The following is a 72,089-nucleotide window of genomic DNA, read 5'->3' on the forward strand; positions in this document are numbered from 1 at the left end:
TCTATGCTTTCCAAATATACTTCTCGATGTGCCAAAAAATTCCTAACGGATGACACCCTCTATCGTAAGGGGTTGAGGAGTGCTTATGCGGTGCACCCCCCAAGTCCAGGGTTGAGATCTACTCAAATAGTTACATGTAGGCGTATGAAGGGCACAATCTTACTTCTAAATCTGGTCGAAAAGACCTTTAACTAAGTGTTCTATTGGTCTACATTCCTCCTTGACGAGAGAGAACTTGTGAAAATGTAATGCGTGCCAATATCACAGCCGAAAATACTAACTCGCCAAAGCACTAGAGATACCCTTATGACGGACCTTCATGGCCTAGGGGCTTGATCATCTGGTAGCCTTTTCGACACCACCCGAGGGCATAATTTTCTTCTAACGGTGGTGAATACATTCACTAAATGGATTTACGCTGAACCCAACATCAACTTGATGACTACGGCCATAGTGTGCTTCACCCACAAGAATGCGATGACTCGTTTTGGTGTTCCTAAAAGGACCACCACTGCCAATGATACCCAAATTTTCATTAGAGCTTTTCACGACATCTGCAACAAATTGGGGACCTAGATGTGATTTGCCTCCATTGTGCGCCCTGAGAGCAATATGCAAGTTAACTAGGATAATGGACACATGCTATCTGGTTTGAAGAGGCGCTTTTATGCTAAGGAGAAAATGCATCTCACAAAGCTACCAACAATCCCGTGGGAAGGAGAAAACTATAGACACATCCCTTGGGGACACTCCTTGTTTGTGGTATATGCTGCTAGAGCCATGCTGCCTTGCTAAACAAGAGTTGGCTCATCTCGTATAGACTCGTACGATGAGGAAAAAGTGATTGAAAGGTGAAAAGATAACCTAAATTCCCTCAAAGAATGGAGGGACCATGTTCTCATCCGATCCACAAGGTACTAGCTATTGCTACAAGGGCATCATGAGAAATGGGTTGCCCAAAGAATTTTTTTGGAAAGTCAATCTGATCCTTCAACTCATACAAAGACTGAAGCTAGCGATAGCAACAAGTCCTCTCCGATGTATGAAGGACCATATGAGGTGCTCGTCAAATTTTTCTTCGGTGCTACAACATTACATAGACAAGAGGAGAGTCATTACCCAGGAGTTGGAACATTGTGCATATAAGGAAGTTCTATTCACAATGCCCTCATAGAGGTAAAGTCCGTCATTAAGATGAACCGTTTTACCGGTCAGTAAATGCTAGTGAAGGATTGTTCCAACATATACTTAATGGTTTCCCAATTATGCAGCTTGTACCGGTTTCCCATTAGAGAGAAACAAGAAGAGAACATTGTGGCACCGTGTTTCTCACGTAGTTTAGAGGTAGATATTATCATATTAACTAGAGAATTTAAAGAGTCGTGACACAAGAAGAGAGGGTGCGGGTCCCGATGATGAATGAGGCTTCGAGATGTAGCCCTTGAGCCCTCTTATACATTTGTTGCCGTGAATTGATGCCTCTAATACTAGTATTACGATACACTTCCTCTGTCCGGAAAAACTTGTCCCTTAAATTGATGTATCTAGCACCAAGTTAGTGCTAGATACATCCATTTGAGAAACAAGTTTGGGACAACCTTTTTTGGACTGACGGAGTACTACATTGATAGGCTACCACTATAATTAATGGCTTTCTTTTCTCTTTTATGTTGGGAGTGTCCGCAAAAATATGCTCAAGTCAGGTGGCGCATGGACAATCTAAAGTTCCACAATATGTACATGACTACACACTAGTACATGCTGCTGAAAAAATTTGAGAGGTCGTTCGGCAACCACCAGGACATCATGTAAGACTTGAATTCTTTCGTATTCCGGATTTATAAAGGTTGGCTCTTTTTAAATAGAAAAGCCATATCAAATGAATTAGAAAGTTTTCCTCGCAGAAAAGAGAGAGAAAAGAATAGAAAGCCAGTGTTTTTTTCTCCAATTGACAAATGGGCTGGACTTGCATGGGCCAATATTACATGCTGGTAGGCCGCTACTACATAGGGACCCGTGCACTTTTCTCTCTCTCTGTCTCTCTCCAAAAAGGCAATTCTTCACTCATTCAGTCCGCAGTCTCCCCACAGCAGATCAAAAAAAGACAGCGGCGGCTGCCGGAGCGGAGCGGCGCCGCCGGCGACCTCAATCGGCCCCGTCCCCGGCAGACACCCACGAATCGAGGTCAGTCCACCACCTTGCCTTCCTCTCCTTCTCCATATCCTACTGATTTTTTCTCTTCTCTCTTCTCCCCTAGCTCGTCGGCGCCCGTGTCCGGTCGGAAGGCGGGGACGCCGCGCGCGCGTCTCCATCCTGCCGCAAAAATCGTGCGAGGAGGTGGCCATCTCTCGACCCCATCGCCGATCCCTCCGCGTCGGGTCATCGGCCAGGTAAGAGTCGCCCTCCTCCCGCCCCCGCCCCTGTTCAATTTTGGCTGCGCAGACAGGTGCGGACGCGTCCCCCTGCATCCCTACCTGATGTTGATTCAACAGATTGCCTCTCCGTGGGATGCTTGCAGTTTTACTGAGCATTTTTTTTATCTCACCTTAGGGGACAGAGTTGGGCTAGACAGGTTCTGTTCGTTCTGTGTTTCTTTACTTTTCTGTAAGCACTCATGTTGGTTTCCTCAATGGAAATAGAAGGGCCAAAATCTTTCTTGCACTACAAACCTTCCATCCAACAAATGCATCATTTCTGTGCTAAAATTTTCCGGCAATTGCACGGGGTTTCGGTTCATTGAAACTGAATTAGCAATGATGAACTGGATATTCCAGTTCTGCAAATGCCATAACAAGCATCCATCTGCAGAGCAAGTGGAACCACAATTAGGCCTGCAACAGAAGTACATTACTCAACTTATACAGATGGCAAACAACAATGAAACAATGATGTTCCACTGATACCAGGAGCATATCTTAGTCCAGTGCAGAGTATAACTAGTTTGTGCTCCACTCGAAAGACAGAGTGAATATTCAGATAAAGCAATACACCCGTTACAGCTATATAGCTTAGATACCTTAATATCCCTTCATTAATTCTAAGAAGTAGACGCCCTCGTGTACCTGACTGGGCATATTTCAATTTCTAGTCAGTAGTCTAGTAGTGAAATAAAAAGGCCAGCAGTAACTCAACAATTAGAAAGAAAGAAAAACTACTCTGAGTAGAAAATAAACATCAAGAATTATCGCAAATATCAACAATAACATAGAAGAACCTGCTCCAGGTGCATAACTTGAACTAATAGACACACAAGTAAAGGCTTGTTGTGATGGGCTCCCACATAAGGTAGTTTCCGCTACCAGATGTGAACGAAGTGTAGCTCACTACAACTCAACTTATATGATGGCACCCTAGGTTATCACTGACATGGATACGACCCAACAAACTTGGTATGCTTATTCTTCACATGGCATCTCTGTTCCAAGTAAAAAGGAAAATCATAACAAGGATAAGATGGAAGCAAGGTAAATAAATATAAATATAAATGAATAAAGCGAATTGGCAAGACATGTAGGTGTACAATGGCAGGCAAATGTAGAGCGCACTCTAAATTTATATTAGTACATTCGAGCGATGTGGATCAAATGCTTTATATCCCAAACTGACTTATTTTTTCTTCTACATTCCGAAACAGAAAAGGTCAAAGCCACATAACAAATTGTAGTGTTCACAAATCATCTGGCAGAAAGCATCTCAAATTATGCTCAACTAATAACTTGTAGGATGTCCCAACGATTTGAGAAACAAGCACACACTCTTCTTCTAATGGAATTGAATGCTCCTACACCTTTGAGGTTCTTGAGAAAATAAAATGGCCCACAGAACCTATCATATGCCTACCCAAATTTCAACCAAGTAGTGCGATGGTTGAAGAACCATTAACAAAGTAATGGAGAGCATGGTATCGTTCGGGCTAAGCAAACATAACAGAAGAGCCGGTTGCATAGCAGGATTGATTAATGTTGGCTGAGGATGATAGATGGGATCGAGCTGCGTGGAGTTGCACTATGTGCATGTGCGAGAACTGAGCATATATGCATACTCGTGTTTGCATTGATGCAGTGCATGTGAGGGATCTAGACCCCTCCTCAGACTGTGATAGGCATCTCCTTGCGGCGTGATAGGTGGGAGGGGGAAAAGCGAGCAAACAAGCAAGCAGGGAGAGTGGGAGGTCATGGACATGGAGCTGGCATGAGTGCATTGAACACCCTCCACCAGAAATTGAGCGAGCCGTTCATGAAGGAATATAACCAAAAGAAGTTGGGGAGCACGGATCTCTACCTCAAAGGATGAGCCCTTGATGATGGACGTAGCTGCTCTTGTGATGGTGTCAACTGTGACTAGACTAAGCTATATGTCCAGATCATGGTGTTCTATGCTTGTTTCTCCGGAAGGGGAACAATTCTGAGCCTTGTAGGCATGGGAGGCATGGGGAAAGGAAGTGTCCAACACACTGCCAAGACTTGGTAAGTTAGCTTCTTTGCACCGAGAAGAGACGGGGGTTCCATCTGCACTAACATCGGATCTGAGACAGCTACGCCATCCATGGATTGGGACACGACAGGACATGGGCTTGCATCATTGCGTTGGAGTCTCCTCCTCCCCTTTCACATGCACCGATGCCACACCCTCCACCTCTCCTGCATGTGCCGCGGTGTCGCCTGGCCTCCTCCTCCTCATAATAGTTTAAGGAGTTGCCTGACTTCGTATGCTTCCCTTGGAGCTGCTTCAATCTATTTCCAGCTAGGAGCAACTTAGATATTGAAAAGAATAAATGACCTCCAAAGACATCTTCACAAGCAAATAACAATAGAAAGACTGAAACAGCCTTTGCAAGAGAATGTATGCTCCTGCCCCCGCGCTGATCGCTGACCAAGGTCACGGGTCTCTTCTCCACCACGCCAGGATCCGAACCAATCTCCCTTTTCCTTATTTAACAGTTGCTCTTTCAAAAATAATAATAATCAAAAACAGAGATCGATGGACACAATGAAAGGCACCTTAAAATTACCAATGTACACAGTCAGTAGTACTACATGTTGGTAAGCATAGATCTGTTGACAATCAACAAATCTGCTGAAGAGATATGTTCGGCATAGAAGAACAATTATTTTCTTGACATAGCAAACAAAATTATATTTTATTTCTACACATACGAGCATTCCACATGTTCCAGTAAGGAAGGAAGTCTCTAAAGATGGTTAGAAACTCATGAAACTAATAGCATATGATCGATCAAGTGCATCAGAATTTAGTGCCAGTAGCAATTTCATTATTTTCCTAGGGACAACAGAAGCACAAGCTACCCATACAAGATAGCGTCACCATACAAAGTCAAAGAATTGCATTTCAGAATGGTAGCAACATCATACTAGTCATTTCATCATAGTACCAGCAGGATACAAGATGACCTCAAATGGAACTCGAATATCTACACATCTCCACAGAAAAGCACATAAACATTTTACCAATTGCTCACCAGCAGACAATTGGACGATCCAATTCTTGCCTGCCTTGTCCTGGATAAAACTAAATGTGTAAATCTGGTGCTGGTTACTACCCACTCAAAGATACATAACTTTGCTAAAGAACAGACAATTAAAGTACTGAACTGATTGACCTGGAGCCTACTACATTGCTACCGCCGAGTGCAACCAACCATGGAGCACTGAACAAAGACACATAACACTAAACCGATTACCTAATCTAGTAGAAACTGAATCATGGAGCGCAGGGATCAACCCAAGGCTATATATAGATTTATAGCATACGGAAACTTGTGAAGTACATACAGGCAGGGGTGTGAAAAAAGTCAGAGATAGGTAGCAGGTGAGATCTAAGGCATTATTGTCCCCATCAGTACCAAAGAAGAAGATTAAATTAAAGGACAAATAATAGTAACACCTGCATTCTCTTCATACTAATTGCTAGTGAGTGTTTGCAAGCTTTCTTTTTCCAACTAGCAACAACACAGTCAGACGAGTAGCAACTGTACAACACAGCCAGATTGGTTTATTTATCAAATGGGCAATCTTACAATTTCTTTTATCTTTTGTGCTGTTACCATCTTTAGTTCAGATATCGTACATTTCCATATGCATTATGTCTGAATATTCCATATGCTACAATTCAGTAGAGACTTTGTCTAAACATTCCATATCCGGCGAAGAAAGGAGGAGGGGAAGGGGATTTACCGATCGTGGTCTCATGGAGGAGCAACATCGTAGGGTAACGGGCAACGTTGTAATACGGTGGTGGAGGTCGCCGGTGGGCTCATCAGTGCCGGCGGCCAGCGGAGTGGGAGAAAAAGCCGACGACCAAGACGACGATGGCGACCAAGAAGATGCCGTCGCCGGCAGCAAAGAGGAGGTAGGGGGTGGATAGTATGAGAGAAGAGGAGAGGAGAAGCAGCGTTGGCGGTGGAGAATGGTGGCGGCATCGCGTGGTGGTGGCAGCGGCGGCGGCGCAGGGTGGTGGCCATAGGAACCCTATGTCAGGACCCTGACTCAATGCCACATCGATCTAGCATGTAACACCTCATATCACTTTGCGGCCTCACGCACGGTATTCCCACGGGTGTCGCCTTACCTTTGCCCGGGACCGTTTGCGCCTTTTGGCACACGTATATGACAATGTCGCTAGCATCCATATGATAAGGAGCCCGGGCTGACATGGCTAGTCGTAAACCCAAAGTGGCACTAACTTACAGGGACAGGCATCCATGACCCAGCATCGAACGTGTCGGTCATCAGCGAGTGAATCCAGGCTGTAGCACTGGGCTAGCAGGACTCCGGTGAACCGGGCTGTAGCGGGCTAACAGGACTCCGGTATTCATCGCGTGACATTTCCCCGAAGGGACAGACACAGGAACGAAGAAGGACACATGCCGGCCAGCCTAAGTGTTCCGGAGCAGTAGCAAGCTACCATGGCTCAGTGGAAACACTAGGAGACATTTCCCGGTAAGAGAGGCTACTAAGGATAAACAACTAGATAGCCAGATCCCACACATACCAAGCATTTCAATAACATACACACAATATGCTCGATATGTGCAAATACAACATGGCATCACAACATGACTCGACGAGTCAAGTATTTATTCAATAGGCTCCGAGGAGCGAGATATTACAAACAGGGGTCTCATGACCCAACATTCAGAGCATACAAGTCAAAGCACATGCGGAAGCTTAACATGTCTGAGTACAGACAACTATAAAATGAAAAAGGCTGAGAAGCCTGACTATCTACCAGATCCTGCCGAGGGCACAAGATCGTAGCTGAGGTAACAAGCTAAACGTCGAAGTCCACGCGGTACTACTAGCGAGACCGAAGTCTCTCTGCAAAAACATAAAATAGGCAAACGTGAGTACAAATATACCCAGCAAGACTTACATCAGAACTAACTACATATGCATCATTATCAACAAAGGGGATGGTGGAGTTTAACTGCAGCAAGCCAGCTTTGACTCGGTGGCTAACCTAAACTACGACTGCAAGTAACTCTTTTGAGGTGGCGCACACGAGTCCACATATTCACCAACCAATACACCACTATGGAACCGCTCCCGTCTCCCTACGAGAACGCCATCCATAGCACTCACGCTTATCTTGCGTATTTTAGAGTATCCACTTTCACTTGTCTATGAACTGATATAAGCAACCCAGAAGTCCTTTACCGCGGACACGGCTATTCGAATAGATGATGTTAACCCTGCAGGGGTGTACTTCTTCACACACGCTCTCACCACTTACCGCCGTTTACACGACATGTACTCGGCAACCTTCAAGCGGAAGCCCAACGTGGGTGTCGGCCACGGCCTGCCTAAACACTCGAGTCTCTAGTCCAGGTTTATCGCCTATTCGGGTTCCATCCATGAGGAGATCCGGCCGGAGTTTCGCTCACAGCCCCAAACGATGTGAACAGGGTTCCGTGACACCAAACGGGCGCCCGGTATACCCGGCCACGTGCCTACCGCGTCACAGCCCACCCCTCCAGTCAGCGCTGCCCACGGCCTCCAGCATACTACAAACACCAGAAACTACTTGCAACTCCTGGACAGAGGACAAGGGTGATTAAGAAGCCGAGAGGGTCCATTGGTTTCGGGCCCAATGTGTGGTAGTAGCTGAATCATGGATCACAAACACAGAACTCAGTTCCTGAGGACGGCTGCAATGAGACAACCCACCATGTACTCCTACATGGCCTCTCACCGCTACCTTTACCAAATCGTGTTCACACACTTAGCTCACACACAGTAGGACATGTTTACACACCTCTGATTCATTCCCGATGAATCAGACCTGACACAACTCTAAGCAGTAGCAGGCATGACAAACAAGCAAGAATGAGTAGGCACAACAGGGCTCAAACAACTCCTACTCATGCTAGTGGGTTTCATCTATTTACTGTGGAATGATAGGTCATGCAGAGGATAAAGGGGTTCAGCTACTGCAGCAAGTAACAGATGAATCGTTGTTGTCCTAATGCAGTAAAAGAGAGCAGGAGCGAGAGAGTGGGATTATATCGGAATGAACAAGGGTGTTTTGCTTGCCTGGCACTTCTGAAGATAGCATTGAGTCTTCATCAGTGTCAACGATCACATCGTCGGTACAACGTCTATCGAGGGGGAACAACACCGGCAAACACAGAAGAAACACGATCAATGCAATGCACAATATGATGCATGCTATGACATGGCAATATGAATGTGTTTTGGGCTAATGCACCTAGCTATGATTTAAATGAAGTTGGTTTGAATACATGATTCAAATTCCAACTCCATATATGGTTATTTAAATGCCCTTTATTTGTTTTGTCCAAAACAGAGGACAAACATTGTTCAAACATGCATGAAAATGGTACAGATGGATTCCTTGAATTTTTCTGATAATTTTTCATATATAACTTATTTCCATTGGAGTTACGGTTGAATTTCTATGATTTATTGAAGTTTAGGGCATTTTCTGAAATTTCCTGAATAATAATAAATCCAGAAAATGATTTATGGCGTCAGCACCACGTCACTGTGACGTCAGCAGAGTCAACCGGGCGCCCCGGGTCAAACCTGACCCGTGGGGTCCATTGGTCAGTGAGACATACACTAAACCCGCGTTGACTCGGGCTTTGACCCGCTACGGGGCCAGCTGTCGGTGTCTGTTAGTGTGCTAATTGGGGGGATTAGCCGCTAATGGCAACGCCACGTCAGCAAGTGACGCCGGCGACCACGGCGACGGCGAGACCTCGCCGGAGTTGCTCGGGACGGCGCTACAGCCCGCGGCTGGTCGCGCTGAGGGCACCAAGAGGGAGCCCGTGCTCCCGCGCATCTAGGGGCGCACGCAGCTGGGCACGGGGAGGCCGGGGTCGACGGCGGCGACCACTTAGGCGGCGGCCGGAGCTCGGGGGTTCGCGGGACCGGCGCTGCGGTGCACGGGAGGACGAGTGGTTAGGTGCTTTGGGTTCCTGGGAGCACGCTGAGGACGACAGCGTGCTCGGACGCGACACATGTGGGTTCTAGCCGCGACAGAGACATGGACGGCGGCAAGCAAGCTCCGGCTCCGGTGGGATCGAGGCTACAGGGCGCAATCGAGGCGGGGAAGAGAGAGGGGAGGCGTAGGAGCTCACAGTGGAGAGGAAGAGGTGGTCAGCGGGCTCGGGGGCGTCCGGAGTTCAACGAATCGGGCGACGGCGACCGGCGGGTCCGAGGTAGGAGACGGGCCCGGTGAGGACGTTCGGGGGGCTTCTGGAGGGCGTGGCTCGGTGAGGGGGTCGAGGACGGAGTGGCGGAGCTTCTGGGCTGATCGGGAGGTTGAGGGAGAGGCGTTGGCTGTGGTGGTGGCGAGCGGCGTCAACGGCAGCACTCGGTGGCGCCGCGGAAGCGAGCAGAGGAGGGAGAGGGAGTCCTGGGAGAGAGGCGAGAGGTGCAAGGGGTCGAGGGGAGTGCGTGGCACCCTCGGGTGCCTCCAGCGGCGAGCAGGTAAGCAGGAGGTGGCCGGGGCTCTCGGGCGCGCGCCACGCCTCGCCTCTGCCTACTGGCAGAGGAAGACGACGAGCGGCGAGGTAGGTGGGCTGGGCTGGTCAGGCTGGGCCGGCTACAGGTAAGTGGCCCAGGTCGACTCCTCTCTCTCTCTTTTTCTAATTATGTTACTGTTTTCTATTTATCTGCAACTGTTTGGCTTTATTAAAAATACTAGGTCAAACCCAAAAATCATGAAACTAATCAATGCCACTGTTTGGAATATAACAAACAACAAACATTTTGGTTTATGATTATTTGAACATTTAAACTATTTATTAGCATTAAATGCCCAAATGCAAATACTTAATGAATTAATCCAGTGACCAAATATGTCATGAAAAATGTGCAACACCTCTGGTTATGGTTTATAACATTTTTCCAGAAATGATGAACATTTTCTTAAAGCCATTTGGATTCACTGAAAAATATTTTTAGTTGAACCTATTTGATTTGCTTTAGTGCTAGGGCTTGGTCATCCCTACTTCAAAATTTCCTTTGAAAACAAACATGATGCATGGATGCAGATGCCACTAATTACAAGCAAGCTCTAGGGCTGTGACACCCTAGAGGAGAGAGACTCGGGTGGGGGAACGGGGGAGTGGAGCCAAGGGTTGGAGCGCTTCTGTTTGTCAGGAACTAGTGGGTTCGGCCCATGGACCAGAACCATTATGAGCCGCTGTGATTTGAAATCAGGCCGCATGGCTCGCACCGCACCAGATCGGTTATCCGCTGAACCCGCTCCAGTCCAGATCATTTTCTTGCTGAACCCGTTTGAACCCGCGCCATTTGAGAACTACACGAAAACCAACCATTTGGACCCTACACGAACCCACCCCAATCCCAGGTTGAGTCGTAAGCAAGAGCTATGGTTACAAAATTTGCTTTACACTGCAGTGCCAGAATGAATTTTGCTCAACTCTTTGTTGATTATCATTGTATGGATATATGCAAGAATAATTTTATGCCTTCGCTTTGTTGATGTCATGGGTGTTTTTTGGAATTTATATACACCATCTACCAACTACAAAACCTCAATTGCTAGAAGTCATTCTAAACACAAACAGTTGGTTACAAATACAAAGGCTTCTCTGCACCGCAATTTACAGGAGGCTCATTTAGACAACTTTGATTTTCCTGTAACCAAAGGAGAAGTGCAGGAATACTACACACACATGAATATTTCCTTTCCTGCAGTTTGGTTCATAGGAATCGTTGTAGGAATTTTGGATGATAGGGAAGAAATTCCTTTGCTTTCACAAGAATCGTACAGGGTTCCAAACATCTACTAGCATCTCTTTTTTTTCTTAAAATTTGCGGATGCCCGAGGCAAATCGAGCTTCATCAAATTAATTAGACAAACAAACTCATCACCCCAGCCAACCACAGCCGCTCATCGTTGCGACTGGGCTGTTCACGGCGTGGGATACGAGAGAAGTGGCATGGTTGGATACTGATTTGTGTTTGATCGTTTTTTAGGGGGTATTTGACCGTTTGTGTGGGTGCCTAAGTTATTTTTTTCCCTTTTTATATCAAAGGACCTGTGAGTTGTTGGTGCTTTTGGTTCAATCCACTTCCGTATATGGTTGACATGAATTAGATGGGTCAATTTATTAAGCAAATACGACATGTTCTTATTATGTTGTTAGGCAAGTTTGTTTATGGAAAAAAGTTGTTAAGCCAATTTATTAATTTTAGTTAGATTCCTTTATTTTTTTTCCTGTTCTGCAAACCAAATGACCAACGTGGAAAAAATCCTGTGTTTTTCATTCCTCTGTTTTTGACCTTGATTCCTTTTCTATTCCCGTGTTTTTTCTATTCCTGCATTTTTCCTATCCGATGAACCAAAGGGAGCCTAATATGTGTCAATGTGATTTATGACCTCAGTTCTGTACTTATATTGCATTATTTCTCTATCTGTTTCCATGACGGGAACACCCAGCTATAACACACTATCAAATTGCAGAATCTGAGCATTTGATGGAGCAACTGAGTCCCAGTGGACCTGTTCCTCAACCCTCATGGTCATTGGATATCATTCCTACGAAAGTAGCTTGCACGCTATCACAGGGATCTAATGTAACTAGCATGGACTTTCATCCTTGTCATACACTATTACTAGGTATGATCAAGGTTGCTAATTTAATATCTAAAAATATATATAGATGCAGTCATAAATTTGCAAGTACAAAATGTGTTTCATGTAATTTGGGTGAATGTTTGGATTTTAACACCCTTATTGATTTTCTTGTCATGTTTACTGCTCACATAGTTGGATCTGCTAATGGTGAATTTACAATCTGGGAGATCGGTACGCGTGAGAGGCTGGTCTCAGAGCCCTTCCAAATTTGGAACATGCAAGCATGTTCAGCACAATTTCAGGTAACAAATTATATATGTAATTTGCTCCTGTTGCTTTTACTTGTAGTCTTGTACCTTGTTTGCAAGCACCTACATGGTTTGATATTATATATGTGGCTCACTAATTATTTTCTATGAGAAAAGCGTGTCGTGGCTAAAGATCCCTCCATGGCCGTTAGTCAAGTTACATGGAGCCCTGATGGATACATGATTGGTTTGTGTCAATATTTCAATCTTTAGCCGGTAACTCTGTATTGCACTTGGTAAATTCTTCGTATTGTGCTCCATTGTTGCTAAGCTTCCTTTCTTTTGCTTTTATAGGAGTTGCATTCACAAAACATTTGATCCATCTGTATGTATACGAGCATCGAAATAAAACACGTGAAGTGGTAGAGGTATGATCTTCTAATTGTTCATCGAACTTCAAGTGTATAGATGTTATATTTCATTATATGAATTGACTTTTGTTACTAACCCATTTATTCTTCATGCCAGATTGAGGCTCATTCTGGAGAAGTTAATGACATAGCTTTCTCCCAGCCAAATAAGCAACTATGTGTTGTCACTTGCGGAGATGACAAGCTTATTAGGGTACCTAACACATCTTAAATGGTTATCATCTATTTCATTTTCCCCTAGCATGGTCCTCTGTAACTTACTTTCTATTTTGTAGGTTTGGGATATGCATGGACAGAAAATATATTCGTTTGAAGGGCATGAGGCACCTGTGTATTCTATTTGCCCTCATTACATAGACGATATTCAGGTATGTGTTGTCTGAATACAGTATTTAGGCATTAACATCTCAGAATGCAATGAATATCGACGGTTGCTCCTTGGTCTGTATGCTTCAAAAGTCTACTCAACTATAATTTGAATTGAGGCAGTATGAGCCATCATGAGGGCGATGACTGTATTTTGTGTTCCGGGAGAAATTTATGAGTGCATAGTTTTTTCAAGCACATCAGCCTTTATCTGGTGTACTGATACATGATTTGATACATGGTTTTATTGTGTTCCTTGCAGTTTATTTTCTCATTTTCCCTTGACGGGAAAATGAAGGCATGGTTTTATGACAATGTGGGATCTAGGGTGGACTTTGATGTTCCAGAAAAATGGTGTACTACAATGCTCTATAGTGCCGATGGAACTAGGTAAACATAGATGTGGTATTTTGCTCACTAGAAGCGTTTCGATGTATTGTCGATGTAATATTTACTTGATGTCGATTTGAAGGTTGTTCTCATGCGGAACAAGCAAACAGGGAGACTCACATTTGGTCGAGTGGAACCAAAGTGAAGGATCTGTCAAGAGGTCATATTCTGGATTTCGTAAAAAAACATCTGGTGTAGTACAGGGTGTCGTGCAGTTTGATATAGCTCGGAATCACATTTTAGCTGCTGGCGAAGATAATCAAATTAAGTTTTGGGATGTTGATAACACCAACATGCTGGCCTGCATTGAAGCTGGCGGAGCCTTGCCAGTTAGTGTCTGTTCCCTATTATATTATCAACCTTTTTTCTGCATTTGTAGCAATCTAACCTCTGTACATTTTAATAGAGCTTTCCAAGATTAAGATTCAATAAAGAAGGCAATCTTCTTGCTGTTACTACAGTAGACAGTGGCTTTAAGATAATTGCAAATAATGATGGGCTCAAATCTTTACTGTCTTTTGGTAACCTGCCTTCCGAAGTGTTCAGATCGCCATATGAAGCTTCTACGGTGAAGGTAAGCACATATTTTCCGGCCTTCTATTGTCAGGACAGGTTGCGGGTATAGTTTCAGCAATTTTCTATTAAATTAATAGGTCTCAGGTGCTCCTGTTGTCTCGGGCATCTCTCCTAACATTGGCCGAACTGATCACTTAGACAGAAACTATCCTGCAAAGCCATCTCCTGTACTGGTATGCTGATCCATGCCGATCTAGAAGTAAAAAAAGACTTTGACTAGTTTCATATGTGTTAATGCCTCTATGTAAATCTTATAAACAACAATCTAAGCATCATCTAACTTAATCATGATAATGATAGAATGGCGGTGATCCAGCATCTGGAAGCATAGATAAAAAGCGAAGAATTTCAGAAGAAAAGTCTGATAAAGGGAAACCTTGGGATCTGAAGGAAGTTCTAAATCCCCAGAAATTTCGTCTTGATACAATGCTAGAAACTGACCAAGCCAGCAAGGTTCGGCCCATCTTATTCTTGATTGTTTGTTTGTACTTCTTATCACAGACCTTTGTTGATCTCCAAGAATAATTCTTATGTGATGTCTGCATGTGCTGGAAAGGTATCAAAGGTGCTCGACGACGATGACCTCCTCAGGGAGATCATTATCCGCGTCGGCTTCCCCACCACCCTTGTCCGTGCTGCCCTTGTCTGCAAGCGCTGGTACCATCATGCCTCTGAACCCGCCTTCCTCTGCCGTTTCTGCAAGCGCCACCCGCCCTGCCTCCTCGGCTTCTACGTCGAGGACAGGGAAGATCATAAAATGGCTTCTATTCGCTTCTTCAGTTTGCTAAATAAGCCCCAAGAGCTTGCTGCCGTCGTCCGCTCTCTGCTGGGCTACAGTTGGGACGCCTACCGCGGCGCGCCGGCCAACTTTCTCTGCTCCCGGAATGGCAGAGTCTTCATCAGCTTGTACGACCAGGTCAACCGTAGCAAATTTACAGTTGGGGCGCACAGTCCATTATGTCCTGAGAGAGGCCTGACTGTTGTCCCACCATTCCCACACATTGAAATCCAGGATGGCTATTCCGGCACGATGAATGATCTCTTCTCGGTAGAAGAAGTCAATGACTTGTCCTTGTTGCATGTGTCGGTGGTGTCTAACATGCAGAGAACAAAATCTACGGTGCACGTACATATGTGGCGACATGGTGATGGTGTGTGGCGCACGTATCTTACCTTGGACACAGACCAGCTCCTTGATCTGCGACGGGAACCAAAAGCTGTGCTCGCCAACAATAAAATCTACATAGCAAGCGCCCAGAGCGACATTGTTGTCTTTGATTTGACTGCCTCGAGCATATCTATGTTTCAGCTCCCACAAGGGGTGGAGTATGGAGATAGAGATACCATGTTGGCACGGGCTCAGGATGCTTCTGGTGTGTATCTCATCCATGCAAAGAAGCTTCAGCTTCACATTTGGCTCCACAAGGGGGACAACTGGTTGCTGGTGGACACCATTTGTTTGCGTGAGATGGTTGCTAATATGTGGATTCCAGGTTACAGGGTTGAGGATGAGTCCTACGCTCCTCTCCGGATAAAGCATGTGGGGGACTATGCTGAGTTTATGTTCTTGGAGATGGGTCGATGCGCACTTCAATTAGATGTCAAGTGCATGCAGTTGCGTAAAGTGTATATCATGGCAGAAGAAGAAGTGCAATTGGGTGATATCCATCCTCTTAAGATGATTTGGCCGCCCATGTTCCCTGCGCTCAAGGATAATCCTGCAAGGTTTGCCTTTTGGCCTTCGGATGATTTGTATATTGCTTTTGTTCGGGTTACATAGTTTTGCAAGGTGCACTACTCATTGACTGTTTGGTATAGCTGCGGGATGGTGTTAGTATATGATTGATTCTTTAGGCCATTTTTACAGTATACTAGTTTAGCGACATAGATAATGCTTGCATTAAGATGTCTTGTCACTTGTGCATTAAGATGGTGTTAGTGGTGTAATATTACATGGTGTACTATGTCAAAAGTACAAAACGTGTATATAAGAGTTGAAAGTGCATAGCCTTGTTATCATGTTGACCACTTCATTGTCCTGAAATATTATCGCAAACCTGAAATTTTAGCTTCCCATTTCTTAAATTTTGGTGTAATTTTTCACTGCCTACCTTTGTGCTGTGAACCTCAAGCTTATGAGACATTTTCGCTGAACTTATGTATGCGATTGTTTTATTCTGAAACTTATGCATGAGATTGTTAATACTTATTTTTTTTAAGAATGTCACTTAGTGGATTTTATTTTTTTCTTGACACAAGTGGTTGTTGATTTTACATGGTCAGGTATGATTCATCTTATGCATGAACCGTGAAAGTTCGTTTTATACTTTGGGTAGTTTGTGCTTGTGTGTGAATCACATCTTTCTCTTTGGATCTTTGGGTAGTTTATGCATGAACTGTGGAATGCAACTATGAAATGGAAACATGTCAGACTGGAATATGAGGGCATTTAAGCTTACAGGTTGGAGTTTTTGAAAAATAAAATTAATGATAATAAAAATGCTATTGTGATGCTGAATTAACTCTACTCTATCCCGATGCTTTTGTCTACAGCTCTTAACACCTAATGACGAACATACATACTCACAAAGTATAATTAGCTGCTAACTCCATATCATCTAAAAAAAGGGGACTTGATTATGTGGGTTTAGGCACTCCAATTATCATGGCATAGTTGCTAATCAGGTGCATGTTGCCGGCTGATAGTGACTTGATTATGAGGTAGCTGCTACATTCAGTATACACAAAAGGGTTGCAAAAGTTTCAGTTGAAACAACTCCACATCTTTATAGAATGATATGTACAACATGATCCCCATTTACTCTGCTTCAGTTTCAGTTTTGTTAGTAGTTAGTTTCAGTCCCGGATGTTGTTTTTATTCAGTTCCGTCACTTAGCTGTACATATTCTCGTAACCAGATATCTGCCTTTTATTTACCACTACATGAATCACTGGAAGTAGTAGTTTGTGGCTGTCATGTTAAATATGTTGTTCTTTTGCGGTGATTCGTTCTGAAACAACCTGTCAGCTCATTTATATATTTATAAAACCACGCATTTTGATGGTATAAATACTCCCTTTGTTTTTAAACCCTTTTATCCTACCGTAGCAATTTGTTAGTTATTGTCTGTGTCGATGAGAGCAAGATCAGTGAAATAGTTTCTGAAATCAAAAGTAAACTTATTCCAGCATCTGGTCTATGTACCTGTGTGTGCAAATCCATTCATATTCTGATAGTTTTCCATTTGTTCTGCATTTAGTATGGCTCTTGACTGAAATCTTAATGTTTTTGTATTGCTTTCCCAGTTAGCAGTAGTAAAGAAAAACCTAGTGTAGTTTAGGGATGGAGCAATCATCGTTTATCAGTCAAGGAATTTTTTGTTCATGTCGACTTGCAATGTTTATTCATATTCAATACAAACTTCAGTGATGCACTTTTGCCATGTTCTACCAACTTCCTCGTATCATTAGAAGGTCACCTTGATCCTTAGTCTTCTAAGTCATCACACATGTTTAATACACAGTCCCAAATAAATTCATATATGATGACCTCTGCAATCTTCTTCAGCTCCAAATAAATTTTCATGGAGGGGGCAAAGCTCAAGTTAGAAGAGTTGGAGGGGAGCCAGTCAGCACCATTTGATAGATGAATTGCAAGTGCAAGTGTACGAAGAGGAGAAGATTGCACAGTAGTCATGTAAGAATAAGATTCAACTCGAGGCCAAGCTAGCATTTAGGGATGGGAGGATAGAAGAGCTGGAAGGGGAGGTTGAAGAACATGATAAGAAGGATGATGCGCAACAAGAGCTCAAAGTCGCGGAGATAAGATGATCAGATTTTCAGTGGCATCCCTCCGGCAGTGTTGGCATTACCTTGGCTGCTGTCTTAACTTGCATTTATGTTAAGTTGTGACTAGTAAGGAATCAACAAGTGATTATGTGAAAAGTGGATGTTGAATTTTAGATCATTGCTTTGTGAATAACAACTCTGTCCGAATATGCTTTTTTTTTCATACCAATGAATGGTGTTTTAGATATGTACTTGCAGTCCATGTTTTATGAATAACAATTCTGCCAAAATTAGATGGATTGAAACATAGTATTACATCACAATACAATACCATGTTAATCACCAAGCAAAGTAAATCAAAACTGCACTTAGCAGTCACTTGGGTCCAGCCTTCCCATAAGAGTCACTCAGAGCAACAGTCCAGCCTGAACACGAGCTTCTCGGGCGTCAAGGCCGTGCCCACAGGAAAGTAGCCTGAAATTACATTACATTCAAGCACAGCGAGCTGCATCAACATATACAGCCAACATGTTACAGAGAGAGGTTAATTCAGAGATTACCAAGCCGCTCAAACTGGAACTTGTGGCCGACAATTGCGGTCACAGGCAATGGTACATCATCTGCGCCCTTTACAACCTCTTTTGAGTGTGGGCTGAGATCGCACAGCCAAATCTTCCGATTCTAAGAGAGCAAGAGACGCTTCACAAGAAAGCGACTTGCCAGTCTGTGCATTTTCTGGGAAATGCATACCTAGCAATTAAATTGACAAGAATCGAACTGTAAACATGCCAACGAATAGCCAATGGGTTTCATGTATAGCCAATATATGAATTTATTCTAAGCCCAAGTGAAGCATTGCTTCCAGTTCAGAGCACATGTTTATGCAATTTTTATGTTTACGAAGATGTTTATTGCTTACGTATCAAAGTTGCTGTACTTTTTTTGCGGGCATGTTTATGCAATTTCCACGATTTCCACTTATGATCCTGCCCAATGAGCACTTCTGAATGTCACTAATCATTTTTTACATGTATCTTGTTCCAGTAACCATTTTCTATAAGTGGAATGTTTATGTAGTTCTGAATAAAAGAAATGGTTCTGAAAGCAGATTACAACTTGATTTTCTTCGCGAGTGATAGGTAATTAACACATATATACATATATACGGGGAGATTTTTGACTTAATTTGTTGTCTAGCGACATATGGTCTCTGTACATCACAGGTTTGAAAGTAGATCTCACCGAAGGACATCTCATTTGGTCCAGTTTTTGCCCATATATCATCTCTTGTTTTGCTATAAATACTTGAAGTTCTCTGTGATACTCACAAATATTATGAGATAAAAATACCTATTTGCTATATGTGATAAAAACCGAGGAAGGATGGATTGTCATCAAATAGAGCAACCTGTGATTCTTGAATACAGTAATATTTTTTTCTCTGTTTTTTCTTGGATACAGTATTATTACCTGTGATAAAAATACAGTGTTATTACCTGTGATAAAAATACAATATTATTCTTGATATAATGACCTGTGATAACATGAATCTCTGTTTTCGTGTTTGCACATCTAACCCATTTCAGTCGTATACAATACAGATCGTTGTCGTCCATTATACCTTCAGAAAAGGAGAATTTTACAAACAGGAATAATATTGTGGAAGTCTCGGTGAGGTAGAGTACATACATATGAACAACTTACTCGGTATGAGAAATAAGATATTGTGTTAATCGAGGATGCTCGGTTCATAGATAACTCTGTCCAGTGGACCACGAAGGAATATTCTGTCACTAAGACAGCCATCAGAACTTAGGGTTCAGGTTGATAACGGAAGAAACACTTGCCGCCAGGGTTCAGATTTGTAACGGAAGACACTTCTAGACTGATGGTGGTTACTTTGTTGGTGGCTGGACATGATCACCCCTGAGCTTGTTGAGGTGTGGACCATTTGCAATTCTGAGCCAGAAGTCACAGAAGTGCCTATCAGGGCAAGGATTAAAAACACGTCGACTGCATTTGCATCCTGGTAATTTGGGCCAATATGGAGAGAGAGAAATTCTAGGCTGCTTGACAACAAGATAATTTGCGACTGTCGTGGTAATAATTTTCTCCAAACATGTTTCCTTTTTTCCCTTTTGAGAGTAGTATAGTTTCATCATCAAGAAGTAATACAGCATAACTATTGAACATGCAAAAATAATAATGCTCTAGTGCATCATCACCCGTAATTAACCCAGAATTTGGAATTTTTAACAAAAAGCCGGCCACTCAGAACACTTTATTGATCAGATAACATGATTATATCGTTTAGCCGGAACTTTACATATATCTAATAGAACATGATGTAATTGGTAGGCATGTAGTGGCAAATAGGTTCACCACGCTCTCCGCCTAACAGCTCAAAGTACTGCTGGTCCCAATCAGATGTGTTCATGTGGCACATGGCTGTTGCCGTCACACCTGGTGTTCCATCTTTCAAGCCCTTGAGTTGCACCGTCAAAGACTGCACCTCTCTTGGCCTATGGCAACAAAAAACCTCATAGGGGAAATCCATAGGGTGGCATGGGACCGAATTATTGCTGAATTGGGCGATCTGTGCCACAACATACATGGTGTTGGGGGTTTCATGCCCATGAATTCTTGTAATGGCTGCTCGTGCGCCGCTGACTCCCAAAGATTTGGTAGCGAATCTGGCCATTGCTTCGCGAGATGAGAAGCACATGTGAGGCTCCTCCTTGTCAGCCGGTTTGCCGCATGAATGAAGGGTGTCAGCAACCTGCTTGGCCTTCATCGAGCTGTGAGGTATCTTGTAATGTGAAAGGATGGTTGCCAAGTACTTTGACTCCAATGGAGTATTGACAGAATTGACAGACTTTGGTGAACCACCTCGTGCAAACATGGTCCCTTGCGGCAGTACAGTGCCAACGCGCAGATTCTTCTTCAAGAACAACATGCCAGTTTGAACTTTTATCTGGTGGCGTTTGGCTTGTGCTTCAGGAACAGCAGAAGCTGCATAGTTATAATTAAAAAATAATACTCAAAAATATCAACATGCAAAAATATCAACAAATCAAGAGCTTTTATCCGGCCTGAACCCTTGCTAAAATTGGTTAGGTAGCGCAAGTACTTACTTGAATGTTCATGGTCTGGATCCCAATGTACCGCATAAGTACTATCACCAAAACCATTTTCTAGGAAATAAAACACTGTGTGATGATTCAGTTCGAACACATTAATTAAGTTTGGTAAGGGTAACACATGTGCTTACTTGAAGGTGAGTGATCTGGATCCCAATGTACCGCATAAGCACTTGCATCAAAACCATTTTCTTCTGCAGAAAATAACAAACTATGAGGTGATTCACAACTAACATTTTTGCGGCTTGTTTAAGATAGCATATGCACTTACTTGAAGGTGAGTGATCTGGATCCCAATGTACCGCATAAGCACTTGCACCAAAACCATTTTCTTCTACAGAAAATAATAAACGATGAGTTGATTCACAATTGACACAATCTTGAAATGGTAAAGATTGCATAAGTACTTACTTGAAGGGGCATGATCTGGATCCCAATGTACTGCATAAGCACTTTCACCAAAAGCCTTGTCTTCTATAGGAAATAACACATATGTGATATATGATTCAGACTTGCCATACGCAAAATTTGATAAGGTAGCACAAGTACTTACTTGAAGGGGCACGATCTGGATCCCAATGAACCGCATAAGCACTTTCACCAAACCCATTTCCTTCTGCAGGAAATAACAAACGATGTGTTGATTCCCAAATAACACATGCTCTAGTTGTACACATAGCATGGTACTTACTTGAAGGTGAATGATCTGGATCCCAGTGCACTGCATAAGCACCCTCACCAAAACCGTTTTGTTCTGCAAGCAATAACAAGCTACATGAGGTGATTCAGACTTCACCCAATCTCAACTTGGTTAAGCTAGCAATAGTACTTACGAGAAGGAGCATGATCTGAATCCCAATGTACCGCATAAGAACTTGCATCAAAACCATTTTCTTCTGCAGAAAATAACCATCTATGAGTTCATTCACAACTAACACTTTTGCGACTAGGTTCAGATAGCATATGTACTTACTTGAAGGTGAGTGATCTGGATCCCAGTGCACCACATAAGCACTTGCACCAAAACCATTTTCTTCTACAGAAAAATAATAAACCATGTGTTGATTCACAGTTGACACCATCTTGAATTGGTAAAGATTGCATTAGATTAGTACTTACTTGAAGGTGAGTGATCTGGATCCCAATGTACCGCATAAGCACTTGCACCAAAACCATTTTCTTCTGCAGAAAATAACAAACTATGAATTGATTCACAATTAACAAATTTGCGACTTGGTTCAGATAGCATAGGTACTTACTTGAAGGTGTGTGATCTGGATCCCAATGTACCGCATACGCACTTGCACCAAAACCATTTTCTTCTACAGAAAATAATAAACCATGAGTGGATTCACAATTGACATCATCTTGAACTGGTAAAGATTGCATAAGTACTTACTAGAAGGTGCATGATCTGGATCCCAATGTACTGCATAAGCACTTTCACCAAAACCCTTGTCTTCTGTAGGAAATAACACATGTGTGATATATGATTTAGACTTGCCATATTCGAAACTTGGTAAGGTAGTACAAGTACTTACTTGAAGGGGCACGATCTGGATCCCAATGCACCGCATAAGAACTTTCAGCAAACCCATTTCCTTCTGCGTGAAATAACAAACTATGAGTTGATTCATATAATTAACACATGCTCGACTTGTTAGATATAGGTACTTACTTGAAGGTGCATGATCTGGATCCCAATGAACTGCATAAGCACTCTCATCGAAACCATTTTCTGCAGGAAATAAAAAGCTATTTGAGGTGATTCAGACTTCGCACAATCTCAACTTGGTAAAGCTAGCACTGGTACTTACTTGAAGGTGCATGATCTGGATCCCAATGTACCGCATAAGCACTCTCACCGAAACCGTTTTCTTCTACAGGAAATAAAAAGCTAATGAGACGATTCAGACTTCAGACAATCTCAACTTGGTAAAGCTAGCACTAGTACTTACTTGAAGGGGCATGATCTGGATCCCAATGTACTGCATACGCACTTTCACCAAACCCGTTTTCTTCTGCATATAGACACACATATGAGTTCTGTTGGGTTTCACATATATGATCGATCAAATAAAATTGCACGCGGACACGCACACAAAACTTTGGCCAAGGGAACATCTCACACCCTAAAATTTCTCTTTATTTCTTCTTTTTATTCTCCACGATTCAGTCTCACAGCATGACGTGTGTTACTCATCAAGCTATAGACACAGGTAGTGTACTAGTGTTGGACACGTCTAACAAAACCTGACCGGACTTGATATCTGCTAGTACAAATTCTACTCAATTATCTTTGAAACTGACACGGGCAAAACGTACCTCAGAGCAAACTATCTAGTACTACTACACGCTTGCCAGCTAGCTTGCACCTAATTACTATAACAAGTTCATTCACAATAATCCTTGACTTGACTTGATACAGATAGCATATATATGTACTTACTTGAAGGAGCGTGATCTGGATCCCAATGCACCGCATAAGCACTTTCACCGAATCCATTTTCTTCTACAGAAAATAACAAAATATTAGCTGATTCTAAATCAACATATTCTCGACTTGTACAGATAGCATAGGTACTTACTTGAAGGTGAGTGATCTGGATCCCAATGTACCGCATAAGCACTTTCACCGAATCCATTTTCTTCTGCAGGAAATAACAAAATATTAGCTGATTCTAAATCAACAGATTCTCGACTTGTACAGGATAGCATAGGTACTTACTTGAAGGTGAGTGATCTGGCTCCCAATGTACCGCATAAGCACTCGCACCAAAACCGTTTTCTTCTATAGGAAATAACACACTATGAGATGATTCAGACATACGACATTGTCAACTTGATAAGGCAGCACGAGCACTTACTTGAAGGTGTGTGATCTGGATCCCAGTGTACCGCATAAGAACTTTCACCGAAACCTTTTTCTTCTACAGGAAATAACAAAACGTGAGTTCGACTGAGAATTAGCACATTCTGCTACTTGATAAGGTAGCTCAAGTCGTCCTTAATTACCAGATGGTGCATGATCTGGGTCCCAATGAACCGCATAAGCACTCGTATCAAAAGCGTTCTCTTCTGCAGGAAATAACAAACTATATGAGGTGATTCAGACATGAAACAGTCTCAACTTGGTAAATCTAGCACTGGTACTTACGAGAAGATGGAGGTTCAACCCTGTCGCTGGACTCACCAAAGGTGAGCAGGAGCAGGAAAAAGGCTATTGCCGTAAGCTTGGTCGTCATGTTTAGATCAACTACGAAATTGAATTCCGTTGGGCGAGGAAGAAGGGATGGTCTAGCCGCCTATTTGTAGTGGAAAAAAAGCGGTGGTAGCAAACAAAATCCGCAATTTTCTCTATTTATTTACTATGTACGCTGTGGTTTGGAAACAAACCATAAGGATAGAAAATGGTTATATTCTAGCTGGAATAATATCTCGCCATGAATGCTCCTTACCCTTTTTTAACTGCAATAATATCCCCCAAATCACGCGCTTTAATCACCAGCCCATAATAAGCGGATTAACCCCCCCCCCCCCACCCACCCACAAGCGTGCATGCTGCCTAGTGCGATAATCTCGCCTGACATGCAATGTCCGGGAATTAACCATCACTACCTACCTGAATGCCCTTGAATGTGTGTGTTTTTTCTTTTGAACCAACTAGTAAATGTGCACGTGCAACGCACGTCTCAACTAAAATACATATAAAATATAATAACTCTATCACTATCACTATTTAACCATGGTACATAGATGTTTGTCTTGTATCAAAGACATCACTATCATTATTTGTTCTATATCACAGACATAACTTCATAGCATGTTCTGTCTAAGATTTGTCATCATTGTTTCCAATTTTAACTAAATATGAGTTATATTATTTCTAATCAAAAAATATATCAAGCTTATTTCCTTCTATTTGGTTCCTATGAATGGGTCATTACAGTAGCCACTGGAAAATAAGTAAAAATTGATATGCAAGTGTGTGTATAGAGGTAATGGAAATAAGTGGTTTCCAACTAAGCTGATCTAATGACATAATTCATCTAAGTTCTAAGATATAAGCTTGTGCATCTAAGGAACACAAACATTGCTGTCATGACCTTTGACTTTTATGAAGGTGTCGTAGGCCGATGATCCTTGGTTATAAAGATGACAAAATATACATGAAAATATGTATATCATTTGAAACTTGCACTTTGTAATTGATTGGAGTTTCAAGTTGCGCTAGCATTGACTGAATTTTACCCATTGAAGGAAAAAAACTGGGACAATACTACATACCACGTTGTGTTGCCATTGTGAAGCAATCTTCAGTGGCATCACAGAAAATCCATCACTTCAACAAGGAGAAATAAAATCACAAAATGTAAGTATGTAGTATTACTATGGCCATGAGGTGAGGTGAGTCTTGTTGAGCAGCTAAAAGCAAATAATGCCGTCCTGCCTTGCAACCTCGAAGATCATCCTCCTCCACTTGGCCAACCGCTCGCCGTCCATGTCGTCGACATTGACCGCAGCTTCGCCTTCCACACACCCAATCAACTCTGGCAGCCATGAAGGCCGCGGCCGTGGCGCCGGCTTCTTCCTTGTGTGTTGTGTGTGGTACCAAGCCGAGTTGCATTCTTCCCCATCCATAAAGGCAGCCACATGTTGCGGTGAATAATGGCCACTCTGCAATAAAACTAAGCAATAATAGTTCAAACCATAAACAAAAGAAGAATTATGAATAATGTTGGTACCATGGCTGAAGATGTCAATCTGATGAACTATTTCACCATCAATTTGATAGGTCGTAATATCAACTGTCAAGAACCATCAAGTAAATAGAGTCATGACTAACCTGAATACGTTTTCTTAACTCTAAGATGAGCATTGAACACAAGCTTTGGAAATGAATTGACTCTTCAAAATAAAAGCAACGTTGCCAATTATTGATATGACAATCATCTAGTTGATGTATACAACCAAAATTCAAAACAATTTGGTGTAGCCTATTCTACAGTATGCCAATAAAAGAGAAGACAAATTTCTATGTACACCAACAGAAGGTAGACATATGTTTATTCCATTTGAGATTACAACAGGGATGGTCTTTATAATCATGTCTCCACTTGAGAACAGTAGTTTATAAGAAAAGAAGTACAACAAATATAGATTTAGTGAGGAAGCAATGCATTAGAACTGAATCAATTGATAACAACATATAGTGAATGCTTGGAAATGCATGTGGACATAACTATTGACAGGAACAAATCCAATTTTATGGCTTAAAATCTATTAAAATAAAAACACTCCCTTTGCTCTGGCAAGATACTCCAGATATCCATTAAAATAATCATATATCGACTATAAGTCGCCTACAAAGAGAAACATCCGGATAGCTATTAGAAAGAACAAAGTAGTCTTGAAACACAGGGTAGCTTACAACCACAAGCACTACAGATAAAAAATCTATTTGGTTTCTATGTCGGGGACAAATGGAAGGGATATATCTCATAGAATTTTGAATATATATATATATATATATATATATATATATATATATATATATATATATATATATTTGTAGCAAAATTCAGTACAGGTCAAATTTAGTAGCTTCAGAAAAATATACGATTGATACACATAATTTTTGCTTGTGCTTACAAACAATACAAATTGGCAATGTACGTCAGACTGCAAGTACATTACAGACAGGTAAAAGCATCTTACATAGTTGTGTATGTTAACAGGAACTTATTTTGTGAAGCGTTTGTCAAGCGCCCAAGAAAATAACATGAAAATAGATCGAAGCACACATATCATCGAGGCTGGGTGGAATCTTGTCAGTGATGAACACGACCGTCAACACACAATAGACTGTTCGAAGGACTTGAATATGTACAATATCCATAATACCTGAATCTTGCTGGAGATATACGACATGCCTCTAAAGTATCAAAATGTGTTTCTGGACAGAAATACAATGAGATAGCACGCAGATCAGGAAACATACATCATACTATCACCCAATCCGATGTAGATGAGTGATGAGTTCACTGGATCTTCTCGTCCGCCGACTTTGATGTAGTTTCCGCACAATAACACATTCTATGAAGAAATATATTTTGCACAATAAAAAACATTCTCTGAAGAAATATTCTGCACAATAACACATTTTCTGAAGAAATATTCTGCACAGTAGATTATAGTTTCTGCACGATAGCTAAAAAATGCATAGTGGCTAAAAACATCAGCACAACAACACATTCTCCACGATATCACTGCATATGTCGTGTGCATATATCCGGCCAATGGCCTTTTTTTGCGAACTATATCAACCTTCTTTTCTTTGCAGAGTGCATCAAGTAGAACATCATCTTCTGTGTGCTTGTAATTGTCACTTGACTGTGCCCAGTGAGAGTCCAAATACACAAAGAAGGATTGAGAGGGAGAAAGATGGCATGGTCGCTACCTTCTAGGAACCGATGGATGGAGCGGCCCCTTTGCCGAGGAGATAGTGGTGGAGGAGGGCGGACTGGCAGCAGGGAGCATGACGACGGCGGTGAAGAGACCGGTGTGGATCTCGAACTGGCAGGGGCGCCGCACCGCGGGCACACACGTAGCGTACGTTGTTCGCTAGCGGCCACGCCGTGTGCGTCCATGTCCCCAGTGGCGGCCGACAACATGACGCGCCATTGCAGGTCCATCATGGACGCGAACGCCGGGTGGCCGACGATGGCCGGCCTCCACCGGCAGGCCGGATGCCGCGGAGCATGCCGAGGACATCGTCCCGCAGCTGCGGCTGCAACACGCCCCCGTGAAGCCGCATGGTGTTCGGCGTCGAGTCCGGGCCGTGGCCGCGGAGGAGGCGACGTTGACAACGACCGTGCCCAGCCGGCGCGTCATTAGCGGGCCGTACCATTCGGCGAGGCGTCCTAGGGATCCGTGCAGCAGATGTCGAGGAGCTTGCCGATGAGCGGCCACACCCCAGGACACCAGATGGAAAGTGGCATCGGGATCAGAAACAAATCTGCGCAATGTTTGGACTCAAGGGCTGCATGCATATCTCCGTTAACGTCAAGGCTTTAATTGATTTTTTTTGAAGGGGCTTTAATTGATTTCCTTGCATGCAGGATCATCAGTTAATCACCGTCAATAGAAAAAGGAAACTGCTTGAAATTTGCTCCTGGGATGTAGAGATCGTGGGGGTTGGGTTGTCTGGCATGACGTGAGAGGGTAGGTCTGCTGGCAGAACATTTCATCCCAACCGTTGAACTCACCGATGTAACGTGGGCAGTTGGATGTGATTTAGCCTGCTAGATCGAACGTTCGTGGTTTCTCTGTGTGTACTTCGCCGTGTGTCTATAGGAAAACTCATGTTTGCTTTTTTAGTAGTAGTAGAGATAAGACTTTATTCCTCAAATAATAGACAAGTCATCTCTACTTCTCTACTACTATTAAATAACGTGGGCAGCAGAGTTTCGTCCCATAAACTTGCTTATGATTTTTTTTCCTGGACGAAAGACCTCATATAGCAGAAGATGGGCATTAGAGGGCTGCCAGAGGGCCCACGTGGCAGGGGCGCACCCATGGGGTAGGGCGCGCCCCCACCCTCGTGGATGGTGGGTGGCCCCCCTCTGGTACTTCCTTCGCCCAATATTTTTTATATATATTCTGAAACGTGCTCCCCTGAAGTTTCAGGACTTTTGGAGTTGTGCAGAATAGGTCTCTAATATTTGTTTCTTTTCCAGCCCAGAATTCCAGCTGGCTGCATTCCCCCTCTTCATGTAAACCTTGTAAAATAATAGAGAATAGGCATAAGTATTGTGACATAATGTGTAATAACAGCCCATAATGCAATAAATATCGATACAAAAGCATGATGCAAATGAACTTATCAACTCCCCCAAGCTTAGACCTCGCTTGTCCTCAAGCGGAAACCGATATCGAAAAATATGACCACATGTTTAGAGATAGAGGTGTCGATAAAATAAAATACGGACATGAGCGCATCATGATCATTCTTAGAACATCAATATATATATATATATATATATATATATATATATGATTTCTTATGCTAAAGTAACAATTCATTCACAATTTCAAGTATGAATCAGAAACTTCATTGGAAACTAACAAACTATAATCTCAGTCATTGAAGCAATTGCAGTTTATCATAACATAGGAAAGAGTCAATATAAGAGTTTTTCAGCAAGTCCACATACTCAACTATCATTTAGTCTTTCACAATTGCTAACACTCACGCAATATTTATGGTTATGAAGTTTTAGTCGGACACAGAGAAAGATAGGGGATTATAGTTTTGCCTCCCAACCTTTTACCTCAAGAGTAATGTCAACAATACTAGTTCATGAAAATTTACATCCAACTAGCTATATATATATCAGGATCTTTCCAACACATTGTGCTTGCCAAAGGATAAAATATGAAAAGGAAATGTGAAGATCACCATGACTCTTGTATGAAGTATAAGACAAGAATAAAAGATAGGCCCTTCGCAGAGGGAAGCAGAGGTTGTCATGTGCTTTTATGGTTGGATGTACGAAATCTTAATGCAAAAGAACATCACTTTATATTGCCACTTGTGATATGGACCTTTATTATGCAGTCTGTCACTTTTATTTCTTCCACATCACAAGATTGTATAAAGCTTATTTTCTCCACACTAATAAATCATACATATTTAGAGAGCAATTTTTATTTCTTGCAACAATGACAATTTACTTGAAGGATCTTACTCAATCCATAGGTAGATATGGTGGACTCTCATGGCAAAACTGGGTTTAAGGATATTTGGAAGCACAAGTAGTATCTCTACTTGGTGCAAAGAATTTGTCTAGTGATGTCTACTACACAACCTTCTTCTTGTAGATGTTGTTGGGCCTCCAAAGTGCAGAGGTTTGTAGGACAGTAGCAAATTTCTCTCAATTGGATGACCTAAGGTTTATCAATCCATGGGAGGTGTAGGATGAAGATGGTCTCTCTCAAGCAACCCTGCAACCAAATAACAAAGAGTCCCTAGTGTCCCCAACACACCAAATACAATAGTAAATTGTATAGGTGCACTAGTTCGGCGAAGAGATGATGATACAAGTGCAATATGGATAGTAGATAATGGTTTTTTGTAATCCGAAAATATAAAAACAGCAAGGTAACTAATGATAAAAGTGTGCACAAACGATATTGCAATGCATTGAAACAAGGCCTAGGATTCATACTTTCGCTAGTGCAAGTTCTCTCAACAATAATAACATAATTGGATCATATAACTATCCCTCAACATGCAACAAAGAGTCACTCCAAAGTCACTAATAGCAGAGAACAAACGAAGAGATTATGGTAGGATACGGAACCACCTGAAAGTTATCCTTTCTGATCGATCTATTCAAGAGTCCGTAGTAAAATAACACGAAGCTATTATTTCTGTTCAATCTATCATAGAGTTTGTACTAGAATAACACCTTAAGACACAAATCAACCAAAACCCTAATGTCACCTAGATACTCCAATGTCACCTCAAGTATCCGTGGGTATGATTATATGATATGCATCACACAATCTCAGATTCATCTATTCAACCAACACAAAGAACTTCCAAGAGTGCCCCAAAGTTTCTACTGGAGAGTCAAGACAAAAACGTGTGCCAACCCCTATGAATAAGTTCACGGAACTCGCAAGTTGATCACCAAAACATACATCAAGTGGATCACGTGATATCCCATTGTCACCACAGATAAGCACATACAAGACATACATCAAGTGTTCTCAAATCCTTAAAGACTCAATCCGATAAGATAACTTCAAAGGGAAAACTCAAATCATCACAAGAGAGTAGAGGGGGAGAAACATCGTAAGATCCAACTATAATAGTAAAGCTCATGATACATCAAGATCGTATCACCTCAAGAACACGAGAGAGAGAGAGAGAGATCAAACACATAGCTACTAGTACATACCCTCAACCCCAAGGGTGAACTACTGCATCCTCGTCATGGAGAGCACCGGGATGATGGAGATAGCCACCGGAGAGGGATTCCCCCCTCCGGTAGGGTGCCGGAACGGGTCTAGATTGGTTTTCGGTGGCTACGGAGGCTTCTGGCGGCGGAACTCCCGATCTACTGTGCTCCCCTATGTTTTTAGGGTATATGGACATATATAGGCGAAAGAAGTTAGTCAGGGGAGCCACGAGGGGCCCACGAGGGTGGGGGGCACGCCCAGGTGGGCAGGTGCGCCTCCCTGCCTCGTGGCCACCTCGAAGCTTCCCTGACTTCTACTCCAAGTCTCCTGGATTGCTTCCGTTCCAAAAATAACTCTCTCAAAGGTTTCATTCCGTTTGGACTCTGTTTGATATTCCTTTTCTTCGAAACACCGAAATAGGCAAGAAAACAACAATTTGGGCTGGGCCTCCGGTTAATAGGTTAGTCCCAAACATAATATAAAAGTGTATAATAAAGCCCATAAACATCCAAAACAGATAATATAATAGCATGGAACAATCAAAAATTATAGATACGTTGGAGAGGTATCAGCATCCCCAAGCTTAATTCCCGCTCGTCCTCGAGTAGGTAAATGATAAAAACAAAAAAAATTATGTGGAATGCTACCTAACATATTTATCCATGTAATTATCTTTATTGTGGCAAGAATATTTAGATCCAAAAGATTCAAGACAAAAGTATAATATTGACTTAAAAATAATAATACTTCAAGTATACTAACAAAGTAATCATGTCTTCTCAAAACAACATGGCCAAAGAAAGCTATCCCTACAAAATCATATAGTCTAGCTATGCTCTATCTTCATCACAGAAAATATTTAAAACTTGCACAACCCTGATGACAAGCCAAGCAATTGTTTCATACTTCTGAAGTTCTCAAACTTTTTTCAATCTTCACGCAATACATGAGCGTGATCCATGGACATATCACCATAGGTGGAATGGAATGGTGGTTGTGGAGAAGACAAAAAATGAGAAGGTAGTCTCACATCAACTAGGCGTATCAACGGGCTATGGAGATGCCCATCAATAGATATCAATGTGAGTGAGTAGGGATTGCCATGCAACGGATGCACTAGAGCTATAAGTGTATGAAATCTCAAAAAGAAACTAAGTGGGTGTGCATCCAACTCGCTTGCTCACGAAGACCTCGGGCATTTTGAGGAAGCCCATCATTGGAATATACAAGCCAAGTTCTATAATGAAAGATTCCCACTAGTATATGAAAGTGACAACATAGGAGACTCTCTATCATGAAGATCATGGTGCTACTTTGAAGCACAAGTGTGGTAAAAGGATAGTAGCATTGCCCCTTCTCTCTTTTTCTCTCATTTCTTTTTTGTTTTTTGGGCCTTCTCTTTTTTGGCCTCTTTTTTCTCTTTTTTTTTAATTTATTTTTCATCCGGAGTCTCATCCTGACTTGTGGGGGAATCATAGTCTTTATCATCCTTTCCTCACTGGGACAATGCTCTAATAATGATGATCATCACACTTCTTCTTACTTACAACTCAAGAATTACAACTCGATAATTAGAACAAAATATGACTCTATATGAATGCCTCCGGTGGTGTACCGGGATGTGCAATGACTCATGAGTGACATGTATGAAAGAATTATGAATGGTGCCTTTGCCACAAATACGATGTCAACTACATGATCATGCAAAGCAACATGACAATGATGAAGCGTCTCATAATAAACGGAACGGTGGAAAGATGCATGGAAATATATCTCGGAGTGGCTACGGAAATGCCATAATAGGTAGGTATGGTGGCTGTTTTGAGGAAGGTAAATGGTGGGTTTATGGTACCGGCGAAAGTTGCGCGATACTAGAGAGGCTAGCAATGGTGGAAGGGTGAGATCGAGTATAATCCATGGACTCAACATTAGTCATAAAGAACTCACATACTTATTGCAAAAATCTATTAGTTATCGAAACAAAGTATTACACGCATGCTCCTAGGGGGATAGATTGGTAGGAAAAGCCCATCACTCGTCCCCGACCACCACTCATAAGAAAGACAATCAATAAATAAATCATGCTCCGACTTCATCACATAATGGTTCACCATACGTGCATGCTACGGGAATCACAAACTTTAACACAAGTATCTCTCAAATTCACAACTACTCAACTAGCATGACTCTAATATCACCATCTCCATATCTCAAAACAATTATCAAGTATCAAACTTCTCATAGTATTCAATGCACTTATATGAAAGTTTTTATTATGCATAAAAGAAAATTACCTTGCTATTCTAAAGACTCTCAAAATGATATAAGTGAAGCATGAGAGTCCATCTATTTCTTCAAAATAAAACCACTGCCGTGCTCTCAAAAGATATTAGTGAAGCGCTAGAGCGAAAGACAAACTACTCCGAAAGATATAAGTGAAGATCCATGAGTAGCCGAATAATTATGCAACTATGTGAAGACTCTCTAACATTTAAGAATTTCAGATCTTGATATTTTATTCAAACAGAAATCAAAACAAAAGAAAATAAAATGACACTCCAAGAAAAACACATATCATGTGGTGAATAAAAATATAGCTTGAAGTAAAGTTAGAGATGAACGAAGACAAAAGAGGGGATGCCTTCCGGGGCATACCCAAGCTTAGGCTTTTTGGTGTCCTTGGATTTAACATGGGGTTCTATGGGCATCCCCAAACTTAGGCTCTTTCCACTCCTTGTTCCATAATCCATCAAATCTTTACCCAAAACTTAAAAACTTCACAACACAAAACTTAAAAGAAAATCTTCGTGAGCTCCGTTAGCGAAAGAAAACAAAACACCACTTCAAGGTACTGTAATGAACTCATTATTTATTTATATTGCTGTTAAACCTACCGTATTACAACTTCTCTATGGTTTATAAACTCTTTTACTAGCCATAGATTCATCAAAATAAGCAAACAACACATGAAAAACAGAATCTGTCAAAAACAGAACAGTCTGTGGTAATCTTTAACTAACGCAAACTTCTGCGACCCCAAAAATTCCAAAATAAATTTCTGGACGTGAGGAATTTATCTATTAATCATTTTCGAAAAGAATTAATTAAATATCACTCTCCAATAAAAAATGGCAGCACTTCTCGTGAGCACTAAAGTTTCTGTTTTTTACAGCAAGATCAAAAAGACTTTACCCAAGTCTTCCCAACGATTCTACTTGGCACAAACACTAATTAAACACAAAAAACACAACCAAAACAGAAGCTAGATAAATCATCTATTACTAAACAGGAGCAAAAAGAAAGGAACAAAAATAAAATTGGGTTGCCTCCCAACAAGCGCTATCGTTTAACGCCCCTAGCTAGGCATGATGATTTCAATGATGCTCACATAAAAGATAAGAATTGAAACATAAGGAGAGCATCATGAAGAATATGACTGAACATTTAAGTCTAACCCACTTCCTATGCATAGGGATTTTGTGAGCAAACAACTTATGGGAACAATAATCAACTAGCATAGGAAGGCAAAACAAGCATAACTTCAAGATTTTCAACACATAGAGAGGAAACTTGGTATTATTGCAATTCCTACAAGCATATATTCCTCCCTCATAATAATTTTCAGTATCATCCTGCATGAATTCAACAATATAACTATCACATAAAGCATTCTTTTCATGAGCCACAAGCATAGAGTTTTTATTACTCTCCACATAAGCAAATTTCTTCTCATGAATAGTAGTGGGAGTAAACTCAACAAAATAACTATCATCTGAGGCATAATCCAATTGAAAATTAAATTCATGACGACAAGTTTCATGGATATCATTATTATTTATAGCATACAAGTCATCACAATAATCATCATAGATAGCAACTTTGTTCTCATAATCAATTGGAACCTCTTCCGAAATAGAGGATTCATCACTAAATAAAGTCATGACCTCTCCGAAACCACTTTCATCAATATAATGATCATAAATAGGAGGCATGCTTTCATCATAATAAATATTCCCATCAAAACTTCGGGGACTAAAAATATCATCTTCGTCAAACATAGCATCCCCAAGCTTGTCACTTTGCATATCATTAGCATCATGGATATTCAAAGAATTCATACTAACAACATTGCAGTCATGCTCCTCATTCAAAGATTTAGTGCCAAACATTTTGTAGACTTTGTCGGCGTTCTGGGAACGGGGGTCCCCAGACTTGCCTGCCTGCGGCCTGCGGCGTGGCCCAAGTGAGGGGCCCAGCGTGGCCAATCTTCATCAGCTCAAGCTCAAGACCCTCGCGAGGGGCCAAGCCTCGCGGGGCGGACGACCGGAAGCTTCCTCAGAGGCAGCCTCATCACGCAGGCTCATGAGGAGGCAGAGAGATCAAGGCAGGGGTACCTCACGAGGAGCCCGTGATGCAAGCCATGACGATCGAGACCAGGCGGGCGCCAGGCGGGCGCCGGCCTGCGTAGTGTCCTTGTTTCCCCTTTGGTGCAAAGGGGGCAAGCACAAGCCAAGGCACCAGGCAAAGGTTACCATTCCGGTGCAACGAGACCAAGACCAGCAGAGCGGCAGGACGGAGGTCACCGTGGAGCCCAAGACGGCGTCATCACCAGTACCTTTGGCAGCCAAAGACCACCATTGGTCAGGATAACTTGTACTAGATGTTCCCCTTCAAAATGGCCAATTGTTGGCGCCCTTCCCGCTCATTATTTGGGGAGAGGCCCAGGGCCTCTATAAATAGGGCTAGCCACCACAGAAGGAAAGAGGGATGGAGAACAGACAAGGAGGGACCGAAAAAGAGAGATAGAGAGATAGAGAGAGAGAGGTGATTGAACTCACCCAAGCAGTTCATCGCACCAGCTCAAGAACACCTCTCGCGAGGCTGTTCTTCCCTTGTACTAATCATCATCAGCCCCTGAGGCAATCCACCATAATACACACTGGAGTAGGGTATTACACCACAATGGTGACCCGAACCAGTATAAACCTTGTGTCCCTTGTGTTATTCGTTGTTTCCAGCTCAAATCACGTGAGGAGATTGGACGTAGATCGGTAGGGGAGAGATCTCCGAGCGCACCCCAGTGTTCGAACCTCAAGGGTCTGCCGAAACCCGAAATCCGACATTTGGCGCGCCAGTTAGGGGTATGCCGGAATCCTTCCTCCTCCCCATCGTGTTCCGTCGCCTCGCCGTTCAGATGTCAAGCGACCCAGCCGCCAACGACGACCGCTGGGCAGTGTGGCCCGCCCACGCCGTGGCACCAGCCCAGGGTGACCTCAACCTTGCGCCTCAGGCAGCCCACGCTCCACAGGGCGCTACGGGGCGTGGGCGACGTGGCCAGACGCCGCCTTCCCTCACACCACGGCAGGTGCTGGCTGCAGCAAGGGCCTCAGACCACGTAGCGGCCACAGCACCGTACACCCGGGGAGCAAGCGAATTCCAGGGCCGCGCTCACGGTGGCCTGAGAGCTGCTATGGTGTCAGCTGCTAGAGGGCGGCCGCGACGTATTGCTGGAGCGAGTCGCCGAGCTCCTGGACACCGCCGCCTCAGGGACACCTCCTTTCTGCGTCCAGCTGCCACCCCAGACCCAAGGCAGGTCGTATGGCGGCGTCGTGTGCGCGCACGCAACTTCCGGCAGACTCCAAGGCCCATTCAGCGTCAACACCCCCGCCGGCACCGGGTGACAAGTCGCTCCGGCCTCTTCTCAGGCCAGCGATGGGGTGCACTCCGCGACCTTCGGCCTCGGTGGACCGCCGCGCCATCACCTGCAAGACGGCGCTCCAAGCCAGGCTGCACGAGGCGGTGGCCCCAGAAGCTTATGTGCCCCGCATGGTGGATCAGGGGTCCGCGTTGGAAGAAGATCATGGCTCATTCCTCGGGCCAGGCTGGGGCGAGGAGACGTCAGAAGCTGAGCTCTTTCGGGAACCCCAGGAGAGCCTCGACAACCGCACCTGCGGCGGCAACTATCGGGTACCACTCATCCCTCAGGAGCAAGCTTATACTAACCATGGGTCGCAGGAGATACAGGTCTCCGCAGCAGGTGGCTGCCCCAATTCTGCATCCTCATACCCCTCAGGAGGAGGGCGCAGGGGGCTGCCGAAGAGGGGCCGAGATGCGGGTTCGTCCCCGCGACGGTCAGAGCAAGGCGTTCTCAGGAGGTAGGCCCGCTGCCGGGGAGGTGCCCGAGGGCCTGCCTCAGGCAGGGGACCCGTGGTCGTCGGGGGAACCGCTGGCGACCGCTCTGCCTCATTGGCGTCGTCCTGGTTTCCGGTCGCCGTTGATGGCGGCAGAGTGTGGCACAAGGCGGGGCCCTCATCTGGCGATATGAAGCAAGGCCGGTACCTGTGAAGAAGGCCCAGTGCCTGTGAAGCTCGCCACCCGTGACACTCTCACATAATAATGAGTGGGGCTGTACACGCCCCGGAGTCTCCGGAGAGCCGCCCTCGGGCCTCGGGGGCTCCCGCCCACGCCCAGTGGCAGCACTTAGCTCCACGCTAGTGAGAAGACGTCGAAGACTAGACTAGGTGCGGGACGCGGCCTTTTGCTTTTGCCTTTCCTTGTTGACAAGTTCTTCAATTTGGATTTAAGTTGGATTTGAGCTCGTTGCTTGCGTGTGCTTGGGGGAAGGGGTGTTTAATCTCGTTCGAGCAATCTCTCACATTCTCGTTTTGGCTTTGCGTCGTTAGCATCGGCTGCCCACCCCCCCCTCGCGAGCCCCTTGCGAGCCGGGCCGGGCCAGGCACGCTTACAACTAGGACCGCTGTTACCGCACCCTTTACGGAGGTTTTTGTCGTGGAATCGACAAGTTAATCAGAAGACACCCGAGGTGCAGCGGCCCCCGCAGGCCCGCTCGGGACTCGTCGGGGTCGGAAGGTACACAAGTCAGCTGACCCATCAATGGGCTAGTGGCTAAGTTCACACGCAACATTATGCTTTCCAGGGTACTAATTGCAAACCCTTACATGAGGGGCTTCCCCTCCCAAAATGCTCTTACATCCTTCAGGTCCAAGCCCGAACCTTCTTCATGCAGGTTAAACAGCAGTGACATGCGGTCAGTCGGACATATCACTCACCGCGTCTTCTTGGGCATCCTCGGAGGCATCACTGGCGTCATCGACATTCCCGCCGCCTCCGCCAGCATCTCCATCAGCGTCAGGCTTGTCCACAACGCCGCTTTCATTGGCGGCCACGACCACGCCGTCATCATCAGACGCAAAGGCCCTGACAAGGGTGTCCACGTTGTCCTCGACCCACCGTGCTAGGTCGCCCCGGATGGCAATGGGCACGGGTGCGATGGTAGCGTCGAAGTCGAAGTGGGGGTCCCTGTCCTGCAGATGGCTGAAGACGCGGGAGAAGGCACGCCCGAGCAAGGCTCGACTCCTCTCTTCAACAAGCCAACAGGACCTCTCGGATCGGTTCTCCAGAAGCGTCACCACATCGGTGAAAAATTGGAGGTTGCCGGCGTAGTTGACCTCGTGCGGCTCCTTAGCGGCAACCTCGCAGATATAGCCTAAAGCTGTGTTGGCCCTCTCTCTGAGCGGTTGAAGCATGGGGGGCATGCACATGCTCCAGAACCCGCCGCCGATGGATCTCGTCCTCATTCCGCTGCGCGACGGCCTCGGCGTCATCAACCCTCTGTTGGAGAAGAAGCTGCTCGGCCCGGGAAGAGGACAGCTCCGCCTGCGCCGCGCTGAGGGCGGTTGCGAAGGAGTCCGCACGCCGCGTCACTTTGGTCAGTTTGGCCCTGAGGGCTGCGGTCCTGCTCTCAGCCTCGGCCTTGATCAGCCCCAACTTCGTCTCGTATTCGCGCTCGAAGGCCGAGCGAGCTTCCGCCACGCGGTGATCGACTTCTTCCTGGGCCCGGGCTTCGCGCGCGGCAACGTCATCCTTCGCCCGGGCCACCAGGCGCTCCCTCCTCGCGCTTCAGAAGCTTCGCCTGGTCAACAAAGGCCACCCCCATCGACTCAAAGGCTGCCTGGCGCAGTTCCACTTGCTGCTCCAGGGAGATGCTCCAGGTTTGGAGCTCCCGTGCGCGCTCCTCCGCATCCTTGCACCGTCGGTCTGCCTCCCAAGCCTCCTCAACGGCCTGGGAGCAGGCCTCCCGCGAAGCTGCCAGCGACGCTTCAGCCTTCGCGTTTTTGAGATCACGTTGCTGACGCGTGAGGGCGACGGCTACCTTTATTTTGTGCATCTCCTCAGCAAGGCGCAAGCTTTCGGCCTCGAGGCGTGCATCATCGATAGCAAGCTCTGCCCTGATCCGGCTCACCGCATCTGCCGCCCTCTGGAGGAACTCTTCGCGAAGGGCACGTCGCTCCCGAGCGCGCCTAAGCACATCTTCCAGATCACCCTCTTCCACCAGAGCATGCGGAGGGCCCTGAGGCGGCAAGCCCCCTCCCGGCGCAGAGCTGGGGGCTGGCGCCCTAGCCATCGCTGAATGGACCTCTCTAGGAATCTGGCCTGGCGTCGGCCCACCCGCGGAGGAGGAGCCGAAGACAGACTTCAGCCATTCACCATCTATGATCAGAGGAGGAACGCGGGGCAAGCCGGATGTGCCCCAGGAGGGCTCATGAAGAAAGGACAGTGGGCGCGTAGGCTCGAGGTGCCCTAGGGAACGGACCACTCCACCGACCGGTCTGCCAGTAGGGGTGCCGCTAGAGCTCGCCGAACCCAGGTCCAGCGGGGAAGGCGAAGCTTGGGGGGATGGCTCCCGGGCTGGCTCGGCGAGCTTCGTAGGGCAGGGCCTGAAAGGGACACAATCAGACACAGGGATAGCAAAGTAAACGAGCAAGGAAAGAAGAAGACTTACTCGTCCATGGCAAAGTACTTCCTGCGCTTCAACAAGCGGCAAGGGAGGTCGTTGCCACCCAAGGCCTCCTTCCTCTTGCGGAGGGCCTCGAAGTCTATGCGGAACCGACCTAAGCGCTCGGCGTAGGGGTCGGCCTCTGGTGTGGAAGAAGCGACAAGATGATCAACGTTGGAAGAGTCAGCCTGGGGGGCGCCGTTAGGCGTTGCCTCGCGAGGAACGGCTGGGGGCTCGGAAGCCCCGGCCTCAGGAGCCATAGGCCGCGACTCCGCACCTGTCGCCGCTCTAGGGCGGGCCTCGGGAGACGTCGTCTTTGAGGCTTCTTGCGGCATCGGCACCTCGACATCGAGCGCCTCAACCCTCGCCGGTTCTCGTCTCCCCGCCCTGTCGCCCGAGGAAGGACTGCTGTGGGCGGCAGGGGAAGTAACCACGACGGCTTGGTTCTCGCGGGGCCCCATGAAGCCAGCAGGGCGCAGTCCTCACTCGTCGAAGGTGGGCATCTACCTCACAAAATCGGCCCTGTTGGAGCAAAGATACAAGAGGACACCATTACTCCGAAGGCTGTCTGGGGAAGGATCACCGGTCAAGACCCTGAGCACTGTCTGCAGTGCTTCAGGCGCCAAGTCCTCCTCCTGAAGCCGCATGCGGTCTTTGTGCCCCATGAAGTCCCACATCCAACGAGAGTGGCGCTGGAGAGGAGCAATGCGACATTGGAGGAACTCCTTCACCACCTTGGGTGCTGTCACATTGAGTGCCCTCAAACTCTGGAAGTGGCGCCAGACGAAGGCGAGCCGGGGGCTCACGAGCACCTCATGATCCCAACCCGCGTGGGGAAGAGCAGGCGAGGTCGGGTGTGAGAGCAGATGATTGGGCACTCCAACATCCACGTACAGCCACCGCTCTCTGAACCTGGCCTCAGGAGAAGGAAGGCTGAAGTCGATCCCTGAAGCGGCCGTCTCTGGCACGGCGAAGAAGCTCACACACCTTGAGCACTGAGTGGGGTCACTTAGGCGCAAGGAAAAGAAGTGGCGCAGCAGGGCAACGGAGGGAGGAATGCCTGTCATCGCCTCGCAAACAAAAGCAAAGACAGCCAGACGGGTAATGGACTCCGGCCCGAGGTGCATCATACGAATCTGATAATGGGAGAGCACCGCATTGAAGAAGGCGGAAAAGGGGGGAACTAGACCCGCCCATAGGGCATCGGCGAAGGATTCGACCTCCATGATGATCCTATCAAGGGAGGCATGGGACGCAGGCTAGACTGTGGTCCTGCCACACTCATTGAAGATCGTGGCAAGGGCGGAGCGGACCTTGTTCAAAGCTTCTAGATTGAGCATGATCGACCGAGCAACGGCGGGGACCACTGCCGGAGATGTGCGGGGAAAAGGTGCGAGCTTCTTTCCCCTTCCTTTCTTCATCGGCACCATGGCGTTGAAGAGAGGAGAACTCGAGCCGGATTGGCGGCGGAGGATGGAGCTCAAAGAAGAAGGAAAGGTAGGAGGCGGGCGAGCAGCGGAAAGGAGGAACAACTTTGTGCTACTACGGGTCCGCTTAGCCGGGCGCATAACAAGGTGTCGTGGGGAAGCGCAGACACCCATGTCCAATCGGTCTCCACGCGGCGCCCAAGGCCGCAGGCTGTTAGGGCCCGCGGTGCTTCGCACTTGCCCCTCCGCTTCCCTGCTAGGCCAAGCCCGAGCGCTCCTTGGGGCCGGGGGCTACTGTCGGCGTTCTGGGAACGGGGGTCCCCAGACTTGCCTGCCTGCGGCGTGGCCCAAGTGGGGGGCCCAGCGTGGCCCATCTTCATCAGCTCAAGCTCAAGACCCTCGCGAGGAGCCAAGCCTCGCGGGGCGGACAACCGAAAGCTTCCTCAGAGGCAGCCTCATCAGGCAGGCTCGCGAGGAGGCGGAGAGATCAAGGCATGGGTACCTCACGAGGAGCCCCTGACGCAAGCCATGACGATCGAGACCAGGCGGGCACCAGGCGGGGCCGGCCTGCGCAGTGTCCTCGTTTCCCCTTTGGTACAAAGGGGGCAAGCACAGGACAAGGCACCGGGCAAAGGTTACCATTCCAGTGCAATGAGACCAAGACCAGCAGAGCGGCAGGACGGAGGTCACCGTGGAGCCCAAGACGGCGTCATCACCAGTACTTTTGGCAGCCGAAGACCACCTTTGGTCAGGATAACTTGTACTAGATGTTCCCCTTCAAAATGGCCAATTGTTGGCGCCCTTCCCGCTCATTATTTGGGGAGAGGCCCAGGGCCTCTATAAATAGGGCTAGCCACCACAGAAGGAAAGAGGGATGGAGAACAGACAAGGAGGGACCGAAAAAGAGAGATAGAGAGAGAGAGAGGTGATTGAACTCACCCAAGCAGTTCATCGCACCAGCTCAAGAACACCTCTCGTGAGGCTGTTCTTCCCTTGTACTAATCATCATCAGCCCCTGAGGCAATCCACCACACCACACACTGGAGTAGGGTATTACACCACAACAGTGGCCCGAACCAGTATAAACCTTGTGTCCCTTGTGTTGTTCATTGTTTCCAGCTCAAATGACGTGAGGAGATTGGACGTAGATTGGTAGGGGAGAGATCTCCGCGCGCACCCCAGTGTTCGAACCTCAAGGGTCTGCCAGAACCCGAAATCCGACAGACTTCTTCTTCTAGCATTTGAGCACAATTTTCCTTTCCATCATTCTCACGAAAGATATTAAAAAGATGCAGCGTATCAGGAAAACTCAATTCCATTTTTTTGTAATTTTCTTTTATAAACTTAAACTAGTGATAAAACAAGAAACTAAAAGATTCGATTGCAAGATCTAAAGATATACCTTCAAGCACTCACCTCCCCGGCAACAGCGCCAGAAAAGTGCTTGATGTCTACTACACAACCTTCTTCTTATAGACGTTCTTGGGCCTCCAAGTGCAGAGGTTTGTAGGACAGTAGCAAATTTCCCTCAATCACTACAACATGACCCCTCATATGGCAACGCTTTTTTCCGTATCTAAAAGTCCATATATGCGTTGCGAGAGTCTTTACCAACGGATTGGGATGCGTAGCCTTATCCGGTGTTGCTAGTGCATAATGCAATGCTTGTACTATTGTTGGTAAAAGCGACCGTTGCAAGAGTACAACACATAAAACCTATTTTTACAACACTTATATACGTTGATGCTTAATGTACATGAATCCAAATCTGATTGATACGCAATAGAGAATTTGGAAGGCTTCAGATGTTGGTGCATATGTAATATGAATAATATTGTATAATGTCAACAATTAAATTAATGCACCACATAATGATGCTAATTATGTGTATCAAGTGAGGAAAAAAAGAGAATATACTCACAAGAGGAAGAAATCATATATCAGATAAAACTGTTGGATTACAATAATGGATATTACAGGAGGAACATCATCCAAATGTGATGCACAATCTAAAATTTTCTTGACAGCAAAATCTAAACTAAAATCATCCATCAGTATCCCTACAACTTGACTAAAACTAACTAAGGAACATCATCCAACAGGAACATCCCACAACTTAACTAAATTGAAAGCATCCATCATCATCATCATCATCATCATCATCATCATCATGAACCAGAATATCATCGTCGTCATCATCATCATCATCATTGCAGTATACTTGTTATGCACCCATATAATCATCCATATATCTATTCAATCTACAACAAAAATAACAAAATGAACTATTAACACATAATGCATTGACATGATGCAAGTAGTGATAAAGGCAGGATATTAGACACGTACAAACATTGAGGGCCATGCAATATATTTTTTCTGCATTACCATTAGTATTGCAGTTTTTGCGCATCTGTACCAAATCTTCAGTTTTCGCAAGTTTTGTATTACACTGCCCAAAATGCATTTTAATTTCAACACCATTAAGTTTAAATTCGGGATCATAACTTAGAACTGTAGCAAGAACTACGTCCTTGTTATGATTCTGGAAATATACCAGCATGAGTGTTAGTGATCATTGATGACTAATCCAGACGCCATAATATACGACATAGCCTGCAGAACAATATGGCTCAATAACATTATATGGACAGATATAACCTAGCATGGCTCAATGGTCATGGACACAACGAGCGGTAGTATAGTAGGGAGAGGGAGAGTGTATACCTTCCATGGTGTCGCCCTACATCAAGTTGGTGCATGCAGCTGCAATGCCAAGGGAAAAAGGTTACAGGTGTCTTATGCATCTCTAGAACAACGCAACACAAGTAAAGCTTCACCAAGTTCCATTCTACTTAATAAAATAAGAGAATCTATATTCGTCCCGTTCTATGTGCCCTAGTTACTATCTTGGCAACTTTACATCTTACTCAACGATTTTATCCCTGAGTTAGTTAGACTAGTCATCAACCAGTGTGTCTGCACAACAATTTTAGTTTGCCATGTATAACTATAACATTTTTATGTAATAAAAAATAAAACCACCAGTTTTAAAAGAAGCATACTTTTAACTAATTGAGAAATATTACATGTGATACTGTGTTGGCTTACATGTGGTTGAAATAAATTTATTTTCATAAATGCATTTATACATACTATGTATCATTCCTACAAATAAGCTTTCCAAATTATAATTTAAATTTAAATGTCTCTGATCCAGGGTTAGTAAATATACAGAGGATATTAGTCAATATCATGATTTCCTTTAATTACATAGCAGGAGTCTAAATCTTGTGTGCTCCTAAAATTAGCTATCTAGGAACCCCAAATGAACCCAATGCTTTAGTGAGTTGGTGTAGAAAAAGGAAACCACTTTCTAGTTAGCAAAAAAACTAAAGCTAATGTACAGGAATATCTATATAATATAAATCTTCATTAAGAAAATGTTTTCTGAAATAAACACATAGATCACTCAAATCTTCTACATAAGAAGCACATCCAATGATTATGTTATGGTTGGCTGGAGGCAGCAGTCCAACACAACTGTTTGGAACTTTGATTATGTGGTGCTGCAGGAGGCGACCAGAGCTGCAGACCACCGCAATTGGATGCTTTCACTCCCTACAACACAATCGAGTCAAGAGGAGTACTCATCAAAACATGCGTACATGATAGGTTTTTTTCTTAATAAAACAATAGTGATTGTATAGTTCTTTCTTCTGTTATGAGCTTAAAGGATGGAGAATAGAACACAAATCGCCACACTGCCATTTCCTTCACTGGACGGCCTCGCCGCCAAAGATGCCCGTGGCCGCCTAATCTGCTTCAAACTACCGTTGGTACACCTCCACTGCCACATGAACCATCGTTAGATTGATTTAGTAATTAGCCTACAACAATATATGTTGGCCATGGTCAAAACCTGAAACAGGAGAATACTAAAGATTGGAAAAGAAAATAATTAGGGCCTTGGAGATATATACTGTATTAATTACTTGTAGACCCCCACCTGAATTTTAACCATGCCTAGGTGTTTTTTGTACTAATTGCCTCAAACACACTGGTTACTGCGTATATGGGCTTCAGAATCCCTCCCTACAATGATGTTACCCTAGAAAGAATATGCAGCTAGGAGTTGATTTCTAGCCACTAATGCTTGCAAGGCAGCAGCATAGTAGGTGTATTTGCCATGGTTGAAGGCCATGCCGACCTTCCCAGCCTCAACACATCGTGACTCAGTCGAGCATGTGGTCGTCCTCTGCTTTGACACTTTAGTAGCAAAACAAAATCAAATTGACCTCAACCAGTAGGCACTTGATCCCAAACAGTAGAAAATCCTAACAACACCAGAACAACAATGTCTCCTGTTGTGCCACCAACCAGAGCAGAGGGAGGAGTGGACCAACTCACCTGAAGCCGGAGGAGGAGGAAGCTCGTGGCTGCTTCACCCCGAGCCGCAGCAAGGTTGTCCACTGCCCGTTCCTCCCCGCACGTCTACATGAGAAGTGAAGAGCAGAGGTTAGAGAAGGGAGAGAGAGAGAGGATGAAGCCAGGGGAAGGGATGCACTCACTGAAGGAGACGAGGACGACATGGCCACTGACACCGGATCTGACGCCCGAAACCCTAGGCATGGGGGATGGGTCATGGGTGGGCTTTGGTTGCAGCAAGCACTCGATCTAGCTGGATGGGAAGGCTCCACGGAGCAAAGGGACCTTGGGCTGTGCTTGGTGTTGGCGGGATTCGCTGGACATCACCTGATGCAGCCGCCGCAGGTAGCGCGGCGAGGAGCCACGTGAAGAGACCGGGATGGGACGCGAGAGGGACGGTTGGGTGAGGATGTGGCGGATCTAGCAGCCTCCGGAGCTGTGAGGTGGGATGAGGGGAGGGGGAGGGTCGGTGCAAGGGAGACGAGGCGGGTCGGAGGAGGGAGACGAGGCATTGGTGGCGGCGATTTGGTAGAGACGAGGGAGTCGTGGGCTCTGTTTCTCATGCGTCTCCCTGTCCTTTCCACTTTTTTATAATCATGATAGGTTCATGAGCTGCATATCTGCAGCGCATATACTACAACCCATATATGTGTATATATTCTGAATTTTACAACATATACTCAAAACGTTGTAGAATTTTTGTTGCTTTATAGCGGGTTTCCTTGTAGTGAATTGGATGACCTAAGGTTTATCAATCCGTGGGAGGCGTAGGATGAAGATGGTCTCTCTCAAGCAACCCTGCAACCAAATAACAAAGAGTCTTTTGTGTACCTAACACACCCAATACAATAGTAAATTGTATAGGTGCACTAGTTCGGTGAAGAGATGGTGATACAAGTGCAATATGGATAGTAGATAATGGTTTTTGTAATCTGAAAATATAAAAAGAGCAAGGTAACTAATGATAAAAGTGAGCACAAACGGTATTGCAATGCGTTGAAACAAGGCCTAGGGTTCATACTTTAGCTAGTGCAAGTTCTCTCAACAATAATAACATAGTTGGATCATATAACTATCCGTCGACATGCAACAAAGAGTCACTCCAAAGTCACTAATAGCAGAGAACAAATGAAGAGATTATGGTAGGGTACGAAACCACGTCAAAGTTATCCTTTCTGGTCGATCTATTCAAGAGTCCATAGTAAAATAACATGAAGTTATTCTTTCCGTTCAATCTATCATAGAGTTCGTACTAGAATAACACCTTAAGACACAAATCAACCAAAACCCAAATGTCACCTAGATACTCCAATGTCACCTCAAGTATCTGTGGGTATGATTATATGATATGCATCACACAATCTCAGATTCATCTATTCAACCAACACAAATAACTTCAAAGAGTGCCCCAAAGTTTCTACCGGAGAGTCAAGAAGAAAACGTGTGCCAACCCCTATGCATAAGTTCACGGAACTCGCAAGTTGATCACCAAAACATACATCAAGTGGATCACGTGATATCCCATTGTCACCACAGATAAGCACATGCAAGACATACATCAAGTGTTCTCAAATCCTTAAAGACTCAATCCAATAAGATAACTTCAAAGGGAAAACTCAATTCATCACAAGAGGGTAGAGGGGGAGAAACATCATAAGATCCAACTATAGTAGCAAAGCTCGCGATACATCAAGTTCGTATCACCTCAAGCACACGAGAGAGAGAAAGAGAGATCAAACACATAGCTACTGGTACATACCCTCAGCCCCGAGGGTGAACTACTCCCTCCTCATCAAGGAGAGCGCCAGGATGATGAAGATAGCCACCGGAGAGGGATTCCCCCTCTGGCAGGGTGCCAGAACGGGTCTAGATTGGTTTTCTGTGGCTACGGAGGCTTCTGGCAGCGGAACTCCCGATCTTTGTGCTCCCCGATGTTTTTAGGGTATATGGACATATATAGGTGAAAGAAGTCGGTTAGCGGAGCGATGAGGGGCCCACGAGGGTGGGGGCGCACCCAGGGGGTAGGTGCGCCTCCCTGCCTCATGGCCATCTTGAAGCTTCCCTGACGTCTACTCCAAGTCTCCTAGATTGCTTCCGTTCCAAAAATAACTCTCTCGAAGGTTTCATTCTGTTTGGACTCCATTTGATATTCCTTTTCTTCAAAACACTGAAATAGGCAAGAAAACAGCAATTTGGGCTGGGCCTCCTGTTAATAGGTTAGTCCCAAAAATAATATAAAAGTGTATAATAAAGCCCATAAACATCCAAAACAGATAATATAATAGCATGGAACAATAAATAATTATAGATATGTTGGAGACGTATCAGCTAGCATGAGGGGGAAAGGCAAGGTCAACATGTTGGATGATCCATGACAATATAATTTATTTCGGATGTAAGAAAACATAACCCATTACGTTGTCTTCCTTGTCCAACATCAACTCTTTAGCATGTCATTTTTTAAGGAGTGCTCACAATCATAAAAGATGTCCAAGATAGTATATTTATATGTGAAATGCTCTCTTTCTTAATTACTTCCTATTAATTGCAACAATGACCAAAACTATGTTTGTCAACTCTCAACAACTTTTATTCATCATACTTTTTATATGTGAAGTCATTACTCTCCATAAGATCCATATGATCTCTTTATTTCTTTTTTATTCTTTCTCTTCTCTTTTATTTTATTCCCTCAAGATCATAGCAAGATGGCAAAGCCCTTGACTCAACACTAATCTTTATTATATATAGCTCACGGACTCGATTACAAAGAAGGATCATAAAGAAAAACTCAGAACTAGATCATACTAAAACTTTATTCTACTATATCAAGATATTACCAAAAGGATCGAACTAAGAAAAACGGTAAAGATAAAAGTGCGATGGTGATATGATACTGGGGCACTCTCCCATGCTTGGCAGTTGCCAAGGGGAGTTCCCATACCCTTGTGCTTATGTCTCTTTCTTCGATGGTGGTGATGATGGAGTTGTTGATGGCGTGTGCTTCTTCCTTAATTTGCGCTTGAGGATATAATTTTTCTCCCTTAGGTCATCGATCTCCTGTTCAAGGCTTAATATCTTTTTGCATAGTTCCTGTTTGTTTTCCTGCAAGAGGCAAAATGGGATAAACTCGATCTTAGGTTTCTTTGCTCTATTGGGGAGGCTTAACCTTTTGAACTCCACATGCATGTCCCCAGGTTGAGGTAATGGGACTTCATCTTCATCTGAGCTCGTCTCCTCCTTTCCCCTAGGCTCATAGTCTTCTTCTTCCTCCGTGGTCCAACCACAATGCTCCAAGTCCCCGTAGACCTTATGATCTGCAAGGTAATCAGCCACATAGCCTTCTCCCTCTGAATCATGGGATGACATATTGCTCTAATCTGCATCAGAAATAGCTCGAAACAAAAACAGAGGATGTTTGTGTGGTACGATGGTCAAATACTTCGGGAGATTATATAATGAATTTTTACCGAACAAAAGAAGTATCATGCAAGAAAACGGGCCCACGAGGCAGGGAGGCGTGCCCTCCACCCTCGTGGATGCCTCGTGTCCTTCTCGGGCTACTTCTTATTTTCCTATTTTCTTAAATATTCCAAAACAGAGAAAAAATGATATTGGAACTGTTTTGGAGTCGGTTTACTTACCGTACCACATACCTATTTCTTTTCGGAGTCTGAAACGTTCTGCAAAGTGTCCCTTATGTATTCCTCCAGGGTTACGGTTTCACTAACATCAGTTTCAACATATATGGGATTACCTGAGATATAATGTTTGATTCTTTGACCATTCACCACCCTCGGATTTGTGCCTTAGAAGTTGTTGATTTTTATGGCACCGGAACAATAGACCTCCTCGATGACGTAGGAACCTTCCCATTTAGAGAGGGGTTTTCCTGCAAAAAAACTTAAACGGGAGTTGTATAACATTACGTAATCACCTACATTAAACTCACGTTTTTGTATCATTTTGTCAAGCCATCTTTTAACTTTTTCTTTAAACAGTTTGGCATTCTCATAAGCCTGGGTTCTCCATTCATCAAGTGAGCTAATGTCAAAAAGCCTCTTCTCACCGGCAAGTTTGAAATCATAATTGAGCTCTTTAATGGCCCAATATGCCTTATGTTCCAGTTCGAGAGGTAAGTGACATGCTTTTCCATAAACCATCTTATACGGAGACATACCCATAAGATTTTTATATGTAGTTCGATAAGCCCATATTGCATCATCAAGTTTCTTGGACCAATTCTTTCTAGATCTATTAACAGTCTTTTGCAAAATTAATTTAAGCTCTCTATTGCTCAGTTCTACTTGACCACTAGACTGTGGATGATATGGAGATGCAATTCTATGATTAACATCATACTTAGCAAGCATCTTATGAAAAGCACCATGAAGAAAATGTGAACCACCATCAGTCACTAAATATCTAGGGACTCCTAACCTTGGAAAAATAACTTCTTTAAGCATCTTAATAGAGGTGTTATGATCAGCACTACTAGTTGGAATAGCTTCTGCCCACTTAGTAACGTAATCAACAGCAACTAAAATATGAGTATACCAATTAGAGGTAGGAAACGGTCCCATATAATCAAAGCCCCAAACATCAAATGGTTCAATAACAAGTAAATAATTCATAGGCATTTCTTGACCTCTACTAATATTACCAATTCTTTGACATTCATCACAAGACAAAGCAAACTTACGGGCATCCTTGAAGAGAGTAGGCCAATAAAAACCGGATTGCAATACCTTATGTGCAATTCTATCTCCAGCATGGTGTACTCCATAAGCCTCAGAGTGGCACTTGTGTAGGATCTGTTCCTGTTCATGCTCAGGTACACAACGTCTAATGACACCATCCCTTCTTTATAAAGGTGTGGGTCATCCCAGAAGTAATGTCTTAAATCATAGAAAAACTTTTTATTTTGTTGGTATGTGAAACTAGGTGGTATAAATTTAGCAACAATATAATTAGCATAATCAGCATACCATGGAGCAGTACGAGAGGCATTTATGACAGCTAATTGTTCATCAGGAAAGCTATCATCAATTGGTTGTGGGTCATCAAGAACATTCTCTAACCTACTAACCTAGACAAGTTGTCTAAAACGGGGTTCTTAGCTCCCTCTCCATTAATAATATGCAAATCAAATTCTTGTAGCAAGAGAACCCAACTAATAAGTCTAGGTTTAGCATCTTTATTTTCCATAAGATATTTAATAGCATCATGATCAGTGTCAACAGTTACTTTAGAATCAACTATATAAGGTCTGAACTTATCACAAGCAAATACAACTGCTAAAAATTCCTTTTCAGTAGTAACATAATTTATTTGGGCACTGTCTAGATGTTTACTAGCATATTGGATAACATTTAATTTTTTATCAACCCTTTGTCCTAAAACAGCTCCTACGGCATAATCACTAGCATCACACATAATTTCAAATGGTAAATTCCAATCAGGTGCCTGAACAATAGGTGTAGAAATCAAATCTTTCTTAAGTACTTCAAATGCTTCTACACAATCCTCATCAAAGACAAAAGGAACATCTTTTTGTAAGAGATTAGTCAGAGGCCTGGAAATTTTAGAGAAGTCCTTAATGAACCTCCTATAAAAACTGGCACGACGAAGGAAACTTCTTATACCTTTAATGTCCTTAGGACACTACATATTTTCAATAGCATCAACCTTAGCTTTATCAACTTCAATACCTCTTTTAGAAATTTTATGCCCCAAGACAATACCTTCATTAACCATAAAGTGGCACTTCTCCCAATTCAACACGAGATTAGTTTCTTCACATCTCTGCAAAACTCGATCAAGGTTGCTTAAGCAATCATCAAAAGAAGTTCCATATACAAAAAAATCATCCATGAAAACATGAACAATCTTTTCACAAAAGTCAGAGAATATAGCAGTCATACATCTTTGAAAGGTAGCAGGTGCATTACATAAACCAAAAGGCATATGTCTATAAGCAAGGGAACCGAAAGGGTAAGTGATAGTTGTCTTTTCTTGATCCTCTTTTGACACATGTATTTGAGAGAAACCAGAATAACCTTCTAGAAAGCAAAAATGTGTATGTTTGGATAATATTTCTAGCATTTGATCAATAAAAGGTAAAGGGTAATGATCCTTTTTAGTAGCTTTATTTAATTTGCGAAAATCAATTACCATTCGATAACTCGTGACAATTCTTTGTGGGATCAATTCATCTTTATCATTAGGAACAACAGTAATACCTCCCTTCTTAGGGACACAATGGATAGGACTTACCCACTGACTATCAGCAATGGGATAAATTATACCTTCCTCCACAAGCTTTAGTATTTCTTTTCTTACCACTTCTTTCATCTTAGTATTTAACCTTGGTTGGTGATCAACAACCGGTTTCGCGTATTTCTCCAATTTTATTTTGTGCTGGCATAGAGTGGGAATAATGCCCTTAAGATCATCAAGAGTATATCCAATAGCAGCACGGTTCTTCTTCAGAGTTTTCAATAATTTATTTTCTTCATGCTCTGAAAGGTTAGCACTAATAATAATAGGATATGTCTCTTTCTCATCAAGGTAAGCATATTTAAGAGTATCAGGTAAAGGTTTAAGCTCAAACACGGGATCACCCTTGGGTGGAGGAGGATCCCCTAGAATTTCCATAGGCAAGTTGTGTTTCAAAATAGGTCCCTGTTTAAAGAATACTTCGTCTATTTCCCTTCTTTCATTCATAAACATATCATTTTCATGGTTGAGCAAATATTGTTCTAAAGGATCATTAGGAGGCACGACAATAGAAGCAAGACCAATAATTTCATCTTTACTAGGCAATTCTTTATCATGGGGTTGTCTACGAAATTTAGCAAAATTAAACTCATGAGACATATCCCCCAAACCAATAGTAACAACATCCTTTTTGCAATCGATCCTAGCATTAACAGTACTCAAGAAGGGTCAACCAAATATAATGGGACAAAATTTATCTTGTGGGGAACCAAGAACAAGAAAATCAGCAGGATATTTAAATTTCCCACACAAGACTTCAACATCTCGAACAATCCAACTGGTGAAATAGTGTCTCTATTGGCAAGCTTGATTGTGACATCAATTTCCTCTATCTCAGCAGGTGCAATATCATGCATAATTTATTTATATAAGGAATGCACTAGCACCCATATCACATAAGTCATGATAGAAATGATCTCCTATTTTAACAGAAATAACAGGCATGCCTACAACAGGTCTATGTTTATTTTTAGTATCGGGCCTAGCAATTCTAGCAGCTTCATCACAGAAGTAAATAACATGCCCATCAATATTATCGGCCAAAAGATATTTAACCATAGCAACACTAGGTTCAACTTTAATTTTCTCAAAGGGAGTAGGTGTTCTAGTATTACTCTTACGAACTACAGTTGAAGCTTTAGCATGATCCTTTATTGGGACAATTGCATTTTTGCCCCTAGTTGGTTCCTACCCACGAGTTTTGCCCTTACTTTTCGAGCTTGCTCAGTTTTGCCCTTACTTTTTCCATTGAGGTCCCTCGAATGCCCTTTGACCGTTTGACCAAAACTTTGAATCATAACTAATTCATAATAACTCAGAAAAATGCAAATAAGATATCAAAATGTTCAGACAAACATTACCTATATGTGCATATCATTTGCATTCAGGACAAAATCACCCTTTAAACTACCTAAGGTAAATAATGTTATTAACATTATTAAAAATAAAAAGGTATAAACAATATTTTTCATGAATAAAAATTACATGCAAATGTAGGTGATGTTTCCTGAACATCCTAATATCTTATTTGCATTTTGCTGAGTTCATATCAATTTGTTATGAAGTTTCCAAATAATGGTCAAAGTCGTTAGAACATTCATAACAAGATGATACGAACTCAAAAAAATGCAAATAAGATATCTAGATGTTCGGAAAACATCACCTACATTTGCATGTAATTTTTATTCATGAAAAAATATCATTTATACCTTTTATTTTTTAATAATGTTAATAACATTAATTACCTCAGGTAGTTTAAAGGGTGCTTTTGTCCTGAATGCAAATGATATGCACATAAAGGTAATGTTTATCTGAACATTTTGATATCTTATTTGCATTTTTCTGAGTTCATATGAATTAATTATGAATTTCCAAAGTTTTTGTCAAACGGTCAAAGGGCATTCGAGGGACCTCGACTGAAAAAGTAAGGGCAAAACTGAGCAAGCTCGAAAAGTAAGGACAAAACTCGTGGGTAGGAACCAACTAGGGGTAAAAATGCAATTGTCCCTTTATTCTAACAGGGAAAGGTGGTTTCTCAATATAAGCAGTAGGAACAACAGGATCATTATAAGGGATAGTCTTTTCTTCAACTTTAATAGGTGCAACTACTTTTACTTCAACGGGAGGATTATATTTAAACCACTTCTCCTTAGGGAGATCAACATGAGTAGCAAAGGATTCACAGAAAGAAGCTAGTATCTCAGAGTCAAGTCCATATTTAGTGCTAAATTCATGGAAAGCCTCGGTCTCCATAAAAGATTTAACACAATCAAAGTTTGGTGTTATACCTGACTCCTTACCTTCGTCGAGATCCCAATCTTTAGAGTTGTGTTTAATTCTTTCCAATAGATTCCATTTGAATTCAATAGTCTTCATCATAAAAGAGCTAGTACAAGAAGTATCGAGCATGGAGCGATTATCGAGAGAAAGCCGAGCATAAATTTTTTGAATAATAATTTCTCTTGAGAGCTCATGATTCGGGGATGGATATAACATTGACTTAAGCCTCCCCCAAGCTTGAGCGATGCTTTCTCGTTCACGAGGCCAAAAATTAGATATATAATTACGATCACGATGAACAAGATGCATAAGATAAAACTTCTAATGAAATTCCAATTTGAATCGGTTGTAGTTCCATGATCCCATATCATCACATAGACTAAACCGTGTCAATGCCTTTCCCTTCAAAGATAAAGGGAAGACCTTCTTCTTGATAACCACAAACTTCATCCCCATAGATTAGGTGCAAATCCGGATGTAATTTTCCATCACCTGTGAAAGGATTAGCTAGCCGTTTCTCGACCATACCCAAAGGAATTACAAAGTAAACATTTTCAGTAGGTTCAGTAGGTTGAGGAGAAACTCTTTGCTCTAATGGTCGGGGTGAAGATACCCCAAACAAGCCCCTCAAAGGATTATGTTCCATAGTAACAAGTGATAGCAAATTTCAGCACACTATATAAATTTTTCCTTACCAAATTACACCTACCAAAGGTGCTTCACTCCCCGGCAATGGCGCCAGAAAAGAGTCTTTATGACCCACAACTATAGAGGATCTATCGTAGTACTTTCGATAAGTAAGAGTGTCGAACCTAACGAGGAGCAGAAGGAAATGATAAGCAGTTTTCAGTAAGGTATTCTCTGCAAGCACTGAAATTATCGGTAATACATAGTTTTGTGATAAGGTAATTTGTAACAGGTAACAAGTAATAAAAGTAAATAAGGTGCAGAAAGATGGCTCAATCCTTTTTGTAGCAAAGGACAAGCCTGGACAAACACTTATATAAAGGAAAGCGCTCCCGAGGAAACATGGGAATTATCGTCAAGCTAGTTTTCATCACATTCATATGATTCACATTCGGTACTTTGATAATTTGATATGTGGGTAGACCAGTGCTTGGGTACTGTCCTTCCTTGGACAAGCATCCCACTTATGATTAACCCCTCTTGCAAGCATATGCAACTACGAAAGAAGTATTAAGGTAAACCTAACCATAGCATGAAACATATGGATCCAAATCAGCCCCTTACAAAGCAACTCATAAACTAGGGTTTAAGCTTCTATCACTCTAGCAACCCATCATCTACTTATTACTGCCCAATGCCTTACTCTAGGCCCAAACAATGGAGAAGTGTCATGTAGTCAACGTTCACATGACACCACTAGAGGAGAGACAACATACATGTCATCAAAATATCGAATGGATACCAAATTCACATGACTACTTATAGCAAGACTTCTCCCATGTCCTCAGGAACAAACGTAACTACTCATAAAGCATATTCATGTTCATAATTAGAGGGGTATTAATATGCATAAAGGATCTGAACATATGATCTTCCACCGAATAAACCAACTAGCATCAACTACAAGGAGTAATCAACACTACTAGCAACCCACAGGTACCAATCTGAGTTTTTGAGACAAAGATTGGATACAAGAGATGAACTAGGGATTGAGATGAGATGGTGTTGGTGAAGATGCTGATGGAGATTGACCCCCTCCATATGAGAGGATCGATGGTGATGACGATGGTGATGATTTCCCCCTCTCGAAGGGAAGTTTCCCATGCAGAATAGCTCCGCCAGAGCCCTAGATTGGTTCCGCCAAGGTTCCACCTCGTGGTGGCGGAGTTTCGTCCCGTAAGCTTGCTGATGATGTTTTCCTAGACGAAAGACCTCATATAGCAGAAGATGGGCATCACAGGGCTGCCAGAGGGCCCAAGAGGCAGGGGGCATGCCCAGCAGGTTCGGCGCCCCCCACCCTCGTGGATGGTGGGTGGCCCCCCTCTGGTACCTCCTTCTCCCAATATATTTTATATATTCTGAAACGTGCTCCCGTGAAGTTTCAGGACTTTTGGAGTTGTGCAGAATAGGTCTCTAATATTTGCTCCTTTTCCAGCCCAGAATTCCAGCTGCCGGCATTCCCCCTCTTCATGTAAACCTTGTAAAATAAGAGAGAATAGGCATAAGTATTGTGACATAATGTGTAATAACAACCCATAATGCAATAAATATCGAGATAAAAGCATGATGCAAAATGGACGTATCACTTTCCCAGTACTCATCATTCAGAATTGGAGTGGTGCACCCAAGGTCCACGTCTTCATCTTCTTCATTAATTTCTTCAACGTCTGCCTCTTCAGCAGTGAACTGAGGCATGGGCGAGGATACAAGTGAAGCTGAAGGGATGTTATCCACTTCAATTTCTTCATCCAACTTCTCTATCGAAGTAGAAGAAGGATCTTCTTCATCAGATTCATTGAGAATTTCATAATCTTCACCAAAGGGGACAATCTCCTTTGATGGCATGCTTGAAAGAGGAACAACATCGATAGGATTTTCATAAGAACTTGTTAAAGTCTTCGCCTTCTTGGGAGCAGAAAACTCTGAGGAAGCAGATGCTTTTCTATTCTTCACAGCTGCCCATTCTGCAGCCTTGGTTTTCTTCACTTCCGATGCAGAAGGAAGGTTGATACTTGCAGTTGGAGCAGAGGAAATTGGTTCATTTTCCTCAGGCGCAACTGATGCAGTTGCCCTGGCTTGTTCAGTGTCTTCAGGCTTAGTAGCAGATGCTTCAGCTAGCCTGGCTGGTTCTTCAGGGGCAACACTAGTGGTTGCCCTGGCAGTTTCTTTAGCAGCTGGAATGTCTTCATCAGCCCTGGTACTTTAATTTTCTTCAATAGCCTAATTTTCATTAGCGGTGTTGGCATACTCTTCAGTAGGCTGAGCAGATTCTTCAGCATGAGGAGATTCATTTTGCCTTGGGGCTGCAACATTGGAGGTGAATCCCTTCGCCATGTTGACAAATCTGACCTTGGCTCCCAACCAATCTCCACGGTATACGTCAAATTCATCACTGAGTGCCTTGATCTCAGCTTGCAAGGTCACAAGTTCATCAATTTTCATCTTGACAACATTTTTCTTTAGAAAAATGCTCTTTCTTGTACTGAGCCTTCTTGAGCTTCCTGGCCTTCTCAAATTTCCATTTTTCTTCGCCTATGAAGGCGGTGAGCATGTGGTTCTGGCCAGGTGTAAGTTTGAAATCAGGCATAGGAGTATTTGGGTCCTTGTGCCAGAGATCAATGAAGTCCAGGATCAACTTGGGATCAAGCAGAAGAGGCACATTGGTGCCTTTGGCTCTAGCGGCCCTTTGTTGTCTGTCTCTAATGATTTCTTCCAATTCTTCATCATCAACCTCGTCTTAACTAGACGGAACGTGGAAGGCGACCTGCTTCTTGTGAGGACTTGGTCAAGTGCCCTGTCTAGCAGTGGCGTTAGTCTTGAGCAAAGTGGGGCCTGTTGAAGACTGAAGGGGAGCTGGGGGAACTTGCTGAGGCTCCCGAGGCAATTGAGATGCCAGTGGTCCTTTGGCACGAGGCAAAGTGCACACGTGCTGAGGACATTGGAAGAGCAGCTGAAGATTTTGCAGCTGGAGGAACTGGAGCTGCTTGAGGAATTTGTCATGATGACATTGAAGAGCTAGGTCGTGAGGGCATTGCTGAGGAGCTTGGCCGTGAGGGCAATGAAGCAGAAGCACTTGGCTTGTGAGAAGGCTTCTTGGGCATAGCCTTCTTGGGCTTGCTAGGAGAGGCCTCAGCAGCAGCAGCAGCAGTAGTGTATTCATTGAATTTCCTCACTACCACTTTGGCCAGTTTAGCTTATCTCTTGGCCCATTCAGCGGGAAATTCTTCACCTCTTCTGATGCTAGAGGGACCAGCTTCTTGGTCAGGTGCCAGTGGAGGTCTTGGGCATGGAGGGTGTACAGCGAATTTCTTCATGTACTTGGGTCTGACATAGCGATATTCCCTCCATTCTCTGGCCCATCTCCTCTTAATCTTCTGAATGCGCACTTTGCGCTCATTCTTTGTTTCCTCAGGGGGTCTACAGTACCCTGCATAGATGTCATCAGGGATTTCAAAAGCAGTGTTGACTTCCAATTTCTTCCCTCCCTTCTGAGGTTTCTTGCCATTTGCCATTTTCTTTAGTTGAGGAATTTGAACAACAGAGTTCTGTAAAGAGGTATGCAATCTGTCATCGAGGAATGCTGCAAATGAGTTAAGTTGATGAGAACCTAGTGATTCAGCAGCAGACATGAGTACCTGTGAACAGAGTATAGGTGCGAAGAATTTGGAGAGGTCACATGCGTTCTCAAAAGTTTTTGCAAAAAGAACAAGTTTGAGGAATTTGACCAGAGGTGTCTTGAGAAATTTCACTAAGCGTTCTTTGACTTAGGTTCCAGAGTTGTAAATTTTGGAAAATCCACACAATTGAGGAATCTTGAAGAAAAATGTTGCTTAGAGAAACAAATCAAGAACAGATGCACGTGAGGTGTTTACGAGTGTGCAAGTGAAGAATAAACACCTTTTGAAGATTTTGTGGAAATCATCAGAATCAACAAGGGTGGTAAAAGTAACTTTTAATTAGCCTTGATGAAGAACACGACGAATAGAGAGTTGTAGATTGGAAGTTCGTCATTCCAGATCTTCCATGCCCTAACTTAGCGGCGGAAGACAGCTACGGCGGCGGTGGAGTGAAGATTTCCATGGCCGGTGCGAGTAAGACGATGATGAGGTCGAGGTAGTGAAGCTCTTCCTCACCTGTGATGATGGAAGTAGCAGCGGCACAAGGTATGGAAGCTCGAGCGAGGAGAGTGAGATCGAGCGGGGTAAATGAAGTCTAAGGAGGGTGAGGGGTATTTATAGCCGAAGTGAAAAACCGCTCGCCCGAAGAAATTGGACGAACGTGCCCCTAACTCTTCTCATCCTAGCGACATGTGGCACCCACGTATAGAGCGGTGGTGATCGTGTGAGATCATGGGTGAATAGATAAGTCTTATCATGGGATGCGGAACGATTTGAGCGGCAAAAGGCGAAAATTGAGATATGAAAATTTTAATGTTTCATTCGCAAATTCTTCAGCTGTCAAGGACACAGTGAAGATTTTGAACGTGTTTCGAATAGAACGCATATGAAGAATTTGTGAATGGATTGGGTTGAGTATAGCATAGAGGGGGAATGGTCCGATCACATTCACTTAGCAGAAAAATGAACTTGAAGAAATAGCAATAAGTGAATGATGTAGAGGACTAAAAATTCAATATATATATATATATATATATATATATATATATATATATATATATATATATATAGCCAATGAAGAACACAAACGGAAAGAGTGAAGATTATGCAAGGTTGAAGAATTTGAAGAACTGAGGAATTTCAATACTGAATAAATACTCAAATTGAAGATTTTCAACTTTTGTTGGTGGCGTGACCCACCGTATAAGAATGATGATTTCAGACGCCGCGTACAATTATTGTAGGGCTCTGAGAATCAAATTCTTCGTTAATTTCTTCACACTTAGAGGGTTAGTCTTCATTGATTGAAGAAAAACGTTAGTTCGTGTGTTGCACATCTAAGTCATCAATTTTGCATAAGTGTTAGGATGTGTGTCCTTTTCAAAGGACATTCGAAGATTATAAGATATTTAGCTCACACCGCAACTTGCTAAATCTCTTCTCATCCAAGGGCTTTGTGAAGATATCGGCTAGCTGTTCTTCAGTCTTCATGTGCTCGATAGAGATGTCGGCCTTCAACACATGATCACGAAGAAAATGATAACAAATCTGAATGTGCTTTGTCTTTGATTGCTGAACTGGGTTATGAGCAATCTTGATTGCACTCTCTTTGTCACAATAGAGTGGCACATTCTTCACATTGATGTCGTAGTCCTCAAGGGTTTGCTTCATCGATAGCAATTGAGCATAGCACGAACCAGTAGCAATGTACTCACCTTCAGCAGTAGAGAGTGATATGCAGTTCTGCTTCTTCGAGGACCAACATACCAAGGATCGTCCGAGAAAATGGCATGTGCCTGATGTTGACTTGCGGTCCACATGCTCACCAGCATAGTCAGAGTCAAAATATCCAATGAGATCAAAATCCGAGCCCTTGGGATACCATAATCCAAGCATTGGTGTGTGAGCTAGATATCTAAGAAGATGCTTCACTGCCTTATGGTGTGATTCCTTCGTTGTAGCTTGAAAACCGGCACACATACAAACACTAAGCATAATGTCTAGCCTAGATGCCCATAGATACAATAAAGAGCCAATCATGGAGCGGTATACCTTTTGATCAAAGTCTATACCATTTTCATCAGTGCATACACTACTGCAGGATACTGCTAACCCGACACTACGATCAGAGAACCTTTGCTGAAATTGTATGCGATGCAATAATCGCAAACGGTGGTGTAAAAAACCATCAAAAAGGTGCAAAATGTTTGCAATGGCGGAGCCATCAAACATGGTTCAGATTTTAGCTGCGTGTGCGATGCACGACACACGGTTAATCCATTCAAACTGTCTGCAATGAGGCAGAACAATAGAAATGGGCAGCCATAACAATGTGTGTGCGATGCAGGACACACAGTTAATCCATTCGAACTATTTGCGATGAGGTAGAACAATAGAAACGGGCAGCCATATCAATGTGTGTGCAATATACGACATACGGTTAAATCGGATGAACTATTTTCGATTAGGGAACACAACCGAAATGGTTCAACTTAACAAGATGTGTGTGATATGCGGCATATAGTTCACATGGATGAACTGTTTGCGATGAGCCAAAAGAACACAAACGAGTCGTGTAAACAAGATGTGTCTGATACATGGCAAACAGCCGACTCGGATGAACTGTTTGCGATGAGAAATTACAACACAGACGGTCAATTCAGTTACTCCGTGTGCGAATCTGTGTGTACAAAAAACTTTGAAAATGCAAACTAGTTACTTGCGGCGGAGTATCGCACATGATGCGTCTGCGCATACTTGTCTGTGATGATTAGTATGTTACACATACGTTTCCTTATGTTAACATGTGTGTGAATTTGCAATATGGATAGTTAATATGCAAATTCCTTCTGGACATCGGGCACACACTTAAAGTCAATGAACTGTGTACGATACTAATACTTTCCATGAAAATTTATGAACTTGGGTAACAACATTTGAGTAACATATATATAGTGGTTACAATATTCAACAAAAGGAGGATCTTCGTAACACGGTTTTGACAACCATATGGTCCATATCTACATACTTAACATAGTAACAACTATCACATTTTAAGAGGCTAAGGCCAACAACCATATGGTCCATATCTACGTACTTACCATATATAGTAACAGCTAGCACATTTTAAGAGGCTGAGGGCCAACAACCATAACTATCCACTAGAAGCAGCTTGATCACTGTGACTCGGCATGTCATCAATGAAAAGGAAGAGACCTCATGTGCCTTGGTAGAGCATGAGTAGAACAGTGTCTCCAATTTTCCAATATGGATGCATTTCCACGAGAAGCGAGAACTTGTTAATTTGAACGGTTCCATTTCTGCGGGAAATGCAGTACTTTGCAATCACTTTGGCGTTATTAGCAGGCACAAGTGTAATTCAACCATGTCGGGAAATCAATCCAGGAACTGCTAAAGGGGGGCAATTTCTGTATGTGGAATAAAAAACAGTTGTAACATATCGTTGAAGATATATATAGTTTATCAGCATCAACATTAAAATAAGACTTTTTACCAGCGCTTTGTGCACACAATTGGTCTTGTTCAGTGTGTGCACCATCGGTCTAATTAGTCCCATCAAAATCTAGCGTTCATACGATGTGCTATATCTGTTAGATTATCAACAAAGTTTATGACATGCTTCAAGTCCTTCCAGTGAAATTTGGTGTGCTTAGTAACATATAGACCGTTCACTATGCATCCAACATATCCTTCTTAAAAGGTGGAAAGGTATTATTTATTCAGAACATGGCAGAAGAATATGTAGTGTGCACAAATTGGTAAATAGGATTTTTTACTTCCTAGGAATGGAGTCAGAATATGATATCACAATTGGTTGCTTAAATAGTGATCAATGGGTTGCTTAAATAGTTATATGACAGCATGGAGAAAGTTGAAAGGACACTAACCTCGATCAGACTTTGATCGGCTGATGACGTTGGGGAAGTAAACATCCATGTTAATTAGACTAGGCCGTGGTGCACGCACTAGAATTTTATTGCCAACTTTCAGTTCATAACACTTAGACATTTTCTCCAAAGGTCCGCATTAAAATAGGAGTGACCATCTTTATCAAGTTTTACGCTAACTGTCATTGTAAATCCATGTTGCATTGTCAATATGACATCATGGGAGTCGTCATCAAAGTAAAGCCCAAGAATTCCTTCTACTCCTGTTCTTGCAAAGCAAGGGATGTTATGCTTGAAATGAAAATTAAGATCGTAAATTAGATATATTGAAATAACAAGGCAAGATGAAAATATGGGAGTAACTGATAAAACAGATCCATATATATAGATGAAAGCAAAGTACAAAAATATAGAATTAAAATAGATAATGTAACAAATATTTGATGCAAATATATAGATAATGTAGCAACAAATGGTATATGTTCACAAATTTAGGCCATGCCGACCGTGGTAGGTTGAGATTGAACATACCGAGTGCTCCCTGAAGTCATCCGGAATGGTGAGATAGAACTTCATTTCCAACTGGCCACGACCACAGTTGCTCGATTTGTGCTCGCACTATGGACAGATGAATGTACACCCACGAATCAGCTAGAACAAAAATGATTCCATGGCGATTTTACTGGTTCATTAACAGCGATGGACGGACTACGATAGGAGATGAGTGAATATTTTGCTAATTAAGTTGATTACCTTCTCCATGAGAAAAATCCCTGGCCCAATCCCGCAGAAAACCCCAATCGACCAGAGTCTAGAGTGCCGGAGCAGATATGCAGCGGAAAGCGGTAGGGGAGAAATCCGGTGCCGTTTGGAGCACGACCTACGCCCGCCGCCAGCAGCCGCTGAGCTTAGGGTGCAGAGTTGCGGAGGAGTCCATGGCGAGTGAGTGGGGATGAAGTGGGCGAGGGTTTTCTTTTTCCTTTTGCATATGTGAGCGAACACACACAGTTCACAGAGGCGAAGGAGATGAATCGTGTGCGATAGTAAATCACCGAGATTGAATGGGAATCCAAATTTCCTTTGTCCATCATCCATGGTTTTTTTCCTATGATGAACATAAACCCTGCTAATCACCGTGTTCAAATTTGACACTTTTTTGGGTTCATTTACAATATTTAGGCGATTATGTGCATTTTGTAGGCATTAATGCACGTAATTCAAATTCAAACAATCGGTGCATGAAAGGGTGCACAATAATGCTCTGGAAAAACCATACTCGTGGTATTTAGTATAATCTCTCAAGCCTTTTACAAGGAATGGGCAGAGATTTCAATGGAATGCGTGGCAATAGTCAACCACAAATGCGTCATTTACTGGGTTATCTACTATAGAATCATGAAATATGTGCTTGAAAAACATGACGGCTGGCATGGTGCCATGGTATGGCCTCACCGTGCCCTGGATAAAAGCTGAGAAGGTTTGATTTATGTCGTCATGCACGCGCTTCATAAATCAAACCATCACCGAGGAAGTCCAATGCTTTCGAGAGGGAAATCACGAAGATTGCAGGGGAATCCAAATTTCCGTCCTAGTTTGTCATTCAATTTTTTCCAAGGATCAACATACCGCCTCAAATGCAACATGTTCAAATTTGACATTTTTCCGAACTCATTTACGATATTTAGGGGATTATGTGCATTTTCTAGGCATTAATTATGAACATAATTTAAATTCGAACAATTGGTGCATGAAAAGGTGCACAATAACGGTCTGGAAAACCATGCTCGTGCTATTTAGTACATTCTCATGCCCTTTACAAGGAATGGGAAGATATTTCAAGGAAATGTGTGGCAATAGTCAACCATAAACGCGTCGATTACTAGGTTAACAACTATACAAAAATGAAATACATGCTCGGAAAACATGACACCTGGTGTGGTGCCGTGGTATGACCTCACCGTGCCCTGGTAAAAATGTCGTCATGCACGACTTTCATAATACGAACCATCACCGAGGAAGTTTCATGGTTTCGAGGGGGAAATCAGAAAGATTGAAGGGGGATCCAAATTTTTTTTGTCCTTTGTCCACGAGTTTTTTTCTATGATGAACATACAACATGCAAATCACCGTGTTCAAATTTGGCACTTTTCCGGGTTCATTTGCCATATTTAGGGGATTATGTGCATTTCCTAGGCATTAATGTACATAATTCAACTTCAAACAATCGGTGTATGAAAGGGTCCACAAGAACGGCATGGAAAACCATGTCCGTGCCATTTAGTAAATTCTCACGCCTTTTACAAGGAGTAATGGACAGATATTTCGATGAAATGTGTTGCAATAGTCAACCACAAATGTTTGTTTGTTGGGTTTTCAACTATAGGAAAAATGAGATAATGCTTAAAAAACATGACGCCTGGCATGGTGCCATGGTATGACCTCACCATGCCCTAGTAAAAATTTGAGAAGGTTTGGCTTATGTCGTCATGCACGCCCTTCATAAATCGAACCATCATCGAGGAAGTTCCATGCTTTCGAGAGGAAAATCCCCAAGATTGAAGGGGAATCCAAATTTCCGTCCTAGTTTGTCATTCATTTTTTTTGAACGATCAACATACTGCCTCAAATGAAACATTTTCAAATTTGACATTATCTCGGGCTCATTTACCATATTTAGGGGATTATGTGCATTTTCTAGGCATTAATGGACATAATTCAAATTCAAACAATCGGTGCATGAAAAGGTGCACAAGAACGGTCTAGAAAACCATGCTCGTGTTATTTAGTACATTCTCATGCCTTTTACAAGGAATGGGCAGATATTTCAAGGAAATGTGTGGCAATAGTCAACCATAAACACGTCCTTTACTCGGTTAACAACTATACAATAAATGAAACACATGGTTGGAAAACATGACGCCTGGCGTGGTGCCATGGTATGGCCACACCATACCCTGGTAAAATTTGGAGATTGTTTTCCTTATGTCGTGATGTGCACCTTTCATAAATCGAACCATCACCGAGGAAGTTTCATGGTTTCGAGGGGGAAATCACGAAGATTGAAGGGGGTTTCAAATTTCCTTTGTCCTCTGTCCACGAGTTTTTTCTACGATGAACATACAACCTGCAAATCACCGTGTTCAAATTTGGCACTTTTTCGGGTTCATTTGCCATATTTAGGGGATTATGTGCATTTCCTTGGCATTAATACGCATAATTCAAGTTCAAACAATCGGCGCATGAAAGGGTCCACAAGAACGGCCTAGAAAATCATGCTCGTGCCATTTAGTAAATTGTCATGCCTTTTACAAGGAATGGACATATATTTTGATGAAATGTGTGGCAATAGTCAACCTCAAATGTTTGTTTGTTGGGTTTTCAACTATAGAAAAAATGAAATAAATGCTTAAAAAACATGACACCTGGCATGGTGCGATGGTATGACCTCACCATGCCCTGGTAAAAATTTGGGAAGGTTTGGCTTATGTCGTCATGCACGCACTTCATAAATCGAACCATCACCGAGGAAGTTCCATGCATTCGAGAGGGAAATCCCCAAGATTGAAGGGGAATTCATATTTTCTTCGTTCTTTTCCCTGGAGTTTTTTCTATGACAAACATACATGTTCAAATCACCGTGTTCAAATTTGGCATTTTCCTAGGCTCATTTACCATATTTAGGGGATTATGTGCATTTTCTAGGCATTTAGCGCATATAAATCCAATCCAGCTACAGGTGCACGGGTGTGATGTGAGGGACGTGGATTGCCGTTCGAACGTGGCCCATCCTACGGTGCACACACACGATCCACGTGGATGGGTTTCTGGCCAATCATAACACAACACACAATAGGCTCAGCACACACTGTTTCCGGAAGCGACGGAGATGAACCGTGTGCGATAATGAACGAGCAAAATTGTAAGGGAAGCCAAATTTCTATTGTCGTTTGTCGTTGAGCTCTTGAATACCACCGCACTGTACGGCTGCCCGGCCCCTCCGTCCCAGAGCTCTCTCCAGGCATCGTCCATGGCACCGTAGCGCACAGTAACTGGTAAGGAAGCGATGGCATCCCACCGCGCGGCATTCCTCGCCGCCCACAACCGCACACATGGTAAGGAAGCGATGGCATCTCGCTACACCGAGTTCATCGCCGCCGGCGGCCAGACAGTTACATGGGAGGACTTTGAGGCTGCCATGGCCGAATGGGTGGTGGATCTAGAGGCGGCCAAAGCCGCACAGAAGGAGCGGAGAAGGTAGAAAGCAGTCCAGAAAAGAGAGTCTCGCCGCCGCAAGAAAAAAGAGGCCGCACGCCATGGTGAGGAGAGCTTGATGGAGATCGAAGCATGGTGGGCTGCCGCCTAAAAGGCTGGGAAGGAGAACGCTGGTGTCTGCCGAGCATGCCCCGATGGTAGCATGTGAGAAGTAGTTTAAGTTCGTAGTATTAGAACAAATTACCGGTAGTACTTTAAGTTTGTAGTATTAACATACAATGTTGGTAAGAGCATCCTTTGAGGGCTTTGAGCGTTGATTAGCATGTGTGCCCGTGTGCGTTTTTTTGCGTTAATCATAAGAAGATCACAAAATGCACGGTTTCTATGCCGTACCCGACTGCGTTTTTTTTTTGCGTTAATGACCCATAAGTCAGTTACCTGTGCGATGTTTCCTAATAAACCAGGCGTACCATTGACCGAAAAAAATCAACTACACGTGTACAGCTTTATGGAGACGGGATCTGCCAACTTTCTTTTTTCTCGCACATGAGTATTTTACGCTCTTCGTCTGCATTGCGTGTTTCCCCCGCCCAAGTTTCAAGTTTCGCATAGAAATTTTCCTTAGGCGCGCGATTTCAGAATTTATTCCTCCAACCACATCCCCTTCCCCTCAGTATCCCCCCTCCCTCGTGCCACCCCCTACCGGCATCTCAAACCGACGCCGCCGCAACCACAACTTCAACCACATCTAAGTTCTTCTCGGATCCAGTCAGGTAACCCACCGATCTCTATCACGTCCCCGGCCTGATTGCTTAAATGGCGCCTGCGAAACATCCTCATGCCTCCAAATCCCCCCCGCTAGGAGCTTATGGCGGTCCATGGCACGATGGCCATTGTGCATGTTGACCGGGAGGAACACCTCGCCTCCGCCGCCGCCGCCGCCGACATGGTGCAGGCTCTAGCCCAGATAAAGTCCCCCAGCGACTCCCCCCAGGACTTAATAGGTAAGATCTGACCAGCTAAATATTACTAATACGACTTGCAACGGCTATGATTTGTACGGTTGATGTATTAAGCATGTTCGTGCCTTATTTATTTCAGTACTACACACTGTGTGATGTTCAAATATTACCATGTCCAGCTTAATTTCACCAATACTAGCAACAAACTTGCAATGAATGACTTAGGATATCACTAGAGATGCCGCCCATTTGCTATTTTTAGTGGATGCTAACCCTGTTGTACTTAACATGCCTGTCCATGTACTTACGCAGGGTCATAACAGCCGATGCTTTTGTTTGCCGTCGAGGTGAGTTGCATCCCATGTCTTACAGTATTTCACATAATTTGTGTAATTACAGTTCAACTTCTACCATTTAATGGTTGCCTGTAGGTACACATGTCAGTGGCACTGATCTACGCTTCGACCCGGAGGAACAGCTCGCCTCCGCCGCCGCTGACTTTGGGCGAGCTCTGACCAAGATGAAGTGCCCCAACAACTACCTCCCAGGACTTACCAAGTATGTACTCACTAGTCCAATCTTACCAATACCAGTTGCAATTAATGGCTATGTTCTGTACGGTCGATGTATTAAGCATGCTCTAGTAAACATGCCTAATACGTTTTTGCTACATTCCCTACCTTTTTATAGACATCTGGGCTATTCTTTGCTCTGGCAGCACCTGCCTTGTGATGTTTAACTATGCCAATTGCATTTTTGTCAATACCCGTTTCAATTGCTATTAAGCCTGTTCCAATTAACAGTTGAATCCATTTTTAAATAGTTGTATTTCAATGGCTACAAACTTACAAAACATGACTTAGGATGCTGCTAAGCCTGTTGCAATTAATAGTTGTATCCATTTTTTAATCTGTCTATTTGCTACCATCCTACTCTCCGCAATGAAAATATACTAGAGATGCTGCCCATTTGCTATTTTTTGTGGATGCTAACCCTGTTGTACTTAACATGCTTGTCCATGTACTTACGCAGGGTCATAACGACTAATGCTGTTGTTTGCCATCGAGGTTAGCTGCATCCCATGTCTTACAGTATTTCACATCATTTGTGCAATTGCAGTTTAACTTCTACCATTTACTGATTGCTTGTAGGTACACATGTCAGTGGAACTGATCCACGCTTTGACCCAGAGGAACAACTTGCCTCCACCGCAACTGACTTTGGGCGGGCTTTGGCCAAGCTGGAGTGCCCGAGCAATTACCTCTCAGGACTTACCAAGTATGTACCCACCAGTTCAATCTTACCAACACCAGTTGCAATTAATGGCTATGTTTTGTATGGTCGATGTATTAAGCATGTTGTAGTAAACATGCCTAACACGTTTTAGCTATTTTCCCTACCTTTTTATAGACAATTGGGCCATTATCTGCTCTGGTAGCACCTGCCCTGTGATGTTTAACTCTGCCAATTGCATTTTTATCAGTACTGGTTTCAATGGCCATTAAGCATGTTGCAATTAACAGTTGTATCCATTTTTAAAGAGTTGTATTTCAATGGCTACAAACTTACAAAACATGAATTAGGATGTTGTTAAGCCTGTTCCAATTAACATTTGTATCCATTTTTCAATCCGTCCCTTTGCTACCATGCTACTCTTTCGAAATGAAGATATCACTACAGATGCTGCCATTTTATTACCATTTGCTATTTTTGGTGGATGTTAACCCTGTTGTAGTTAACATTGGCTTTCCGTGTACTTACACAGGGCTACAATGGGTGATGCTATTTTTTGCCATCGAGGTTAGCTACACCCCCTTATACACCATCTATTCCTAAATATATGTATCTTTAGAGATTCGAATATAGACTACATAAGGAGCAAAATGAGTGAATCTAGATTCTAATCTAAATTCCGTAGGTATGTAGTTCATATTGAAATTTCAAAAAAAAATACTTGTACATAGGAACATAGGTAGTTGTATTTTACAACATTTGTGCAATCTCAGTTTAGCTTCTAACATTTACTGGTTGCTTGTGGGTACATATATGAGCGGTATGATCCATGCTTCGATCCCTTTTGCATATGGGGCAATGAGATATTCATGAACAAGTGTTAAGTGAGGAAACTAAGAAAGATTGTTAGGCGAAAGAAACGGGTTAGTGGAATTAAGCTCTTTATTTACACTTTGTCAAAGACAACAGTGAACTTTAGGATGGTAAGTAATGTGTTGCCTTTTCCCCTTGCCCACAACAAGTGACTCTATTAGACCTCGATATCTGATATTTTTCTCTTTTCAGTGGTTTTCTAAGCTATTTACTGATGATTACCTTGCAAACTACATGACCAGAGTCGAGGTAACTAAGGTTAAAGTATATAATTCATGCTACCATGATAATGCTCTAGAAGTCTTCCTGAAGGCGGTGAAGGATGGGCGGACGATCGTCACATGGGGTTGGACAAAAGTGGTCCGTGCCTATGGCATGCACGAAGGCACATTATGGGCATTCCGCTTCTTCAACACCGTCTCAATCAAAATGATTTACACTTGTCTCTTCACCTTTACCACCTTGAAATACTATGGTTCATCATAGTTAATTGTTGCCTAATCCTGTAATTACTTAACATATTGTATTGGCAATTTTATTTATGGATTCGTTGTTGAAATATTATGCTGAGAATTTGAATTGCCCTTTTCATATTTCAAAATTTTCAATTTGAATAATAAATTACAGGAAAAAATAAAAAGTGAACAGACGGTCATGGAACTTTGCAAACGGTTCTAGCAGTAAAAGCGCTAGTGATGGATAGCCCAATGCCACACAGTTTTCTACATCAAATCGTGTGTGACGTAGTTAATGAAAGCAAACAGTTAACCAAGGTAGAGTGTGTGTGATAGTTACACCTTTCACACACGAGCGTATACATAAAATTGTGCGGGATGTACATACGAATGGAAAAGTTTTCCCTGGATTGTCTGTGTGGGGTGTACATAAGAACGGAAACGTATTCCTTGGATTCACCGTGTGGGATGTACATACCTACGGAAATGATTTTTTGGGATTCACCGTGTGGGATGTACATACCTACGAAACTGATTTTCTCGGATTACCATGTGGGATGTACATACCTACGGAAATGATTGGGTTTCGATGCCTCACCCGATCACACACGGCCCCAGCCTATGTCCCAGGAGGGCCTATCCCCGACGATTTCTGGGTCGTGTGGGAAGGACCCCCTATCGCCCACACTCACTTGGCAATGGTTCCAAATGCCATCGCAGAGAGGGGTTAAAACTTAATCCGGAGACTATCTGCCCGGTTTGATTTTCTGTTACCATTTTATTATGGAGTAAACCGGTGTTTATCAAACCGGCTCGGCTTTCAACTACAAGTTGTCAGTACACGATCAAGTTATAATCCGGAGTCTATCAGCCCGGTCTGGTTTGACTACAAGTCACCAGTATTATATATGGTTAATCCGGTGTTTATCACAGCCCGACACGGTTTTATCATAAACCGGCACAATATGGAAGGAGTTATCAGTACTCAAGATTTGAGTTATCACCCTTACTACAAAAAGTTGGTAAAGCCAACAATGTGATTCAATGTCACAGGTATGATATATTTCATATTTGATTATTCTTAAGTACAGCCTTGGTTATAAACTCGAGTTATATGTTGGGCATTATGACCCGTCCGGCGGTAAACCGCCAGGACACTTTAAACTTGTTGTATGCAGAAACAGGTTTGTTAAGTCGGCCTGGCTTATAGTCGCCAGTATATATATATTTGGATTGCGCCATTGGAATTATGCGCTTATAAATCATTGGGTTATATTATTCAAATAGCCAAACTTGGCTGAATTTTCATTATGATATTGAATGAATAAGGTTTTCACCGAATTATATTATCTTGAATAGCCAACGTGGCTGGATTTTTATGGTTATTAATAACCGGTATTATTGAGTTTTCAAAGTCGCTTTAGCGCAATGGCTATTATTTTATCAAAGGATATGATTTATTCTACAATGGAAGGAATAGTCCCTGTCGTTGCAGGCTTACAACCCGACACTTGGGGGCTACATTATTGAAATTGAGATTACATGCAAGTCTCATGTCGCTACAAGCATGCACCATGACACTTGGGGACTAATGCAAAGTCATTTTTACTAGTCTTATTAAAGACCCGACTCATCATATTATAATGAGCCGGCCCTTGGGGGCTACCAATTGCTCATGTCAACAATTCAAGGTACACAAGTTTTCATCCATAATATTGAAGGATCCATTGCTCAGTTGGTAAAGCACAAAGCTCTTAACCTTGTGGATGTGGGTTCAAGCCCTACGATGGATGCTACATTATAAGATGTTATTTTCATTGAAGTATATATCAAGTCCTGGTTCAGTATTATCTTACTAAGCCGGCCCTTGGGGGCTGCACATTACTGCTAAAATCTACATTATTATATTTACAAAGTTCCTGCTCATTA

General features: G+C 43.3%; 3 protein-coding genes and 2 long non-coding RNA genes across 5 annotated transcripts; 1 reads left to right on the forward strand and 4 right to left on the reverse strand.

The window, feature by feature from the left end:
• Positions 1-2,057: 2,057 nt before the first annotated feature.
• LOC123132109 (protein TPR1) lies at positions 2,058-18,140 on the forward strand. The gene is made up of 16 exons (XM_044551866.1): positions 2,058-2,184; positions 2,258-2,390; positions 11,980-12,135; positions 12,286-12,395; positions 12,519-12,588; positions 12,696-12,769; positions 12,870-12,965; positions 13,048-13,140; positions 13,401-13,528; positions 13,611-13,857; positions 13,935-14,102; positions 14,182-14,277; positions 14,405-14,557; positions 14,661-15,020; positions 15,117-15,829; positions 17,673-18,140. Exons 3-16 carry the CDS (start codon positions 11,994-11,996, stop codon positions 17,680-17,682), a joined length of 2,460 nt encoding a protein of 819 aa, XP_044407801.1. The 5' UTR covers positions 2,058-2,184; positions 2,258-2,390; positions 11,980-11,993; the 3' UTR covers positions 17,683-18,140.
• Positions 18,141-20,214: 2,074 nt separating this feature from the next.
• LOC123129449 (BURP domain-containing protein 4) lies at positions 20,215-21,552 on the reverse strand. The gene is made up of 6 exons (XM_044549611.1): positions 21,546-21,552; positions 21,445-21,504; positions 21,305-21,367; positions 21,165-21,227; positions 21,028-21,087; positions 20,215-20,905 (listed from the first exon to the last, which is right to left on the reverse strand). Exons 1-6 carry the CDS (start codon positions 21,550-21,552, stop codon positions 20,226-20,228), a joined length of 933 nt encoding a protein of 310 aa, XP_044405546.1. The 3' UTR covers positions 20,215-20,225.
• A 36-nt stretch (positions 21,553-21,588) lies between these two features.
• LOC123130307 (uncharacterized) lies at positions 21,589-21,927 on the reverse strand. Its single transcript, XR_006463798.1, has 3 exons — positions 21,867-21,927; positions 21,725-21,787; positions 21,589-21,649 (listed from the first exon to the last, which is right to left on the reverse strand). It is a non-coding gene; the product is annotated as an uncharacterized lncRNA (long non-coding RNA).
• Positions 21,928-22,574: 647 nt separating this feature from the next.
• LOC123130308 (uncharacterized) lies at positions 22,575-22,894 on the reverse strand. The gene is made up of 3 exons (XR_006463799.1): positions 22,851-22,894; positions 22,712-22,771; positions 22,575-22,637 (listed from the first exon to the last, which is right to left on the reverse strand). It is a non-coding gene; the product is annotated as an uncharacterized lncRNA (long non-coding RNA).
• Positions 22,895-22,980: 86 nt separating this feature from the next.
• Positions 22,981-24,417, reverse strand: LOC123129450 (BURP domain-containing protein 4-like). Its single transcript, XM_044549613.1, has 7 exons — positions 24,191-24,417; positions 24,049-24,111; positions 23,901-23,963; positions 23,762-23,824; positions 23,622-23,684; positions 23,483-23,545; positions 22,981-23,054 (listed from the first exon to the last, which is right to left on the reverse strand). The coding sequence occupies exons 1-7, from the start codon at positions 24,276-24,278 to the stop codon at positions 22,981-22,983; spliced, it is 477 nt and encodes a 158-aa protein (XP_044405548.1). The 5' UTR covers positions 24,279-24,417.
• Positions 24,418-72,089: the final 47,672 nt, after the last annotated feature.

Source organism: Triticum aestivum, chromosome 6A, assembly GCF_018294505.1.
Source record: "Triticum aestivum cultivar Chinese Spring chromosome 6A, IWGSC CS RefSeq v2.1, whole genome shotgun sequence".
In the NCBI taxonomy this organism is placed as follows: domain Eukaryota; kingdom Viridiplantae; phylum Streptophyta; class Magnoliopsida; order Poales; family Poaceae; genus Triticum; species Triticum aestivum.

What these genes read in the sequence shown, in the direction of transcription:
- LOC123132109 (XM_044551866.1), top strand. Translation starts at nt 11,994, where the DNA reads ATGGAGCAACTGAGTCCCAGTGGACCTGTTCCTCAACCCTCATGGTCA. An exon ending in CCCTGATGGATACATGATTG is followed by an intron (nt 12,589 to 12,695) that starts GTTTGTGTCAAT and finishes TTGCTTTTATAG; the next exon opens with GAGTTGCATTCACAAAACAT. An exon ending in TATAGTGCCGATGGAACTAG is followed by an intron (nt 13,529 to 13,610) that starts GTAAACATAGAT and finishes GTCGATTTGAAG; the next exon opens with GTTGTTCTCATGCGGAACAA.
- LOC123129449 (XM_044549611.1), bottom strand. An exon ending in TCCAGATCACTCACCTTCAA is followed by an intron (nt 21,088 to 21,164) that starts GTAAGCACATGT and finishes TTTATTTCCTAG; the next exon opens with AAAATGGTTTTGGTGATAGT. An exon ending in TCCAGACCATGAACATTCAA is followed by an intron (nt 20,906 to 21,027) that starts GTAAGTACTTGC and finishes ATAACTATGCAG; the next exon opens with CTTCTGCTGTTCCTGAAGCA.
- LOC123129450 (XM_044549613.1), bottom strand. Translation starts at nt 24,278, where the DNA reads ATGACGACCAAGCTTACGGCAATAGCCTTTTTCCTGCTCCTGCTCACC. An exon ending in CCCAGATCATGCACCATCTG is followed by an intron (nt 23,964 to 24,048) that starts GTAATTAAGGAC and finishes TATTTCCTGTAG; the next exon opens with AAGAAAAAGGTTTCGGTGAA. An exon ending in GCCAGATCACTCACCTTCAA is followed by an intron (nt 23,685 to 23,761) that starts GTAAGTACCTAT and finishes TATTTCCTGCAG; the next exon opens with AAGAAAATGGATTCGGTGAA.